Source organism: Trifolium pratense, linkage group LG1 (genome assembly GCF_020283565.1).
Source record: "Trifolium pratense cultivar HEN17-A07 linkage group LG1, ARS_RC_1.1, whole genome shotgun sequence".
Taxonomy (NCBI): domain Eukaryota; kingdom Viridiplantae; phylum Streptophyta; class Magnoliopsida; order Fabales; family Fabaceae; genus Trifolium; species Trifolium pratense.
The window spans coordinates 33012237-33084325 of NC_060059.1; the positions used below are offsets into that span (position 1 = coordinate 33012237).

The 72089-nt window shown below is 32.6% G+C and overlaps 7 protein-coding genes and 1 long non-coding RNA gene across 15 annotated transcripts in view; 6 read left to right on the forward strand and 2 right to left on the reverse strand.

The window, feature by feature from the left end:
• The first annotated feature begins 3569 nt into the window (after positions 1 to 3569).
• LOC123918400 (protein indeterminate-domain 5, chloroplastic-like) lies at positions 3570 to 9360 on the forward strand. Its single transcript, XM_045970438.1, has 4 exons — positions 3570 to 4069; positions 4215 to 4392; positions 4831 to 5227; positions 8170 to 9360. The coding sequence occupies exons 2-4, from the start codon at positions 4236 to 4238 to the stop codon at positions 9173 to 9175; spliced, it is 1560 nt and encodes a 519-aa protein (XP_045826394.1). The 5' UTR covers positions 3570 to 4069; positions 4215 to 4235; the 3' UTR covers positions 9176 to 9360.
• A 14725-nt stretch (positions 9361 to 24085) lies between these two features.
• LOC123903205 lies at positions 24086 to 28061 on the forward strand. Of its 8 annotated transcripts, none has more exons than XR_006807857.1 (10): positions 24088 to 24808; positions 24978 to 25044; positions 25234 to 25315; positions 25629 to 25890; positions 25992 to 26145; positions 26587 to 26709; positions 26984 to 27066; positions 27299 to 27341; positions 27452 to 27495; positions 27593 to 28061. It is a non-coding gene; the product is annotated as an uncharacterized LOC123903205 (long non-coding RNA). The 8 variants fall into 8 exon arrangements; XR_006807861.1 differs by having other exon boundaries at positions 24089 to 24808; positions 24982 to 25044; positions 26590 to 26709; XR_006807856.1 differs by having other exon boundaries at positions 24090 to 24808; positions 26590 to 26709; positions 27299 to 27346.
• Positions 28062 to 28854: 793 nt separating this feature from the next.
• Positions 28855 to 30900, forward strand: LOC123892674. The gene has a single exon (XM_045942526.1). The coding sequence runs from the start codon at positions 28855 to 28857 to the stop codon at positions 30898 to 30900; it is 2046 nt and encodes a 681-aa protein (XP_045798482.1).
• Positions 30901 to 35100: 4200 nt separating this feature from the next.
• LOC123887362 (protein indeterminate-domain 5, chloroplastic-like) lies at positions 35101 to 42449 on the reverse strand. Its single transcript, XM_045936677.1, has 4 exons — positions 41926 to 42449; positions 41128 to 41524; positions 37244 to 38011; positions 35101 to 35400 (listed from the first exon to the last, which is right to left on the reverse strand). Exons 1-3 carry the CDS (start codon positions 42080 to 42082, stop codon positions 37294 to 37296), a joined length of 1272 nt encoding a protein of 423 aa, XP_045792633.1. The 5' UTR covers positions 42083 to 42449; the 3' UTR covers positions 35101 to 35400; positions 37244 to 37293.
• Positions 42450 to 43691: 1242 nt separating this feature from the next.
• On the forward strand, positions 43692 to 44480 carry LOC123892691. The gene has a single exon (XM_045942545.1). It carries the CDS (start codon positions 43692 to 43694, stop codon positions 44478 to 44480), a length of 789 nt encoding a protein of 262 aa, XP_045798501.1.
• Positions 44481 to 49420: 4940 nt separating this feature from the next.
• On the reverse strand, positions 49421 to 54288 carry LOC123902673 (protein ROOT INITIATION DEFECTIVE 3). The gene is made up of 8 exons (XM_045952455.1): positions 53976 to 54288; positions 53263 to 53376; positions 52118 to 52251; positions 51845 to 51992; positions 51258 to 51460; positions 50937 to 51064; positions 50241 to 50467; positions 49421 to 49862 (listed from the first exon to the last, which is right to left on the reverse strand). Exons 1-8 carry the CDS (start codon positions 54177 to 54179, stop codon positions 49701 to 49703), a joined length of 1320 nt encoding a protein of 439 aa, XP_045808411.1. The 5' UTR covers positions 54180 to 54288; the 3' UTR covers positions 49421 to 49700.
• A 9790-nt stretch (positions 54289 to 64078) lies between these two features.
• LOC123884634 (myb family transcription factor MOF1-like) lies at positions 64079 to 69020 on the forward strand. Its single transcript, XM_045933778.1, has 6 exons — positions 64079 to 64500; positions 64785 to 64861; positions 64977 to 65013; positions 65656 to 65779; positions 66582 to 66792; positions 68577 to 69020. Exons 1-6 carry the CDS (start codon positions 64374 to 64376, stop codon positions 68808 to 68810), a joined length of 810 nt encoding a protein of 269 aa, XP_045789734.1. The 5' UTR covers positions 64079 to 64373; the 3' UTR covers positions 68811 to 69020.
• Positions 69021 to 71072: 2052 nt separating this feature from the next.
• LOC123902297 (uncharacterized protein At4g15970-like) overlaps positions 71073 to 72089 on the forward strand; it is a 3581-nt gene continuing 2564 nt past the window's right edge. The window contains exon 1 of the mRNA XM_045951985.1: positions 71073 to 71517. Within this exon, the coding sequence (XP_045807941.1) occupies positions 71239 to 71517 (279 nt within the window). The 5' untranslated portion in view covers positions 71073 to 71238. The remainder of the gene's footprint in view (positions 71518 to 72089) is intronic.

The window sequence follows — 72089 nt, forward strand, 5'->3', positions numbered from 1 at the left end:
CACATTAGGTATCAAAACAATAAAATAGGATAAGATTTATTTGATAAACTAGCATTCATAAATAACTCAATACACATAACCCAACCCCTGTCTCAATTATTTGATGAGAGTCCAACAAGCTGAATTATATAAATTTTTGAATTTTTGACAATTAAATAAGTCAATTTTACTGAAAAGTAACCACTTGCAGGGTCATGCTTCCAAACCCAAGAATCATCTGCTATAGAAATTGTTGAGAGATTCAAGATTTCAAGAAGTTTTTCCAATAGATTAAGCTCCCAGACAAATAAATTGCTTCTCCATCTCAAGTCTCAAACTCAATGGCCTTCGACCCAATACCCAATTGAGAATTCATGAGGCCATCACCGACTTTTTTAGTCACCCTCTCAGAAAATCAATCCAAACTAGCATCCATAAGATCTTCCAATAAAGATACTTTCCTCCACCCTTGTGACAGAAAATATTTGATAGACCAAAACTTGCTAATTTTTTTTTTATAGAAACTAAATTAAAATTTTAAGATATTTATTTATATAGAAGAAAAACTTATTTAACCTATTATATAAGTCCATACAATGTAATTTTGTAGAGAGTGTAGGTTTTCTATGTGTTAGTTATTTTTTTTTTTTGGTATTTGAGTTGGAGAACCTTTTTGTTCAATATACCTTTTGGTGTAAAAAAACATGTGAGGAGATTCAGATTGTATTGTACATGATTTATATAATCGTTTAAGAGATCACAACGTGGGGTCAAGCCGTTATCTAGCTAGCTAGTGGCTCATATACAAAGTTTGCTCAAAGGATAATATATATATATGAGTAATCTCTGCAGCCTAAACAAATATATAACAATTCTCAATATATACCTAACAATACAACGATAAAATAATTGTCCATGCATTCCCAATTACATTTTATATGTTAAACATTTATATTAATATATAATCCAAAGCTTGATTCAGAATGGATTATTTATAAGACAAATTAAAATTATATAGCAGATTCTGCATCTATGCTAATTATTTCAAACTAAATGAATTTGGAAAGGAAAAAGAATGTTAGGCAAACAATATAATTTTAAACTATTTTTTCAAGAAAAGAATATAGTGTATTTCACAAAATTGTCTCAATCAATGTAGAGTTGGCACCAATCACTGAAATGTTTACCTTTTAATAATATAACTTGATAAATTGATCTCGCCTTGCATGAGGTAAAACTACTGAACAGATAGAGTAATAATATTTTTAACCCATCATAATTAACTAGTCAATTATTCTCACAAGTTTATTTCACAAAGGTTAAAGTATTATAACCAAGTTTTACGATACGACGGTCGAGTATAACTCATATGCATCAAGAAAAAGTTGGAGGTGGCTCATAAACTGAGCTATATTGAGAAAATTTAGAGGTAATGTTCCCCCGCAGTTCAAGGATATTGTTGTTATTTAATTTGGACCGAATTATTTATTATTAATACTGTTTAAGCTTGTAACACTGAAATTCTAATTCATTTATTCAATCTTATATAAACAAACTGTAGCGAGTTCTAAAGTCGGAGACGTAACCACTATTTTTGGAAAACTTTGTTATCAAACTTCTCGTGTTTATTGTTTGCGTTTATTTCATTATGAGAAATGATATATCAACACAAATTCTAAACACAAACCAAACAAATATACTCCTTTTTATTTTTTAAATAATATAATATTCTTTATAAATTTGCGTGCACACTCATTTCCTCTTGTATTTATACGTTGTCAAATACATGTTGACCAAATTTGTGTTTAAATAACACAACTCTTTCATTATTTCTCTTTTGTTACTAGTTGCTCCAACAACGACAATTTTTGTCTCGTAAATTTAAAATAACACTTTTGGCTCCTTCATTTTATTCTATTTGCAAAATTGAGGCGCCTTGATTTTGATCAAGTACTCAATGCATACCTCTCTTTTGCGGTTAGAGATAGAATTTAGGGGCCAATATATCTACTTTAAAATTTTACCTCTCTTTTGCGGTTAGAGATAGAATTTAGGGGCCAATATATCTACTTTAAAATTTTAGGGATCAAAATTGCTAGATTGTGAAACTTGAAAGGGTCAAAAATATATATTTTAGTAATTAAAACAAAAAGTTTAGGCGAATACATCCTAGGGACAACCCAAAGTTAACGAGTCTCAAAGGCTCAAATAAAAATGACATAGATATTATATTATAAAATGTGCTTTTTTTCCCTATAATGTAGGAAAATTTGAGTTTTCGTCCATAAAAAAGAAATCCTTACGATTTGTCCCTGTAATATCATATTCATATCATTTTAGTAATTCATTTTGACATAACACACAAAAATATTAACGTGACACATTTTATCCTATATAGTGTATCCATAAATAAAAATTTTACATTGACAGCAAAATTTAAACTATATCCTTATAAAATTTTAGCTGAATCTTTACAAACTGACCAACTATATTGTACACCCAAAGATATTTTATGAGCGTGAACCTTTGTCTTCTCACTAATGTTTTATTAACTGCAAATATATTACTCCCTCCGTCCCAAATTTTTAGGCTTTTTAACTTTTTAATTTTGTACCAAAATTTTAGTTCTTTTAAGAAACCAATGCATATTTAGTGATACTTTACCGTTTGAACCCTTACAAAAGTTAAAGCATTAATTAAATATATTTTTTCTTTTTTAATAAAGTAAGGGTAAAAATGAATTTACTTATCATTTCTTAATCTTTATGCAAAACTCCAAAAAGACTAAAGTTTTGGGACAAAGAGAGTATTATTAATAACCGGTATCTGCACAAGACGAATAAAGGTCGAGAAAAGCAGAACTACAATACAATGCGCCGTATATAAGTGGAACACCAGTGAAGAAAGCCCAAAATATACACCACCTAGTAGAGGTTCATTTATAATCCCATTTTTAGAAGGGCACTTCTCAGCCTCCAGACCACCAAAGAAGACCATCAACCCAACCCATAAAGATGCCACTAGACTCTAACTCCCGATCTCGAATAAAAAGTGATCTGTCCACCAGAATCCAAAAATCACCTTCGCGAGCCAAAAATTGATGGGGCAACGATAGAATGAAAATCTAGGCAGATAAGTCTACAACTCGCAGTCCACCTCCAAACAATTAACACCGATGTGGAAGAGGTTATCAGATACAAAAAAAATATAAATCTCAGCAGATTTAAAAATCATCAAAGACTAAAAAAAATTCCTGCAAATGTCAACAAATTTATAAGCGATCAGAAAACATCGTATCGAAAAAAGCGGGCAAATCTTCTCACTAACGATTAGCTGATTTCCAACTATACAAACCACAACATAATATTTTTAGCACCATTATTTCTTAATATAATATATAATATGAAATAATCATAAATTAATAACCAAATTACTATTCATTTTATATTTTTAAAAAACCAAATTGATATATCCCACCAAATTCAAAAAGACCCAGCCAACTTGATATTAAATTTAACTTGATATAATAAATTTTTTTAAAAAAACATATATTCTAATTATAATATCTGACAAATGATGGCAGGAAAAATAAGGAAAAAAACAACTTGTGTGTGCTTGTTGGCAATAAGATATGAATCAAGAGTGTAAGGCCTACACACAAGTCGGTGTGGCCCCAAAAATCACAGTAGCCTGTGTGCTGTTCAAGAATTACATAATAACAATATAGGGACATAATTTACTCTCCAAATATAATTTCACCACCCTAGCTAAATTATTTTTCATTTAATTAGCAAAATGTATATAGAAGCAAAGGAAAGAGACAAAAGAAAAGAAAGAGAAAGAGATATGGGTATGGTATATGTATGGGTGGACAAGTATGTTGAGTAGTATTATTTATGTAGAAAACATCAAATGATTGAGGAATAAAAAGTGAGGTGTGAAGCAAAAATTTTACTCATAAGTTTATTGTTTTCTTCTCTTTTATCTAAGTGATTGTTGTTGTCTCCTTAGATACAAATTCTTCTTGGTGTTTTCTGGGTTTATTCTCAAAATCTTTTTTCAAAGAGACAAGAAAGCAAGGAAAATTCAGGTCATTCATTTTTTTGTTTTCACTTTTTTATTTTATTTTATACTTTAATTCCAAGAGACAAGAAAACATGGAATTTAATTTGTGACACACACATCTATATTATTAGATTGTGACAATATTTTTTTTTTTTTTTATGAAATTTCAGATTTGCATCAAGAAAATTAACATGGCAGCTTCTTCATCATCTACTCCTTTCTTAGAAATTAGACAAGAAAATCAAAGTCAGATTACTCAACAACTTCAATCTTCAACAGATGCTTCATCAACTGCTGCTCAACCTTTAGTTCCTCAGAAAAAAAGAAGAAATCAACCTGGAACACCATGCAAGTAGCTCTATGCATTCTTCATTATTTCATTACCTAAAATTATTTTTAATTACATTAAAAATTACCCTTTTGTGAAATATTTATGGGTTTCTTCTCAAAAAACAAAATTTAGAAATAAACCCTAAATTAATCTTGGATTGTGTTATTTAGGGCTATCAAATTCTTTGACTAAATAATGGTTAGAATGAAAACACTTGTTTTTTTTTTTTGACATGAAGAATGGAAAAAGTTTTTCACTATATATACTATTGGGTTTGTGTCTTAACTTTTTTTAATTATTCTATACTTACTATTAAACAACTTTTATTTAATTTTTTTTATTGGTTAGTGCTTGCTTACTCAATTGAATTCAACATGCAATTGAACCATAAAGTTGTGTAACTTTTTATATATACTTTTTGCTTTGAAAAATATATTAATTTCAATGAATTACAGATCCAGATGCAGAGGTGATAGCACTATCTCCAAAAACTCTAATGGCAACAAATAGATTTGTATGTGAAGTGTGTCAAAAAGGATTTCAAAGGGAACAAAATTTGCAATTACATAGAAGAGGACACAATTTGCCTTGGAAACTAAAGCAAAAGAGTAACAAAGAGCCAAAGAGAAAGGTTTATTTGTGTCCTGAGCCATCTTGTGTTCACCATGACCCTTCAAGAGCACTTGGTGATCTCACTGGAATTAAGAAGCACTTTTCTAGAAAGCATGGTGAGAAAAAGTGGAAATGTGAAAAGTGTTCTAAGAAGTATGCTGTTCAATCTGATTGGAAAGCTCATTCTAAGACTTGTGGTACTAGAGAGTATAGATGTGACTGTGGCACTCTCTTCTCAAGGTAACAAACTAACTTTCTAATCATTTTTTTTTACCTAAGCAAAAATATATATTTTGTTTCATTTCTAGTACTTTGGTTGCTTCTCTTCTGAAATTTATCATATTTTGTATTGAGTTCGAACATCTCTTATTCTCCGGTTTCTTTTCATATTATTTTGGTATTCAAAATTTTTGGACCGAATACAGAGATAATCAGTGAAAAATCAAACAAACATCCGACATTGTCGCAAACATTCAATTGGAGTAATACACACGGTAAAAAGTCGATCTATTTGAATCTCTTTCACATTATTAATGAACTTTAAACTTGGAAGAAATCAAACAAACATTCGACATTATCCCAAACATACAAATTAGTTTTCGCTTGTCTATTGTGTTTTATTTGACAAGCGAAAGTTACATCATTTCTTTATTACATAAAACTGCAATATAATTGATATCTTCATATTTTTTTAAAAAATTTGGTTTGATCTATAAATTAATCTAAAGATTGCTAGCAAAGTTTTAAATTAATTTTTCTTCATTTTTTGATAATTTCAATTTTTATCATTATAATAAAATATTTTTTTGAGCTAATTATAATTAATTAAAGCTCTGTAAGCTGCATTTTGATTGAACCACTAACATGGTAACAAAAAATTTCAACTTTGCTCCCCTATCATTAGTTTCTTATGATTGCCAACAATAATAGTTTTGACTAATTTAAAAAACCAAATGAAAAATAATTGACAAGGTAATTGCTTTCCCGACTAGTGCAGTTGCATGTATCTTTTTTCTCTAATGTGGGTACACCTTGTGCTCCGACTATAACTTTTAATATTATTTTTTTAGTGACAAATATATCATATATTAATATATTTTACAGTTAAAAAAATATTAAGTTGACAAGGTAATTTGTAGAAAATGATTTTCTTCAATTTATATATATATATTGAAGAAAATGGTCGTAAGAAAAGTTAAAATGAGGCAAGACCATTGAAGCTTGTTGTTGTGTTAGTTTATGCGTGGGTTTTAGTGGAGGATATGGCAGTGTATGTGTGGTAGACTGCTTGCACGTGAGTACACTGCACAAATTTGGTTCAAAAATTGAAATGTTTTTCATTAGAAAATAATTAGAAACACAAAACAAACCAAAACAAACTTAACTTATTTTTTGTGTACCTTGGGAACAACGTCCCTTTATATTGCTTATTCCCATTCACATGTTGCTAAATTGTTAAAAGGACACAGTGTGATACTGTGTGTTTGTTCTCACATGAGTTGAACTTGCTTGGTTTTGTTTTCTTTTGTCTTGGAATTTTACACATTGTTCAATTTTTTGTGTAAATTTTACTTCTTTTTTTTTTTTATGATAAATTTTTTTGTGTGAGTTGTGTGTATAACTGGATACTCTATAGCCGATTGTATGGTGCAATTGTATTTATACCGTTAGATGATTAAGATAAATAATTTTACGCTATGTCAAAAAATAAATAAATAATCTTACGTTGTCTAAATCTACATTATTATATATGCAAAATACTCTTTCTTAATTTAACGATCTATCTTTGATTGCGCCATATACTATTGCATATGATTCATTTGTTTACTCATTTTACAATGTTAATAAATAATGGTCAATGGTTTATTTATTTCTTCAAGTTAGTTATGCATCAATGCAAAAATTCTCTATAGCATTAAATTTGCATATCTATTGTTCATGTTTTCTCCAAGATTTTCCGGGAATATAGCACCCCTTTTAATAGTACAATCGTATTCACAAGAATTATATAAGATGGTAGGAAATGGACAAACTTATGAGACAGTTTGCATTAATTGGGGATGGCCCCATTTTGTGGTTTTGATTATTGGCTTTCATCAATTTGTAAAATAATTCTTTCATTTGAGTCATCAAATAGAGGACTCAAGTGGTAGTTCGATAAGGAGTTGTTGGTGTGTAGTAATAAGATTTTGGAATAATCTCATGGGCCCTCTTTTCTTATTGTTTAATGCTTAGATCGAATCTATTTCAAAATATGTCCACATTATTTAATGCTTAATTTCCACTTTGTTTCCATAAATGTTTTTTAGAAATGCATTAGTACACATGCATTTTCTTTTTTAGGCATCCTACATACACACATGAAAATTAATATATTATGTTCCAATTTTTTTTTTCTTTCTATTTAGTAAAAAAAAAACCCTTAATTTTGTATCTCACTTTTAATTGATTTAGTTATACTTTTAGTATAATTTTTGTGGTGTTGTGGTGCTTGTGTAGTCACTAGCTAGGTTTTTGGTCCCGAATAAATAACTAATTAGTGATATGAGTTGGAACGCTAAAGAAATATATTATGTGTAAGGTCTAGGATTTATAAATTAAAACATTTAGTCAAATTTATGACTTTGCTAGAAAAATATAATAAATTTTATAATGTAAGGTCATCTTTTGGATAAATTCATTTTCAAATAGTAACCGGATAAGTTAAGTTATTTTTCACCTCACTTTACTTACATTCTATATTTCTCTCCCTTTCTCCATCACATGTTGTATTTCCTCTCCTTTCTTTTCTTCCTTTTGGAATTTATTTATTCAAAAGCATGAGAGAAACTTTATTTCCAATTTATTACCTTTAAATTATCTCCCACTCAGATAGTTTGGCTGATGAACTAAGAGATGCAGAAAGAGTATTGTCTAATTTTCAATCCCTAAAAATCAACTTAACAAACAAATCCACTAACATACTAATTAAGATCTATAACGTAGTTAAAATATCTTGATTAGTCATGCCTAACTATTGTTTGTTTAAAACAAAAAGTGTACATTTGTCTCTATGTATAAAATAAAATACTTTTGAATAATTTCTAGTACAATTTTCACAAATAGAATTTTGTTTACAACATTATAGATAGATTCTAACCATAACAAACTTGTTATTTCCAATGTTATATTTTTTTTTGCAGGCGTGATAGTTTCATCACACATAGGGCATTTTGTGATGCACTAGCACATGAAAATGCAAGACACCCTTCCAACATGAACCCATTAGCAACTCATCTATTTTCCACAAACCACATAGGTTTAGCCCTAAACCAAAATCAACAACAATCCACAAACAACAATATCTTAACCCTAGGTAATATTCCTTGTACACCAAAATTTGAACATCATTTAATCTCACCTTTGCATGGATCATCATCATCATTTGGTCAAAATCAACAACAATCACCTCAACAACAATCAATGTCTTCATCACCTTTCTTTATAAATGATCCAAATCAAACTTTTCAACAAGACCATCTTCAAGGACCGTTTTCGAATAAACAGCTTCATCTTCATCACGGTCTCATGCAACTTCCGGATCTTCAAGGTAATACCAATAATAATACATCTTCTTCATCGGTATCGCCGTTTAATCTAAGCTTCTTTCCGAATAGTAACAATGCATTGCATGAACAATTCAATAATATAAGTGAAGCTCATCATCATCATGAAGGTTTTTCTTCACTCTTTGGTAATTCATCAATGCAACAAGAGAACATGTTATCATCGCCACACATGTCGGCAACGGCATTGCTTCAAAAAGCTTCTCAAATTGGTTCAACAACTACAACAACTATGAATAACAATGGTGTAGAATCTAATGAAGGAATAAGATCAAGCATGGAAAATGAACACAATCAACATCTACATGGTTTGATGAATTCTCTTGGGAATGGAAACACTTCAATATATGATAACAATAACCTTGGTCAATTTCACAATGTTGAGGAGAATAAAAAGATGTCACAACAAAGTCTTGGTAATTTGTGCTTTGGAGGGTCAGATAAATTGACTTTGGATTTTCTTGGTGTTGGAGGAATGGTGAGAAACATGAGTAATAATACTAGTGGTGGTGGATTTTCTATGAGTGCAATGAACAACATGGATCCTAAAATGGAATCAACACAAGGGAACCAACCTTTTTGAAGCTCAACAATGCAATAAGCTTTTGGTGATATAAATTAACTAGGGAGAAAAAAAATGTTTATCAACTTTTTATATGTTCTAGTTTATGCACGCAAAAGCAATATTTTCTAGTTTTGAACTTTTTTTTTACCTTTCTTTTGTAATTGACAATTGGTATTTTAGTTTATTAATTCTAAAATGTGCAATGCATGTGTCTCAAGACATGAAAAACCTTGGAACTCAAGGAAAATTTACGACAAGAATTATATTTACTTCTCTACAAAAAGACAGACGAGTTGCTTCGACCAAGCAATTGTCCCTCTAAGTTGTTATAGAATTTGTTAAAGGCATATTTAGTACGTAAAAAAATGGTCTCTTAGATTTATTGAATCTATCTAATATGAAACTTTGAAAAATAGTCGAAAAGTAGATCTTATCGGTTTTAGTAAAATCTGAATTTTACAATAATTTTTTTTGAATGACAAATATATTATATATAAATATAAAAACAAAAAAAGTACAAGAGAAAGTTTAGAAAAATAAACAGGTATTAGAAGTACACTCCATCAGAATCTAACAAATCTCTAAGATATGCAGGAAATAAAATTAACTGAATTTAACAATGATAGATAAGTAGAGATCAAATGTAATATTTTATTATAATTTATTAAAATAGCAAGATCTACCTTTGGATCAAATACACATTAGACACAGCATCTTCTTGTGTTAAAATCCATGTATTTATCTCAATTCTTAAATACACCATTTTCCAATTTTCAGTCACTTTCTTCAACTCTTCTTTGCCATTCAAAAAAGATAGTTTCCACTCTTCTTTAGCTATGATAATTAAATTTACTACTGTTGCATTGAATTTCATGAGGTAAATTTAGTAACTGTAAAAGCACGTGGTAAAGGCAGGATCTGTATTCTGTACCATAATGAAGCTGGCTCTCACTTTCTGAGAATCTTCACATGTTGGCTATATTCCAAGGAATACGACAAACCCTGATTTCACTTCAGTTTCATAATATATATCTTCCCTTCAATATATTCATCATATATAATATTGACTACTCAATAAAACCTCTTATAATGAAAAAACTACTGTTGTAAAAACAACTAATTAATTAAGATATTATGATTCTTCACCTAATACCATATATTTAACTAAACATTTGCATACTAACAAAGTTTCAAAAGTAAGTGATTGCTACGTGAAAGAAACATGCACATAATTAATTTTAAAATATGTATGTTGACATTCTTTTCTTTTACTTACTCCCTCTTGTGTTTCAAATTTATAAGTAAAAATGAATCAACAAATTAAAATTAATATATTTAGTTTAAATTTTATACTAAATACATCAATTTTTGTTGACCAATTTTTGCGTATATATTTTAGAATGAAGAGAGTATAAATTCTGTCTCTATTAAGGCTAAATCTATTATTTGATATGTTATTGATGTTCGTCATGGATTAGTGTCTGATACCGATTATATCTATAATTTTCATGTTATTACATTCAAATAATTAAGGTTCACTATAGATTCAAATAATTCTAAAATTATTGAAGTCAGTCTATAAATGTCACTTTTGTGTCTATTTGAATACTTCATCCATATTTAATTATAAACAAAAATTCACTTCAAATTCATTAAATTAATGATGTATTAATCAAATATAACATATATTTAAACAGTTAATTTTTACTTATAATTAAAGGTTAAAGTACGTATTTAATAGCTTATCATTTCATTTAAATTAATCATATGCATGTTGACTTATATACTAGTACTTTTTATGAATTGTGAGTAATCTCTATCTATCTGAAGAGTGTAACTACTTGCATGATAACATGCACTGTAGTTTATGTACTTCCTTAGTCAAATATCGTTAGTGTTTGCTCTCATTTCACGTCATATTTATTTATTTATTTATTAATAATTTTTCAAATGAGAGTGATGCCTGACCGTACTGACCGTGTCCCTGAAGAAGCAGAGATAAAGTTACCTGTAATGTTCGTTATAGTAATTATATAGGTAAACATTATGTGACACTTTGTCACATGTGTTGCTCTTTTTTTCCACATTTGGGAATCATTTAGTCCGTGACCAATAATCTCATTAATACTACGTCGTTTCTGGTAGACCATGATTTTCGTTTTTTGCCATATTGGCAAGTTACTTACTTGGAGAGATAGGGTTGTAAATTTGCAAGACATTGATGTTAAGTAATAAATATATTTTTTAGAGTATATTTTAAGTAGTTTTCAATTTGATGGTGATTTGGAGGCAGAGTGGCTCCTGCTTAGTCATGTGTGTTTTAGTTGGGAGTTTATTTGTTGTTTACATTTTTCAATGGATTTTGTTTTTATTGTATTGTATTTGTATCCCTATCCTTAATCTTTTATTTATATATATGTATGTGACACTGTTGTTTCGATCTTTAACATATTTGCCATTAAAATAAAAAGAGTTTAATTGATATGCACTGACGGTGTAAAATAGTTTTACACGATCGTTCAATAAATAACCATCATTTTATCATATCATGTCAAGAAAGTGGGGTGATGTGGCGAAAAACATGGTTGATATTGATTGACAGTGTAAAATTATTTTACACCGTCGGTGCATATCAATTAAATCCAAATAAAAAGTAGTTTTCAATTTAATTTAATCATCTCAACCCTTAACCAATTCAATGTCTCCTTCTTTATATTTTAATGGTCTAAATCTCCACATTATTTCTTCAAATTCAAATAGCGTTCCCTATTTATATCTCAATGTTCGCTTTTCAGGTTTCATTTGAGAGAATCATAATCTGCCAAGGCCGTTTTGTGCACCATATATACGAGAGTCGAGTGCAATGTGCCAATTGACAGCTTTTAGCGAAATATCCTGAACGCAACCAAAACTCCTATTTAAAACTAAAAACACAAAATTTGTGAGGACTCACTTAAGTTTTATGATTTGATTTGTAGTTATTGAATGCGTTTATCGAAGTGTTTTGATTTTGGTGATTTTGGCAAGATGACAATTATTGTGTTTCGATTTATATTTATTGAATGGGTTTATTGAAGTGTTTTTTTAATCTTTGATCGCGTAATATTCTTTATCACATTGCCACTTTTAATTTGGTTTCTGGTTCATATTTTAAAATAAAAGTTGACTTGTTGTTGTTGAATGTTTGAGATGATGAATGTTTGAGATAAAAAATCAATCCATTGTAATCCACAAATAAATACAGACACGTAAAACCAAATTAAAATTGATTCTCAATCATGTTTAATTCTAATCTTACATTCACTAAGAAATTAAAGGTTGTTTTACGGTTAAATTTTTTATCACTAAGCAATAAGAATAGAAACATTATATATAGAATTCAACAATAATTAAGTATAATATTATTGGGTTGAAAGATTAATGGATATGGACGAAAAGAGGTTGGGGTACATGAGTTCTAGGATGATGACGAAGTTGATCAATGATAGTATGTTCTAGGAATGTTATGGGTTTAGGGGGGGAAATAAAAAAAGGAAAGTGAGGTAACTAGTAGCAAAAGAAAAAGTGGAGGTTATGGCAATATAAGAATTAAAGTTAGGTGTGACGGATAAAAAATTGTGCTCTCAATTATGGGACGAGATGATGTAGTTTGGCGGAGCACTCCGACAATTGGTAGAAATGGAGGCATTATTATAAACTACAAGAAAAACAGGTCTTTGCGGTGGCCAAAAGTTCAAGCAAATGCACAAAAAGTGGCCGCAATTGTAAATTTGCGGCAGATTATTTTTCCACGCAAAAAATATGGTAGCAAACATTTGCGACGAAAGAATTTTAAATTTGCGGCAGATAATTTGCTACGGACGTATTCTGCCGCAAAAACAATTTTAAATTATTTTTTTGCATTTGCGTGGGCCAAAATTTGTTTCACAGTAATTTTTGCATTGAAACCATTTCCGTGGGCTAGTTTCCGTCGCTACATGTATGATTTTCATAAAAAATGCAATTTTTTTTTACTAAACTTTGCAACTTTTTTTTTTTAATTTTAAAATCAATGAGACAATTTTTTTTTGCATTTTAATTTTAAAAATACTAAAGAAATAGAAAAGTAAATATTTTATATAAATTTAAAATAAAAAGTTAAAACATAACTAAAAAATATATTAAAATGTTGAGATATGATGATTGTATTGAGAAGAAAATAGAGCAAAACTTCTATGGTTACGTGACCATATAGTCACACTCACATAATTTTTTGAAGATTTATAAAATAATTAAAAGAATAAAGGAAAAATAATATTTGGTCATGTGAACATTAGAATAATTCAAGAAAATATTGAGATGTGAAACTGTATAAAGAACGAAAGGAGATTTTTTTATATAGGAAAAAATTGAATTGCGAAGGTTCCCACACCATGTCATTTCGTGGTCCTTAAGCCGAAAAAGGCATTACATTTGAAGCTCTAATTTGTGTGGTCTAAAACTTTACATTTCAAACCGCCGGAAATGACATTACAATTTGATTTAATTTCATCTAAAATTATACATATTATTATCTTAAGTTGTCCGCGTATTCAAATATGTTAGCCACATGAATTATTTAAACATATATTTGACAAAAATGACTAACTTAAAACTTTTTAAATATAAGAAATCAAATTGAAACATAAAATAAGCATAAGGAAACAAATATACGTGGTTGTGAAAGAAATCGGAACAAGTTGATCATAATTAATCAACATGCATGTAATGGTAGCAAAGCTCGAGATCAATGCAAAATTATTTTGTGAGGCAATACAAAGAAAATGCTAACAAGCATCTAAATTAATATTTTAAAAATCGGATCGAAGAACGTACACCTTCAAATCAAGTTTTAATTGGATAATTAATAAATATATAATTATTCTCTTCAATAGAAATAACAAATACTTACACTGCTTATTAGATGATGCAAATGAGTATTTTGACTATTTACAAACAAGGACTATAATTGGAGCAGTGTTTGCCTCCCTCTATGATTGAGAAAAAGAGATAAGATATCATAATGGTACCCTTAGCCTTTATGATCACTACATGCATAATTTATCATATGCTAGCCCCTTGACCATGTACTCATTTCTTGGTGTTACATAGCCACATTATGATCAAAGGACATGATTCTAGGAGTTGCATAGCCTCATTTATCAATCTAGCAGAGTGAAGTCTCAAACCACCTTTGAAAGAATTAGCAAAACAGATTTTGTAAGGATAGCCCATTATGCAAATGATAAATTTGATGTTTTCTCTCCCAACCCCCCTCATTTCTTTTTTACCCCCTGAATTTTCGTTTTTGCGTTTTGGGGGTACTTCGATTTATACGAACCGAGTTTTTTTGTCATGCTCAAAAATTTCGATTTATATAAACCGAAATATTGTGTTCCAATTTTTTTCCAGCTTTCCTGCATAAATTCTGCATGAGACCCTCAACTTCCACAATTTATTTGAAATACTAAACGATGTCTGATTTGAGTAAACGATCACTCGTTGGAAAGCTTAGGGTGTCAAGAATACAAATATAATTTTTGTTTTGAGGGTTAACTATCTAATTGGTTCAGTTTGACCAAAGAATGGGTACTGGTACAGAAACAGAGCATAAACTTTTCTCAAACTTGTAGGTAGATTTTCTCATACTATACTTGATGGAATTTAACAATTCCGGTGTCCATCTTGTAGTAAATGTTGTCTTCTTTACACTGAATGAAAAATCATTAGCATACGACTTATATTCAAAGAGCTATGATAAATTTACCACAGGTATCTTTACAACATTTTGCAGAAACTTTTCTCAAACTTGTAGGTAGATTTGCTCATACTATACTTAATGAAATTTAACAATTCCGGTGTCAATCTTGTAGTAAATTTGTCTTCTTTACATTGGATTAAAAATCATTAGCATACGACTTATATTCAGAGAGATATGCTAAATTTACCACAGGTAGCTCTACACGAATTTTCACATAAATTTTCCTTCTTTTTGGGGGTATATGTTATTTCGGTTTATATAAACCGGATTTTTTTTCCATGTTTAAAAACTTTGGTTTATATAAACCGAAGTTTGTTGGTAAAATTTTTTCATATCGCAAGGGGCAAAATGAGTTTTTTGGGGGTATAAAAGAAATGAGGGGGGTCGGGAGAGAAAAGTTTGATAAATTTTGTACGGGGAATCCATTATCCATTCAATAATGCTATTGGAATACAAATCTAGACATTCAATACCGGGAGTGGTTATGGTGCATAAGCTTTTTCCTTATGCGCCATGCATAAATAATGCAAAATTGCTTAACGCGTCCCCAAGTTTGCTTAGCGCGCTCACCATATGCTTAGTGCACCCCCATATTTTCTCGCGCGCCTCCCAGTTTTTTTTTCTAGCGCCCCCAGATTGTTTAGCGCGCCCCCCAATTTTTTTGGACCCCGGTTTTTTTCTAGCACGCCCCCCATTTTTTCTCGTGCACCCCTAGTTTTTTTTCCTCCCCCAGGTTTCTAGCGCGCCCCCCTATTTTTTTTCCTCCCAAGATTTCTAGCACGCCCCCCAGTTTTTTTCCTCCCCCAGATTTCTAGCTCGCCCCCCAGTTTTTTTTTCCTCCCCCAGATTTTTTGCGCGCTCTCCATTTCCAATTTAATAATTACTTTTGTTCCTTTGAAGTACATACTATAAGAACCTATTTTAAATTAATTGTGTTGCATTGCATGATTATATAGCCATATTTTAATTTAAAATTACATACTAAAATATATACTGTAATTATGGTTTAATTTATCACAATTAACATAAAAACTATTAAGTACATTAATGATTTTGGAGTACAACCATCTGAAACTATTCCACAGCAAAATGATTTTGAAGTACAACCTTCTGAAACCATTCCACAACAAAATGGTTTTGGCATGATTTTAGTTTAAAACTAACTACTAAAACATTTAACCATACATAATACTCTGAAAATTATCCCTAATCAATAAACTAAAATTCAATTAATCACTTTTTTTTCTTTTTTTTTTGTCAAAAAAAATTCAATTAATCAAAATTTTTTAAAAAAATTCAAGGGCGCGCTAAGCAATATGTGGGGCGCGCTAAGCAATTTGGGGGCGTAGTAAGCAATCTCGGGGGGGGGGGGGGGGGGGGGGGCTAAGCAATATGGGAGGGCACACTAAGCAATTTGGGGGACGCGCTAAGCAATCTGAGTTATTTATGCATGGTGCATAACGTTGCCCTTCAATACCTACACTTTTCATGGTATTTATATGGTGAACAATGTTGTTTTTCAATTCTTTTATAGAAAAAAAATTAATATAGAGAAGAAAAGTCTAGTCGACATTCTTTGAGAAAAAAAGTTCAGTCTTCTCTAAACTAATACTCTCTCCGTTTCTTTTTAAGTGTCAATTAATGTCGGATTTAACAATCCTATTTAACTGTCATTTTGATATTTTAAGGATACAATTTGTCGATTATACCCATTATCAATTACTCTTAAATTTTTCAATAAAACTAATTAATGTTATATACTTGGAAAACTAAATTTTTTATTTTATTTGGTACATAACATTTTTTTTATATAATATTTTAAATTTATTGGAAAGAGAAAGCGTGTGCAAAAAAATAGGAATGTATTAATGGATTAAAATTCGAGTATAATAAAAAGATAAGATGCAAAAATACATTTTATTAATTTGATTTTACTATTTTAAAAGGACACTTAAAAAGAAAGAGTATTAACTGTGAAAAAAGTTTAGAAAATACACCATATTATGGATTATCATTCTCCCTTTGTTTCAACGTACATGGGCTTCGCCCAATTCGATTTTAGTTTGCAGACACACACACGGTACTTGCTTTTCTTTTCTTTCTAGTTTACTACTCTCTCCATACCATTATATATGTTATTTTTGGGGAAAAAATTTGTACCACAATATATATCACTTTATATTACTAAGGAAGTATTTAATGCTATTTTTTCTATTATACTCTTAACTATTTATTACTTTCTCCTTTTTCAATTCTTCAATTTATTTTTTTCATACCATAAATAAAAACTAATTTTATAAATTAACTCATAATCTCTTTTTTCCATACAACATTATGTACCTTTTTTAATACGTGTAAAAGTGTCAAAACAACATATATTGTAATACAGAAGAAATATTTAACTTAGTGGGGAACCCACTTAGGGCGTAACCACACTCAATAAGTTGAAATTATGAGAATGATTATAAGATAAATAAAAGTTTGTGCCACGTCTTGTCATTAAGACCTACGATCTAGACTACAGAAACATTTGTAATAAAATTGTCATTATTTATTTATAACAAGATTGAAAGAAATTTTTTTTTAACGTTATTTATTCAAAATTTTGAGACATAAAATCACAATTTTAGATTCTTAGGCACCCTTGGACCGGCCTTTTCTGCCTGAATAAAATTAAATAGTCCTATTAGGGAGTAGTTATACACTGCAAGATAGATTGAATATAATAGTCATATGTATTTTTTTTTTAACAGCAAATATATTATTATTATTATTATTATTATTATTATTATTATTAATAATTTAGTCTCTGCATAAGACGGATAGAGATTCGTAAAAGAGAGACTACAAAACAAAGACGCCATATGTACTATCTACTCATACTGAAATATGAAATATTAAGTTCCATTTTCTTTTTTGTCAAAAAAAAAGAAGTTCCATTTTATTTTACATTTGAAAAACACTATTTTTATGTTACTTTATGTTGGTGTTTTGATTGGCTACATTTTGCAAAAGCCAACCAGCCAGATGCTGGACTGAGATGCTGTAGCATCATAGTACAGCATACTGATGCTCTGTTTTCGTGCAGAATTTTTATTTCAAATCTGAGTCAAGATTTGCTTCAATTATATATTCAAGCACGTGCGCCTGGGCAAAACGAGCCTTGCTCAGCAAGTTTTATTGAAGTCGACTGAAGGAATGTTATTTAAAACAAAAATATAATTATATTATATTTTTGCGTTTTTTTTTGTTTGGAACAACAGGAATTATATTTCTAAAAATAATTTAGGGTTGGGCCGCAATTCCTACAGCTGTACATGTCTGAAGACCTAACTTGGACATCAAGACAATTGAAGACTATAAATATGTGAAGCCTCAAACCTTTACAACTCGTGAATTCTAAACCTTGTATTACAAAATTGTGCGTTTTTAAGGTTTAGTGTGTGTGTCTTTTGTGAGCCTTTCTTGTGTCGTTTTGATGCAAGTTTAGGACTGGGTTTGTGTTGTTTATTGTAAGCTGCTCCTAAGCTTTTAAGCACGGAGTTAGTTTGTGTGATTCACTCATAAGCTTTTAAGCAAGAGTGTGGTCTAGTTTCTAGGAGAGTGTCTCCATCCTTACAATCATTATTGACAGCAACATAGTACGTGTTGTTAGAGGGAATTTGGGACAGGGTCTCATTATCTAAGAGGTTCTTAGGTAGGATTGCACGGGTAGTGTCTAGGTGATAAGTCAAGTACCAGGTGTTGGTCGAGGGCTTTGAACTAGAGCTATTATAGTGGATTCATTCCTGGATTGGTATCCCCCAGAGTAGGTGACGTTGCACTGAACTGGGTTAACAACTACCTGTCTTATTTATTATTCTGCAATTTATTTATTTATTTACTGTGTTCTGCAACTGTCTTGCTGCAACGTGTGCTATAGCATCTTGTGCAGCATTGTGTTCACTGCGTGCCAGATTTCAATTGGTATCAGAGCAGGCACCCTTTCTGGTTATAGGGTGAGCTCCAGGGAGAATGTCTGGCAACATGGAAAAAGAAGGAGGGCTTGTAAGCAGATCACCGCTTCTAGTTGGTGTCTCCAACTATGATTATTGGAAATCACGCATGATTGCTTTCCTAAAATCTATGGATAGCAAAACTTGGAAGGCTGTTCTGAAAGGATGGGACCCCCCTGTGGTCATGGACAAGGATGGAAAGCCAACACTTGAACTAAAAGCTGAGGAGGACTGGTCTAAAGAAGAGGATGAGCTTGCTTTGGGAAACTCAAAAGCATTATACGCATTATACAATGGGGTAGACAAACACATCTTCAAACTGATCAAAAAATGTGTCTCAGCAGAGGAAGCTTGGAAGATTCTTGAAACTGTTCATGAAGGTACTCCTCAGGTAAAAATGTCTAAATTACAGATTCTTACTACTCAGTTTGAAAATTTACGTATGAAGGAAGAGGAAACAATTCAAGATTTTCATATGACTATTCTAGACTATGATAATCAATTTGATGCTTTGGGGGAGAAAATTCCCGAAGAAAAGTTAGTAGGAAAAATGCTTAGATCACTTCCAAAAAAAATTGATATGAAAGTTACAGCTATGGAAGAAGCCAAAAACATATCTCAGATGAAGCTGGATGAACTGGTTGGATCACTCCAAACTTATGAAAGTGTTGCAAATGGAAGAAGTGAAAAGAAAAATAAGAGCATTGCCTTCTCATCTAAAAATAATGAAGAAGAACTGGAGGATGAAGAAGAATCTAATGAGAGTATTTCTGAGGCCATGGTGTTATTGGGAAAACAATTTAACAAAGTTCTGAAACGAATGGATAAGAGACCCAGATCAAATTTCAAAAACAATGCTCCAGGCACTATGCGCAGCAATGAAAATCAAGGAAAACCAAAAAGTGAGGAAAAATCAAGCTTAAACAGAAACATTCGATGTCATGAATGTGAAGGATATGGTCACATCAGACCTGAGTGTCCAACATATCAGAAGAGAACAAAGAAAGGGCTAACTGTCAGTTGATCTGAGGATGATGACTCAGAAGATGATACAGCATCTGTAACTGCTAAACATATCTCAGTCTTAACAGGTATTGTTACATCTGATACAGAATCTGATGATGGAGAGGTAACCTATGAAGAGCTTGCTGAATCATAGAAGGAACTTTGTCTTAAGAGTGAAGAAATCTGCAGGGTTATTGAGAAACAAAAGGTAACCATCAATGAGTTAAAAGCAGAAAAATCTGAGAATATCTCAAAGATGGAGGAACTTCAAAAGAAGGTAAATTATCTATCCTCTGATCTTGAAATCTGCAGGGTTATTGAGAAACAAAAGGTAACCATCAATGAGTTAAAAGCAGAAAAATTTGAGAATATCTCAAAAATGGAGGAACTTCAAAAGAAGGTAAATTATCTATCATCTGATCTTGAAGAAGCTAAGGAAGTCATTGAAAAATTAAATGCTGACATTTGGCGGCTGAGAAAATTCTTTGACATGTTGTATAAAGATGATGAGCATCTTGACAAACTTCATAAGGCTGATGGTCAACTGGAGGAAATCTTAGAGAAAAATGTTCGAAAGCCTAGGAATATTGGGCTTAGCTATGAGAATGTCAACAAATTCAAAAAATATAGTCCTGACCTCATGTACATGGATCCTAGAGAAACTCAAAAGCAAAGGATGCCTTATCAAAAGCTGCAGCATCATCAGCAGCATTCCATGTCAAGAAATAGAAGAAAACACCATGCTTGGAGATGTCATTACTGTGGTAGAAAAGGGCACATAAGGCCTTACTGCTACAAACTATATGGGTACCCTAACAGACGTCCTCAGCATAAACCTGTTTCCACAACTGCCTCTACTCAACAAGAATGGAAACCTAAAGGTGAAAATGAGAAGAAAAGTAATACAACTCAACCTGAAGAAGAGACTACTGCTCTGATTGCTCACACATCACTTAGAGCTTCATCAAGGGAAGACTGATACTTCGATAGTGGCTGTTCAAGACACATGACCAGAATAAGTAAATTTCTTGTTGGTATAAAGTCTTATTCAACCAGCGTTGTAACCTTTGGTGATGGTGCAAAATGAGAAATTGTTGGGATAGGGGAGCTCAGAAGTAATAGCTTGCCTAAACTAAACAATGTGCTGTTAGTAAGAGGATTGACTGCAAATTTGATAAGTATTAGTCAACTATGCGACCAAGGAATGAAAGTAAACTTCACCAAGTCTGAATGTTTGGTTACAAATAACGAAGGTGAGATTTTGATTAAAGGTGTCAGATCAAAAGACAACTGCTATCTATGGGTTCCCCAAGAAGAAGCAAATATGTCAACATGCTTAATCACTAAAGAAGATGAAGTAAAACTATGGCACCAAAAGCTTGGCCATCTTAATCTAAGAAGCATGAAGAAAGCAATATCTAAAGAAGCCATCAGAGGACTGCCAAATCTCAAAATTGAAGAAGGTAGCATATGTGGAGACTGTCAGATTGGGAAACAAACCAAGATGCCACATCCAAAGCTGCAGCATCTTACCACCACCAGAGTTCTTGAACTTCTACACATGGACTTGATGGGTCCTATGCAAACTGAAAGCTTGGGAGGTAAAAGGTACGCATATGTTGTTGTTGATGACTTTTCTAGATACACCTGGATAAATTTTATTAGAAAGAAATCAGAAACCTTTGATGTGTTTAAAGATCTATGTATTCAACTTCAAAGGGAGAAAAACAATGTTGTATTAAGGATCAGAAGTGATCATGGTAAGGAGTTTGAGAACTCCAGGTTCTCTGACTTCTGTGCCTCTGAAGGCATCATACATGAATTCTCATCTCCCATTACACCACAACAAAATGGTGTAGTAGAAAGGAAAAATAGAACTATACAAGAGTCTGCAAGGGTAATGTTACATGCAAAGAAGCTTTCACATGGTTTTTGGGCAGAAGCTATGAATACTGCTGCTATATTCATAATCGTGTCACTCTGAGATCTGGAACAACAACTACTCTGTACGAATTATGGAAAGAGAGGAAACCTACTGTTAAGCACTTCCATGTGTTTGGTAGTAAATGCTACATCTTGTCTGATAGAGAACCAAGAACCAAAATGGACCCTAAAAGTGATGAGGGCATATTCTTGGGATACTCAACAAATAGTAGAGCCTACAGAGTATATAATAATAGAACCAAAACCATGACGGAGTCTATAAATGTGGTAATAGATAACACCTCAAGTGAAACTGCTGAAGATGATACAGAAGATGCTACAACATCTATAACAGGTGGTGTAGATTGTGAAACTACTAATGAATCCAAGAATGATACAGAGGTTACTGCATCTGAACAAATCTCTGCTACTCCAAAGAAAGGACCTTCTACTCGTACTCAAAAGAATCACCCTACAGACCTGATTATTGGTAATCCCAATCAAGGAATTACTACTAGAAGGACACTTGACTTAGTTTCTAATGCTTGTTTTGTGTCTAAATTTAAGCCAAAAAATGTGAAGGAAGCTCTGACTGATGAGTTCTGGATAAATGCTATGCAAGAAGAGCTAAATCAGTTCAAGAGGAATGAAGTTTGGGACTTGGTTCCTGGACCTGAAAATGCAAATGTAATTGGTACCAAATGGGTCTACAAGAACAAGTCTGATGAAAGTGGAACTGTGACCAGAAACAAGGCAAGGCTGGTTGCACAAGGATACTCACAGATTGAAGGGATAGATTTTGATGAGACTTTTGCTCCGGTTGCTCGTCTTGAATCCATTAGATTACTTCTAGGAGTGGCATGCATTCTAAAATTCAAGTTATTCCAAATGGATGTGAAAAGTGCCTTCCTCAATGGGTACTTAAATGAAGAAGTGTATGTGGAACAACCAAAGGGGTTTGTTGATCCAAGCTTTCCAAATCATGTTTACAAATTAAAGAAAGCTCTATATGGATTAAAACAAGCACCTCGAGCATGGTATGAAAGATTGACTGAGTTCCTTATTAGTCAAGGCTACAGGAAAGGAGGAAATGACAAGACTCTATTTGTGAAAGAAGATCAAGGCAAATTTCTAATAGCACAAATCTATGTTGATGACATTGTCTTTGGAGGAATGTCTAGTGAGATGGTACAACATTTCGTGCAGCAAATGCAGTCTGAGTTTGAGATGAGTCTTGTAGGTGAACTAACCTCCTTTCTTGGGCTCCAAGTAAAGCAGATGGAAGATACTATTTTTATCTCCCAAAGCAAGTATGCAAGAAATATAGTGAAGAAGTTTGGTATGGAAAGTGCTGCTCATAAAAGAACACCTGCAGCAACCCATTTAAAGCTTACCAAAGATGAAAAGGGAGTTGATGTAGATCAAAGTCTTTATAGAAGCATGATAGGAAGCTTATTATACCTTACAGCCAGCAGGCCTGATATTACTTTTGCTGTAGGAGTATGTGCTAGGTACCAAGCTGAGCCAAAGATGAAGTATGTGAATGGTACATGTGACTATGGGATCATGTATACTCATGGTGAGAATTCTATGCTAGTAGGATATTGTGATGCTGATTGGGCAGGTTGTGCAGATGATAGAAAAAGCACCTCAGGAGCTTGTTTCTTTTTGGGCAACAATCTTATATCTTGGTTCAGCAAGAAACAAAATTGTGTATCCTTATCTACAGCTGAAGCAGAGTACATAGCTGCTGGTAGTAGCTGCTCCCAACTATTATGGATGAAACAAATGTTGCTGGAGTACAATGTGGTACAAGATGCTATGGCATTGTACTGTGACAATCTTAGTGCCATCAATATTTCAAAGAATCCTATCCAACATAGCAAGACGAAGCATATTGATATTAGGCACCATTTTATTAGAGATCTAGTTGAAGAAGGTATTGTGACTCTTGAGCATATTTCAACTGAAGAACAATTGGCTGATATTTTTACTAAGGCTCTAGATGCAGTTCAATTTGAAAAATTGCGAGGCAAACTTGGTATTTGCCTGTGCGAAGATTTGTAGCAATTACAGCACAAAAAGCGTGCAGTTGAAGTGTTTCTCTACACCTCATTTAGTTGTGCACGCAAAATAAGGGAAGTTATCAAAAATTTCCATAACTTCTCCTTTCACGCCATTCAAACTCATCATTTCACGCGCACTACAACATTTTAGCTCTAAGGCAACCCCTAATTTTTTTGAAGCAAAAAAAGCGTTCTTGTAGAATACCATAAGCAACGGTTTTCTTATACCGTAGCGATATGGTACTGAACTTTAAAAACAATATGCAACGACTAAAAAGCGCTCTCTTATGATACAACCATAACGGTTTTTTATTGAATCTTTTTTGGCAACCACAAAAACTGTTCTGCTATAATTTCTAATTATTTATTAAATAAAAAATATAAAACTGTTCTTCTTTGTGTGCAAAAATTTCACATTATCATCGTATTCCCAAAGTACAAATCTAAATTACATAGAGATAGAAACTCGTTTTCTTCCATTCTACGAAATCAGCAAACCCCTTTCATATGAGAAGCTCAAAATCCCTACTCCAAATCACAAACAACAAATCCCTAAATCCCTTTGGTGCAAAATTATCAACTCCAAGAACCCTAAACTCACTAATGATCCCTTCTCGATTGGTTTCATTCCAACGCACCCGAAACTCTCACTGAATCTCCCTCTCGAAGTTTCAATCTCCCTCTCAGGAAGCAAAACGAAAAAAACGAAAAAAAGTATCAATCCCTAATTTCTCTCTCAGTCACGATACTTCAATCCCTAATTCCTCTTATGAAGCTTCAATGACTCGTTCACTGATTCTATTTATTGAATCGCGGTTTAGTTCGAAGCCCAATCGCAGTTTCAACAACGCCTCAGTTCGAAGTTCAATCGCAATTTCGACAGGTACTGTTCAAAGTCTTCCTTTTCCACTTGGTATTTTCTTCAATAGGCTCACTATTAGGACTGAGGTTTAACCACTTTTGATTTGTCTTATTATTTGGTTTAGTTGAACTCAATTGATTTGGTTATTTGATTTCTGTTCATTGAATTGTCTATCGCTCGTTTTCTAAAGGCAGCAAATATGCCAGCTTCGATGCTCCTGTTTTTTCGCCATCATCCTTGAATATCTCGCCACTGAGGTAATTTTCGTTCAATTCCTGTCTCGTTATTTTTCAATCTCATATTTCATATACATGTTGCTAGATCTAGAATTTGTTGTTCATGAATAATTTTGAATTAATCACACTAGATTTGTTTGAATTTAGTTTAATTTCAGCTGATTAGGGTTTTGAACAAGCTCTCATTCATTGTCTTTCCATCTATAACAGAATGTAATCCACCATTCTTCGAGTTGTTGCTTGGATTCTCTATGAAATTGCTTCTTCTCTCAATCTAATGGAATTTGTTGCGGTAACTCTGGTTACCTTTTCATCGCTATTCCTTGTCTACCTTGGGTTGAGAGTTCAGTTGCATTTATAGGATTTGATGTAAACCATATATACAAATGCATGTTTACATTTCAATTGGTGTGTTCATGATATTGAACTGCATTGATGCAAGACCCTGATGAATGAATCTTATTTGATTCTTTAAATAGTAGTATATAACCTGTAGTTATTCTTTTAAAGTATCACCGAATAATGATCATTTTTATAACTTCAATATTCTTTTTTCTTCTTTTGTTTATATTCTAATTAGTATGTTTATCATTTTGACACTGCAGGGTGATATAAATGATCATGAATCTATTGGTAAGGCAATTAAGTAAGTTGATATCGTGATCATATGTGCTGCTGGTAAGCTACTAATTGAGGTTGTTAGACTCTTGGTAGTAGAAATGCAGAATTTGCAATTTACAGGATGGAAGAATTGACTTTTATTGAGCATGTTTCTCTCAATAACAACTTAGAAGACACATCACCAAGAAGCTATCCAGCAAGTTTTGCACCTGTAGATTAGTATGGAACTTATTCAATGAGAATAAGGTACTTTGAATATTTTCTCTTTACTGTGCTTAGTTAATTTATCTATTGATGCATGCATGACCAAATATTATCTAGTTTGAAACTTTCTCCTATATTTTCAGGTTTTGAGGCTTCTTGATTTTCTAGTCAGCCTATTGGAGCATCCACTTGGCGAGGTCATTGAATTTGTAATTTTTGGTTGGTTCTCCTGGTATTCAAGTTTATCGTGCTCCTTTTTTATTCAGAAACTTGTCGAAATTACTCCTGGAAGACATTGTGAGTTGCCTATTTTCTTGTTAATTATTTGTATTATTAGAGGTATTGTACTTAATATTTTAATATTTCCCAAATAGTAGTGATAATAATGTGTCCTGCTATAGTATGACTATATTTCTTTGTGTATTATGCTTGTCTTTTTCATCTCTTTCATGTTAGTTTATGCTGTTGTTTCTTTACTACACTATTGTGATCTATTTTCTGCTATTGTATGTCCTTGTTGCTGCATAATATTCTGGTTTGTGTGCTTCTGCATATTTTGCCACTGCGTTTCTGGTTGTTTCTGCATTCTCACTCTGGTTCATGCACATTACACATATGGGTGTCACTGTGTGTCTGTATTTCCCACACATGTCGAACACTCAGTCGTGACTTCAACCTGAAGTGTTGGTGCTGGCTTATTTTTTCAGATTTTGATGATATATATCTACTATTGTCAAGCAGGTTTGAATGTTATATGCAATGATTATGTTGGATTGCGTCTCGTTGAGAAGAGGACCAAGGAAGAAGTTCACAATAAAGAGGAGTTAAACAAAGAACAAGTCAATGGAAATCTCATATATGGTTAGTTTACTTTGCTATTTGTATGTTTACTTCGGCCGTTCGATTCTATTTTGAACAAGTTCTTTTTATTTGAATTGGGGTTAAAGGTGGTATTTTTAATGTACAGTTATGTAAATGTAAGGGATGAGTGGATTAGAGAAATATTATGATTTGGGAGAATGTGTGTGCGTGCGCGCGCGAGGGGTTTGCTTAAGGAATAATATTAGTCTGCTTATAATGTCCACTCTTTTTAGACATTATTTATTGAACATATTACTTTTATTTTATTTTGTAGATGAATAATTTCAAGATTTGGAAGCACAAGATGAAGAAATAGAAGTTGATACTGATGTTTTTTTTATTTTATAGACGTTGATGGTAATTTTGAATGTAACAATGATGATTGACTTGTTTTATAGTATATTAAAGAACCACATATTTTTAACACTCTTATTTGATACTTATATATGAATGGTATATGATTGACATCATATTACAACTTTATAAGAATTATTTTATCTGTAAAAACACAGTCTTTTGCAATATTTATTCCTAAGATTTGATGTTATTGTAAAACTGATTATTTTTCACCTTTTTTAACTTTGATCAGGAATTTAAACCTAAACTTGTTCCGGAGCTCATTAGGGACCAATGTATTGTAAAATCTTGTCTTATTTCGTTTTCCTTTCAATTATTTGAGTAAAAGTATGTTGACAATTGGAGTTCTACTAATGATATCATTGTCTTTCTTGATTCTTGTCAGACAAGGAGTTCTTCCATGTTCAGAAACTCTCTCCTGTCCTAGATGTAAGTAAAAGTATATATTATTCTATCTTTGGAAATTTTTGCTAGTACTTTTCAAAGTCTCATATATTTTTCTAACTTCATTTTTCTATCATTGCAGATTCAAGTTGTTTGCATGTTAATTGTGGTGGAAACAATATACAGGTGAGGGAAAATGGTAAAACTATCCTCTATATTGGATTGGAGATGGAGATGTGACGGGGGATGCTGCTAAATATTATATTGATTCTGAAAATCATTGGGGTTTTAGTAGGCCGGGGACTTCATGGATGACTTCATCAATAAATACAACAGCTCGTGATTTGACATCATCAAGTATGCCAGAAATATATACAACAGCTCGTGCAGCTCCCATTTTGCTTACTTATTTTCACTATTGCCTAAAGTTACTAGTACATTTGAAGATTTTGTATCAATTCAAGGTGAATGATTCACATTGGAATATACATTTAAGATAGTTTCATTTTGAAGTGGCATGGTCTATTTCATTTTGAAGATGCTAGTTTGATTAATGTGAATGATTGACAATATTAGGACAACTTTATGTTGATCGATGTTATTTTGATATATATATATATATATATATATGAATGACAATCATTTTCGTTTAATTTGGTATGTCTTTTATTATTGGATCATATTGAAATTATTGTTTTTAAGTATAATATAATAATTATTTATCAGGGTGATAAAATTAAAAGGAAAATAAAATGAGTTTTTGCAGTAGTGCGAAATCATTCTTGTAGTTAGGAAACCGTTGTTTTAGATCATATAGGAAAGGATCTACCAAAACGGTTTTTTATAGAGCAATGGCGAGAAAGCGTTGCTGTATCTTATCAACCAGAACGGTTTATGATTTGGCAACGGCGAAAACTCGTTGCTGTATCAAAAACCGTTGTCATATCTTTTCAATAGTTAATAAATTTAAGGGTCTACCAGAACGGTTTTACGTTAAACAACTGTTGAAAACCGTTGCCGTAGATAAAAGCAAACCGTTCTCTATACTAGAACAATGGCAACGGTTTTATTTGAGAACAGAGAGAAACCATTGTGGTTGGGAACTGTAAGAACCGTTCTACTAGGGACTCTAAGAAAACGGTTGACTTGAAGGCGTTGCCATTGAAAGAAAAAACCGTTGCGAAAGGCTAAGAGAACCCCTCGGTATAGAACGCCACAAAACCGTTCTTGTAGCCTATGGCAACGGTTTTTTAACATTACAGAACGCTTTTTTGGCGTTCTTGTAGAATGAAAATGTTGTAGTGGCGCTACATTACTTCTCTCCATTCTCTCTCTTCATCAACTACTCAACTTCCTCTCTCAAACTCCATTAGCGAAAATCTTCACCAAAGTTCAACAATCACCATGTCAAGTTCTCAGAATCCATCCCCTTCCAAGAACGACGAAACTCTGCCTCCACAAACGGCCACATCACCCTCATACGAGTCTATTCCTCAACAAATCACCGTGGCCTTTCCAATTTCAACAATTTTTCCTGAGGAAATAACAAAGAGGAAGAAGATCTCAGCGAAGAAGACAACACCAAAGAAAAGTTCTAAACGAACTCAATCCACTTCGCGTGCGACATCTGCTTCGAAACAAACAGGTAAGAAATCGAAATCCACTCCTAAAGTTGTTCATACAATGCGAGAACTGTACCTTGACAATCCTGCTACTCAAAATGTTGATGTTAATGCTGAAGCATCTGATTCTAGTAAGAAGAATTTAAGTTTGGAATTGGATTTAACTGAAACCCTAGGATTAGAAAAACCTAGGTCTGCTGAGAAATTGGGGGAAACCTCCTTGAAAACCCCTGATGTTGCTATTGATGGTATTGGCGCTACCTCTAAGGCCAATTTTGAGTCAGGAATGACAGTTGATGAGAATGCAGGTTCTGGGCTAGATGCTGCAAATGATGCTACAGCATCTGCAGCACATGTTGATATTAGTGCTTCTATAGTCCCTGAGTCACCAAACTCTCCTGTGGCTCCTGTTCATGAAGAAGGGACTGAAACCACCATCCCTGCTGATGTCACTACACAGAATAAGGGTGAAAGTGCGAGTGTGCCTGATACAAGTGAGGCAAATGTTATTGATGTTGAAAGCCTCCAATTTAAGAGTACTCATAGGGCTGGTATATCTAGGAGGCGGAGAAGTAATACAGGAAAGGATATAGCCACTCCTTCTGAAGCCACCAAAACTAAAATTGGGCCTAAGAAACAGTGGAGCAAGGTCACTATGCCCTCTGGAAGTAAGAAGAAGACTGTGAAGAGAAAAACTATCTCCTCTAGTGACTCTGACTATGAGGAGGATCAGGATGCTGAAGCATCTCCTGCAACATCTCCTCAGAAATCTGCCAAGAGAAAAAGAATGGCTCCTAATGTCCCATCTGTACCAATTGATAATGTCTCCTTTCATTGTGTTGACAATGTTGACAGGTGGAAATTTGTGGTCAAAAGAAGAATGGCCATTGAAAGGAACCTAACTGAAGAATTCTTGAAATGTCAAGACATTGTGAATCTGATAGAGGAGGCAGGGCTGATGAAAACTGTATCTGAGTTGGGTAAATGCTATGATAAATTGACTAGAGAATTCTTAGTAAACATCCCAGCTGACTGTGATGACCCTTTAAGTCCTGAATACTTAAAGGTGTATGTGAGGGGCAAATGTGTTGATTTCTCACCAGCCATCATCAATCAACATCTGGGAAGATGTGATGTTCCTGCACCTGAATTGGAGATATCTATGAATGAGGTATGCAAGACTATAACTGGTGACAAAGTGAGAATATGGCCAAGAGCTGGAAAACTGTCTGCTGCAAAATTAACTACAAAATATGCTCTGCTGAACAAAATTGGTGCAGCAAACTGGGTCCCCACTACACACTCTAACAGTGTAGCTACAGGTTTGGCCAAATTCATCTATGCCGTAGGTACCAGTACTGTTTTTGATTATGGCACTCATATTTTTAATGCAACAATTCTCCATGGCTCTTCTACTGCTGTAAAAATGCCAATAGCCTTTCCCACTTTGATCTGTGGTATTATCTTGTCTCAACATCCTGACATCTGCACTAACTCTGATGTGCCTGTCTCTAGACCCTCAGCCTTGACCATGGATTTTAGATTATTAGAAGGTACACATGCTGCAGACATTGCTGTAGCATCTTTGAAGAAACCAGCTGCAGGTATGACCAAGAGACAGATGATTGCTAATCTCAGGGAGGTTAGTAAAATGCTAGGTGAGAAGAAGGAGCTGGTAGATGGTGTAATCCAAGCCTTGGAGCTTGAGCAGTCACAGGCAAATGAGGATGGAGTTGGTCCTTCCCATGGCGCTTCCCATGATGATGATCTTGCAGGTGGTGACACTGTAGAAGAGGAAATGGCCTCTGATGAAAGTCCCTCAATATGATCTGTTTCTGTACCTTTTTCTATTTTGGATGTTATTTTTTGAAGGCTTAGGCCTCATGATTTGTAAGTTGTACTAAGTGATCCTCTATGATCTGACATCCTGTGACTTTTGTACTACTTGGTATTCTATGGTTCTCTGTTTTGCTCCTATTCTATGGTACTGACTTTATTTGTCAGAATTTATGGCTAAAAAGGGGGAGTAAAATATGTGTGTGCATGATGTGATGAAAAAATGCTATAGCATCTAGTATAGCATATTGGTTTACATGCATGTTTTGAGGGGGAGTGAAAGTTTATGCATATATTGAGGGGGAGTAGGTAGAATTTATTTTTCTACTACTTATGATACTTATGATATGCATGTCTGAAGTGTCTACATAGGAATTTACTTTTCCTATTCTCTATGGCGTTGCTTAAATTTTAAGGAGTTTATTTCTCCGATCTTGAATCCACTATGTGAGAGTTTATTTCTCTCTATCTGTACTTTGAGGCTAAGATGTGTTATGTTCCGCTGTTGCATGCCTCTGATGCTTACGTGCTAGCTATCTATTCATCTGATGAATTTCTTTACTCTCTTTCCTAGTTGTGTGCGTATGTTGACTCGAAGGAAAGTTTAAATAGCTTAGCATCGTTCTACTTTCTTTCCTAGTTGTGTGCTTATGTTGACTCGAAGGAAAGTTTAGACTGTATCTCTCTATGCACTGGCCTAAGGTTGTTTTAGCCAAAATTTGCCAAAGGGGGAGATTGTTGGTGTTTTGATTGGCTACATTTTGCAAAAGCCAACCAGCCAGATGCTGGACTGAGATGCTGTAGCATAGTACAGCATACTGATGCTCTGTTTTCGTGCAGAATTTTTATTTCAAATCTGAGTCAAGATTTGCTTCAATTATATATTCAAGCACGTGCGCCTGGGCAAAACGAGCGTTGCTCAGCAAGTTTTATTGAAGTCGGCTGAAGGAATGTTATTTAAAACAAAAATATAATTATATTATATTTTTGCGTTTTTTTTTGTTTGGAACAACAGGAATTATATTTCTAAAAATAATTTAGGGTTGGGCCGCAATTCCTACAGCTGTACATGTCTGAAGACCTAACTTGGATATCAAGACAATTGAAGACTATAAATATGTGAAGCCTCAAGCCTTTACAACTCGTGAATTCTAAACCTTGTATTACAAAAGTGTGCGTTTTTAAGGTTTAGTGTGTGTGTCTTTTGTGAGCCTTTCTTGTGTCGTTTTGATGCAAGTTTAGGACTGGGTTTGTGTTGTTTATTGTAAGCTGCTCCTAAGCTTTTAAACACAGAGTTAGTTTGTGTGATTCACTCATAAGCTTTTAAGCAAGAGTGTGGTCTAGTTTCTAGGAGAGTGTCTCCATCCTTACAATCATTATTGACAGCAACATAGTACGTGTTGTTAGAGGGAATTTGGGACAGGGTCTCATTATCTAAGAGGTTCTTAGGTAGGATTGCACGGGTAGTGTCTAGGTGATAAGTCAAGTACCGGGTGTTGGTCGAGGGCTTTGAACTAGAGCTATTATAGTGGATTCATTCCTGGATTGGTATCCCCCAGAGTAGGTGACGTTGCACTGAACTGGGTTAACAACTACCTGTCTTATTTATTATTCTGCAATTTATTTATTTATTTATTTACTGTGTTCTGCGACTGTCTTGCTGCAACGTGTGCTATAGCATCTTGTGCAGCATTGTGTTCACTGCGTGCCAGATTTCACTTTATTTTATATAATTTTGGTAAATAATTTTATAGCTAAAAAATAGAATAATATATATAAAAACTTATAATAATTTAAGTTTAAACCTAAATTTTGCTAAGACTACCAATAATGGCCTTACTCAAGCGTTGAGCACAAATCATTAAACTCCTAGAAAACGATCTTATCAAATTTGGCGATCAATCATATTTCATTTGAACTTTTTCATCTGGAAATGTTAACGGTTTGTAGGTATATTGAGTTGAGTTGAGTCCATACATTACCTTAAAAAATGTCTTTGGTGATCAATGATACTTGTTAGCATGACTATTATATACTACAGTATAACCCACTTGGGTCGGTGCATTAGTATTGACTTGAGATCTGAGAGTGTGCTCCTCTTGAGGTTTGAGGTTCGATTATCTCTTGTGTCAATTTAGGTGGACTAATTTAGTTTCTTCAAAAATTATATACTGCAGTACGACGTCGCTAAGGAAAAGAGTGTATATACATATGATGATATTATCTTCTACCACTCTTTCATGAATGAAAGTAGGATGTACGACTTTAGAGATGCTTCCTTAGGGATATCCGGTGGACAAAGCTTTGTAATTCTAAGAGTAGAGAAGGTATTGAGGTTAGGGATAAATATCTCGCTAATTTGGCTATTTTAGATAACAGGATATCCTCATTGCGAGGCTTGGTACCCAAATGAATGTCTTATTTTTGAGGTATGAGTTATAAATGACTTTGTCTCATTGGTTTTAGAGTGTCTCTCTTTAGTGGAAAGATATCTTGTTGCTCTAGACAAGTCTAGACTCTACCTCAAATTAGTTCTCAGAGGGTGTAGCCAAAAATGCCTTTAATGACTTAATAACTTCCTTTTGGAGGGATCCATGGTTGGAGACATTTTCTCTTAGAATCCAATTTTAGAGGATTTTTTTTTAGGTTTTGGACCAATGAGGGTCGAAGGTTTTGGACCAATGATTTTTTTTTTTCTCTTCTCTTTTTGTTTTTTGGTTTCAATTATTTTAGGTACCTTTGTACTTTTTTATTCTAGTTTCTAATAATTATATATATATATATACACACACACCATTATGTCATGTCATATCAAGGAAGTGGGGTGATGTGGCGGAAAACATGGTTTGATGTTGATTGACGGTGTAAAAAATATATATATATATATATATATATATATATATATATATATAGTTACTTGGAGAATTATGCACCATGTTATTGCCACTGATGATAACTTGATCAAAAGAGGCCTCACGATTGTTTCTTGTTGCAGTCTTTGTGGCAGTAGCTACGAAACTATTACTCATTTGTTCTTGCGCTGCCCCTTTATAATGCAGTATTGGAACTAGTTATCTTCTTTTCGAGGGATGCCTCTAGATCTCTCAAATTTTGATTCCCTTTTTGGCATGTGTAACAAAGGTTGGAGTCCTCAATTACATGATCTCATTATTGCAGCCATTGTCAATATTTTGTGGATGGTTTGAAAATGCAGGACCAATGTCAGATTTAATGATATTTATCCCTATTTTTCTCGTGATCTGATCTATGTGAAAAGTCTTATTCATCAAGCAGCTCATTATTCCAAAGGTCACATGTTCTCATCTATAAAAGAATTTTCTATCCTCAATTTTTCCATCCTCACATGTTCTCATTATTGCAAGCATTTTGGTGTTGATTGTCATCCTCCCCCTCCGCCATCTATTAAACAAGTCAATTGGATCATGTCTCTTAGTTTTTGGGTGAAGTGCAATATTGATGGAGCCTCTAGAGGTTCTCCAGGTATATCTTCTTGTGGTGACATCTTTAGAGACCATCTTGATACTTTTTTAGGTGCATTTTCAGCTAATATTGGTGTTGCAACATCTCTTTATGCTGAAATTTGCGCTGCAATTTATGCTATTGAATTTGCTTCTGCTAAAGGATGGACCCATCTTTGGCTTGAATGTGACTCTATCCTCTTAGTTCAAGCTTTTACTAATGTGAATGTGGTCCCTTGGAAGCTGAAGGTTAAATGGAAAAATTGTCTTCATATCGTTAGAAATTTTCGTTTTAGATTTTCTCATATTGAGAAGGAAATACTTGTGCAGACATATTAGGTAATGCGGCTTTTTTTGTTGATGGGTTAGTCTGGTGGGACCAATTACCAAGTTGCTCTAGAGAGAGTTTCTTTAGAGATAGAGTTAGTTTGTCTAATTATCGCTTTCGCTAATCTTGTTTTGGTGGGTTTGGTTTATGCCCCCACCCTTTCTTTTGTTTTTTATTTTAATAATACTTTTGGTGAGATGGTAGAGGAGTGATAGTGCATTAAGGTGCCAACATAGTTGGGATGCCAATGACTTACTATGATGTCATGCTCTCAATTTTTACTTAATATATATATATATATATATATATATATATATATATATATATATATTCCATTAAAAAAAACATACATGAAAGTAAAAAAAAAATTGGTAGATGTTTATGATGGTAATTTAAGCGCTGTGACTTGTACTCCAATTTACATAAAACATCTCACAACAAAATTTATTACATTAAACTATTAAAATTTTAAAGAAAATTATTTGAAGTCCTAATAGCAATCTCATATGTTTCCAACTTCCATTGCTTTATCGACTTCAACGCTTCCATAATTTTTTTTTGGCACATAAATTTTCTTTTAGAGCCATGATAAAACTCCAATAATACGAATTCGCAATGTTGCTCCCGAAAACTGAATTAGATGGACTTAATAGGAGCCATTTTTTTAATGGATCTAGTAAACATCCTGAAAGAAAAGAAAAAAAAAAAATATTAGTCTTGTTTCAAATTGGTTTATTTATTAGAAGCGTTGATTTATACTGCATAACCAAATTTTAATTGCCTATTTCAATTTTAACTTTATCAATATCTAAGAATAATAATCATTATTCAGGCTCAATATTTTATTTTTATTTTACGGTCTTCTTCAATGTAACAATAATAAAGATACAACATACTTTATCAAATTAATAATAACAATAATTATGGACCAACATACTTTATCAGAGTCTTCTTCAATGCGGAAATTTCAAATCATGATCGAGAGTGATGTCTATATTTAGTGTTTGACAATAATTCAAATAACATTACCTCAAATTACCTCAAATAAATATTAACATAGATAAACAAATTTTATAAAATAATATATCATAATATTTTTCTTTAAAACACACACACACACACACACACACACACACACACATATATATATATATATATATATATATATATATATATATATATATATATATATATATATATATATTTCTAAAATACCACTTCAGCCTTTTAACACAAGATTTTAAGTCACTTTTTATACATTGAAATTATTCTCTTATATTGAAACAAGCATCTAACAATATTTATTTGGCTATTTGGTAAACTAAATTATTATGTGAATTAAATAGAAAGAAAATGACACATATGAAAGAGACATGAAAAAAGCATCTGAGATGATAAGGGCAGAGACATTGTTTGGTCCCATACCCTCCCAATCAAGTAGAAGGACACTCGTGACTCTGCCAACTAAAAACTAAAATATATCCAAAAATGATACCAAAATGAAAAGGAAAAGACAATAGAAGAAACAAACTCCTGCACTACGTTGCAGTCTCCCTCCATGCAAAGATAACATGTTTGGTTGGGTCACAAACTCACACCTTTTTATTTTCAAAACAAAATTTAATAGCTGGAATATAATTCACACCTTTTCATATAAATAAATACTCTTGCCTCTAAATATAATTTTCCTTTTAAAATTTTGTGTCCTTAAATATAAATTGGCTGTCACATCAAATAAATTGATGTGTATATTATAAACCTCTCAAAAATATTGTTTAATGGTGAATCCTTACTAATTTTCTCTTGTTCTATTAAAAAACATTGGTGAATCCTTACCACTTTTAATAAAAAAATTATTTAATTTTATGATAACAAAAATAGAGAACACATAAAATATATTATTGTTTTGATAGAATATAAAATATACTATTAAAACATTTTTTTTTGGTAAGATTATTAAAACATATTTAAAATATACATTTAGACCAGATACATAAATAATAAAAACTATATATATATTTGTTTTTTTATTATACTTTTTCTCTCTCTTCTTTATTCTAAAGCTCTCTATCTGGCCGACCCAACATAGTTAGAGCCTAAAACAAATTATATTGTCGGGCCTTGTACATAAAAAACAATTACAAATGAGTTTATCAAAATTAAATAAATAATTTAAATATAGCTAATATCAAGGGTCAGAAATATAAGACCTTTAATTTTTCCAATTAAATTCTTCAATTAGTTCAAATTTAATTATCATAATAGTATATTTATAACCAAATAAAAAAAATTGAGGTCATCTTTTAATCCAAAATTTTAGAGCATAAAGCATATTTTGTCCAACTCATATTGAGTGACGGGGCCTCTATTACAAAAAATTCCTTGAAAATTCAACTCATATTGTCCTACAAACAGTAGAAGGTGTTCCCTATCAAGCACATTTTCCAATGAAATCTTACTTTAATCATCACACATTGAAAAAGTTATCAATCATATAAAAGACAGTGATTTTTTTTTTTTTGACGTACCTTTTTGTATTTTTTTTCTACTGCATGTCCAACAAAGATTCACAACACATTCACTCAAAGTTCCCTCCCACACCAAAATATCCATTTTTTTCAGCTTCCATGTTACGTTGACCAACTCCTCCTCCATTCATATTTCTCATAACTATTTGTCCAACTCCAAGAAAATCTCTAGTACTTAGTAATGAAGAAGCATTGTTGTTATTATTGTTGTTGTTGTTAGTGCTTGAAGTTGCACCCATTTGAGAAGCTTTTTGTAGCAAAGCTGTTGCTGACATGTGAGGAGAGATAGGACTTGTTTGGTTAGGATTAGGATCACACATTATAGAATTTTCTGAAAAGAAATTATTTGTCCCTTCATTGTTGAAATTTTCAGAAAACATGTTGTTGTTGTTGAGTTGAGACAATGATATCAGTCCTTGGAATGTTTGAGATTGATGGTCATTATGGTAATTTTGGTTTGGTTGTTGTTGTGTGGCGAAATTAAATGGCGGGGTATGAAGGGTTTGTTGTGGGGGTGTAGATAGAATGTTTTGGTTAAATTGTGAAGTTCTTGTGTTACCAAAACGCAAGATTTCAGTGGATTGGTTGTTGTCGTTTTGGTGTTGAGGGATTTGAGATAAGGCTAAGGATATGTTGCTAATGTTTCCAAATAGATGGGAGTTATTAAGGGAAGTAGTGTTTGTGATTTGGTTTGGTAATTGTGGTTGTCTTGAACTTTCTTGAGCAAGTGCATCACAAAAGGCTCTATGTGTGATGAAACTGTCTCTTCTGCAAGCAATAAATAAATATCACAAATTCAAAAAATGTTAATTTAGATAGATTATATATCTAAGGTGACTTTTTGAATAAAAAAAATAAAGAAGGAGATCTTGGCAAACATACTGGATAAAGTAATTAGTAATGGTCATTTTACGACTATCTCTATGAGATTTCTATTTCGTCACTTGAATAATTTATGAAACAAGTAGTTTGAATAGAAAAACAGTGTTGAAGAGGAACACAAAATTCTACTAGGATCAGAGTTATATTTTCATATTTGTGTTTTTTTTTCTTTCACATTTAAGAGATGGGTTTCTTTGTTTTTAGGGGTCTTGTGATGAGACTAGATCTAGGTTTTGTTTGGCTCCAGTGTGACACTCGGTTGCGTGGCACATTTAGAAGTCCGGTAATAAATTGATGTTTTATTATGGTAAGAGAGGGACCGTTGACTAACTCTTTTTTCCCGGAAGACAAAAATATATAAAAAGATTGTTCAGTAACAGATAGAAAGAAAAAAAGATTCATAAAAACGAGTTTATGGTAAGACCTCTGCTGATTCTTGCACTTACTACGAGTAGGAGGTGGAATTGTCGTTTGTAAGATTGTTCAGTAATGGATAGAAAGAAGAAAAGAATCATAAAAACGAGTTTATGGTAAGACCTCTGCTGATTCTTGCACTTACTACGAGTAGGAGGTGGAATTTGTCGTTTGTTGGGGCCGATAGTAGTTTGTGGGGTCGGCTGAGATCAATCGACATTAACTTTGGTTAAATTTGTTGTTTGTCAGTTTCTTGGTGATCTTCTCGGATGAGTCTGTTTCAAGTTACTTCTTGGCTTGGTTCAGGGGTTTGCCTGGTAGGTGGCTGTCCTATTTGGGTTTTTTTTTCCCTCGTTGTTGGTTTTCGCTGTTTTCGATTCTGGTTGTGGTTTTATATTATTTTTCAAGCTTAATGAATAATATAAAACCATTCAATCTTTCCCCCAACAATTCTAACTTATAATTAACTTTGGTGAACATATTTGGTATTGTGGTCGTGACTCGGACGACATCCATGTGCCAGAACACCCATGTATCGAGTGTGTGACGACATCGAACCTCAAAATTTTGAGGACTTATGATAATATTTATATATTTTTTAATGTTCATAAAATGTTAGATGTACATCAATATATTAGTGGTAATGATTTTCAATAATATTGTAATAGTTATATATTTTTATCATAGGCCGATTTTTAATATTCAAGACCTCTAAAAAGTTGGAGACGGTCCTGGTGGCCATCAACCATTCAGGTATGGTACTTGAGTAATTTAAAAGGGCATCAAAATTGTAGAGAGAATCCAACAGTTTGAAGCAATATATATCATGTTGTACATGTACTCTTGGGTTTAGTATAGCTATCAAGTACACAATGTGTAGTTCAGCTCCTTCAAGTAACTTCAATGGAAACAAGTGAAAAAGAAGTAGTACAAACACGAAATATAGGGGAAAGAAAGAGAGTTTGTTAGACACTGACATTATCACGGAAAAAGAAGCACTTGCAAAGGAAACTCAAACACATCTTGCCAATTCACTAGAGAACAAATCTAGTAACAAAATGTACAAGTACAACACAAGACTCCCTCTAATACAACTATTCAATTGTAGCTAAATAGATAGAGATTATACAGAAATTATAGTTATTAAAAAAAAAATATCTTAAGTCCTATTTAAAGAAATATGTCACTTCCCTAAAGAAATTAATTTTTTTTACTTAAACTAATAAAACTTGACAAAATATGACTGGATAGCCCCCTATAACAACTACATCAAATGTGTGTTAAAATGGATTTGGATTGAATGCGGTCGTCATCCACATGACGACATACAATCAGTGAGATCGGAGACATTTAATTAAACAGTCAAATATATATAGAAAAAATAACTAAAAGACATAGACTGTGAGTACCGGAATTACTCAACTAGCAAACAACAAAAACACCACACCGGCAAAAACCAAGACAAACATCACCGAACAACAACACTGAGAGAAAATGAGCAACCACTCAAAAAACCCTAAAAGAGCCACTACAAACCGAGATACAAAAGGAACCTGCCCAGAACGGGGTAAACATTTGAGTCATCTAATTTTGATCGGATAGCTCCAATACGATGATTGCAACTTGAAGATTGACGGTACTCAATCCATTTTTGTGTTAAAATAGGGGTGTGTCTAATATAAACTTCTAAAAAATATTCAAAGATGGATCTTTATCATTTTTAGTAAAAAAATGAATTTTAGTGGTGTTTTCAATGTAAAATGAGATAAAGTTGTAGTCTATTTTTTGTTAGTATTTTAACAAAAAAAAATAAATTTTTTCCTGTTTTGTTTGAGGGTGGTATTTGTTTCCTCCGTGTGTTTTTTCTGATTTTGATAGATTATTCACATGGGGGATGTTTCCTTCCATTTCACTTGGTCACCCTACAAATTATTATGAGGGCAAGATGACAAAGGAAAGCTTACGAGAGAAAGAGAGGACACAGAATCTTAATAAAAAATATGGAAGCAAACCAAACTCTATAGATCAAAAAAGAAAAGCATCTAAGGCCTTTTTCCCTATGGGTACCAAATATCTACAAGCCCTAATCCAAAATTCCAAAACTAATTAACTAATTCAAATCAAACAATTATTCATCCTATTACTCATGTTTTAAATTGTAGTTCAATCAACCCCAATTATGCTATAATATAAAACTTTTTATCTTCTCCTTAAAAAGAGTTTTGTCGTCAAGATTTTCATATAGATCTCTGATCGCAGTTGCACACGGTGATTTTTAATTGAAAATAAAATAATTGAAACCAAGTTTGTAATAGTTAAATTTAATCGTGACCTTTTACAGTATCAAAGATCATGATCACGATGATTCTAATTGTGACTCTAGTTGCATTTGTCGGCAAATGTAGTAACGTATAAAGATCATGATCAAGATTTTTTTCTACAATATAAATTATTGCAGTTTGGTTGCAGCCGCGTTTGTAATTAATTTAAAACTAATCTATCAACTATATATGAAACTAGTAATAGACCCGTGCAATTATTAATAAAATTGTTTGCATTTAAAAAGAAAAATTATTTGTAAATATTACCTGGAGAAGAGAGTGCCACAATCACATCTATACTCCTTAGTACCACAAGTCTTAGAATGAGCCTTCCAATCAGATTGAACAGCATACTTCTTAGAACACTTTTCACACTTCCACTTTTTTTCACCATGTTTCCTAAAATAGTGTTTCTTAATTCCAGTGAGGTCACCAAGTGCTCTTGAAGGGTCATGATGAACACATGTTGGCTCAGGACACACATAAACCTTTCTCTTTGGCTCTTTGTTACTCTTTTGCTTTAGTTTCCAAGGCAAATTGTGTCCTCTTCTATGTAGTTGCAAATTTTGCTCTCTTTGGAACCCTTTTTGACATACTTCACATACAAATCTGTTTGTTGCCATTAGGCTCTTGGGAGATAGTGCTACCACCTCTGCATCTGGATCTGTTTTCATTGAAAAATGACAAACAAAAAATTATTAGAAAAAAATTTATTTTTATTAAATTTTTTAATTTAATTGACAAAACATAATAAAGACATAGATTTTCAATATATAATAATATACCCATTTAATTTAATATCAATTCAAATAAAATATTAGGGTGTAAGAATTATATTAATGAATAAAATAATTAACAACAAGGTGGTAAAAACAAATAAAATATTTAAGCAAAAAAAAAAAGGAAATTGAGATGAATTAAAAGAAATATTTTTTGATGAAATGATTATTTAAAGGTGGTCAAAACAAATAAAATATTTGGAGACATGAAACCAAAAAAAATAAAATTAGGAAATTAATGATAAACCAAAAGAAATTTTTTTTATGAAAGTTTGAAGAAACTTGCTTGGTGTTCCAGGTTGGTTTCTTCTTTTCTTCTGAGGTGGTGGTGCAGTTGGAGTAGTTGATGATGATGGTGTTGAAGAATTTTGTTGTTGATTCATCAAATTCTGATCCTCTTCAGTGATTGTAAAGAAAGAAGCAGCTGAAAATGATGCTGCCATAGCTAATAAAAGTTCCTCTAGAAATTTAGATTTTTTATATATAGGATAGGATTGTGAAAAGAAAATGAAACTGAAATAGAGAGATAAGAAAATGAAAATCAAGACTCCATGACTTAAAATGAGAAATATGAATTTTGTTCTCTCAAGTTGGCTTATTTAAAATGAGAAATTTCTAAGGGTAGATTCATTATGAATATTTTCATTGATTTGGTGTCATGCATATAAACCAACACATATCACACATGCAATATTTCACTTAGTACTATTTTTTTTCTCACTCTTTTTATTATTTTCTGCCTTTTTATTTTTCTTTTTAAACTTTTTTCCAGAATTTGTTGAATACTTTTGTGAGAAATAAATTTTAGAAAAAATGAAATTTTAATGAGAGAAATAAGGGGGGTGTAATGTGTATGGCATACGGTTTAGTGGACCCCCAATATTTTGTCATGTAACGAGATATAGGATATGAGTAAGCAAGAAGAAACAGCTATAGAGCTATAAACACCACAGTACCACACTGTCTATCTCTTTCTCTTTCCTGTTTAGCATATTCTGACTCACTCTAAGACAAAGTTATACTGATCATCACCCTACCCCACTTAAACCTTACAAAAAATGTAAGAAAAAAAAGGTGATGAAATGAAATTGAAAGTTGTGTTAAATTTACAGAAGAGAAAGAGCGACTACTAGATGGAAGATCGCTTGGTTTTGGAACATGTTACTTAAAGGTTTTAGGTTTGATTTTTTTTTTTTTTTTTTTGTGTTAATTTTGGTGGGTTAGATTCCTACAACTCTGTAAATGAAAGGTGAAATTGGTCTTCTCGAATTGGTCTTTGCTTTAAATGGATGTGACAAAATGATATACATGTTTGTAATTGGTCTTCGCTATTTTGACAAAATGAACAAAAATTATATAAATTGCTGAGATATTAATTGGAATAGTTGATTTTAATACATATAAGAGAGAGAATCCATAAATTTTAAGGCATTGTGCTTATGCTTTAAAGTTTTGGACGAAAATATGAGGTTAAAAATCATTTTTGTAGTTGCTCGTATAGTCCAATATATTGATCAAATCCAGCGAGGCAAACTCTCAATGGCGAACTATAGTATTAGAGCCCGAGAACAATATATAAATGAGATGACTCATAAATCTAAGCCTTAAGATTTTGGGTGAAGATTAGGTTTTTTTTTTTTTATAACTAAAATAACAATATTCATTCATTCAAATTAGTAGAGTACATCAATCAAAACTATTACATATAAAATGTTAGACATATGTGTGTGTGCTTGAGCTAGTGTATGTGCAGACCTATTGTTGTGTGCAGCAGGCCTAAGCTGGTGGGCTTGGCTGGCTTGAGCATGGGCGCGCGCGTGGCTTGCTTGAGGCCCAAGTTAGTTAGTTAGCTTGTTGTTTGTTTGTTGTAACCGTTTTGTACACTTTGTTCTTTGGCTATATAATGCCTAAGACTAGTCTAATAACATACGAGATTCCATTTGCCTCCACATTTGGTATCAGTTACCGGTTGAAACGATCCAGTCAGTTGTAACAAGAAGTTAGTTACAAAAGATTCATCGCTCGTTTCTTTCTTTCTTGCTTGAAGCTTCCATGGCGGATTCAAGTAACTACCTGCAACCATCAATCCCTCGATTTGATGGTCATTACGATCACTGGTCAATGCTTATGGAGAATCTACTGAGATCCAAAGAGTATTGGAGTCTCATCGAAGATGGCATTGTTGTAGCTCCTGCAGGAGCATCGCAAGAACAAATTCAACTTGCAAATGAAAGCAAATTGAAAGATTTGAAAGCTAAAAACTTTTTGTTTCAAGCAATTGATAGATCCATACTTGAAACGATTCTTGCAAGAGGAACAGCTAAAGAAATTTGGGAATCAATGAGACAAAAGTATCAAGGATCCACCAAAGTGAAGAGAGCACAGCTTCAGGCATTGAGGAAGGATTTTGAAACCCTCAATATGAAAACTGGTGAGTCCGTTGAAGAGTATTTTTCAAGAACCTTGTCCATTGCTAATAAGATGAGTAGTCATGGTGAAACTGTGACACAAAGCATGATTGTTGAAAAGATCTTGAGATCTTTGACACCAAGATTCAACTATGTTGCTTGCTCAATAGAGGAATCTAATGACACAACTAGTATGACAGTTGATGAACTGCAAAGCAGCTTGCTAGTTCAAGAACAGAGAATGAAAAGTCAGAAAGAGGAACAAGAACAAATTCTCAAGGTATCTAATGGGGGAAGAGGCTATGGTGGTAGAGGAGACAATTCCAATACTCAGAGAGGTCGTGGCAGAGGTAGGGGAAGAGGTGGAAGAGGTGCTAAGATCAATAAAGAATCAGTAGAATGCTATAAATGTCACAAGCTTGGGCATTATTAGTCTGATTGTCCAAGTTGGGATGAAGACAATGCCAATTATGCTGAGTTTGATGAAGGGCAAGAAATTCTTCTGATGGCACAAACTACAATGGTCAATGAGTCTCAAAATTCTAGTGAAAAGCTTGAACTGTGGTTCTTAGATTCAGGCTGTAGCAATCACATGGTGGGAAACAAGAATTGGCTATTCGACTATGATGATTCATTCAAAGACTCAGTGAAATTAGGTGATGATTCAAAGATGAGTGTTGAAGGAAAGGGTAATCTGAAACTGTACATTGAAGGTTTTACTCAGATCCTTACAAATGTATATTTCTTGCCTGGCCTAAAGAACAATTTGCTTAGCATTGGTCAATTACAACAGAAGAATCTGACTGTCATCTTCAAGAATGATACTTGCAAGGTGTATCATGAAGAAAAGGGTTTGATAATGGCCACTCATATGACTCAGAATAGAATGTTTGTAATCAAAGCACCTGTGATAGTTCCCCACTGTATGAAAGCTTCAATAGCAAGTGACACTGCTCTATGGCACCAGAGGTATGGTCACTTAAGTTTCAAAGGTATGAATGCTTTGCATCAGAAGGAGATGGTTATTGGACTGCCAAAATTGAAAGAACCAGATGATAAATGCTCAAATTGTATGAAAGGCAAGCAGCAGAAACTATCAGCACCTAAGAAAAGTTCATGGAGAGCTAGCTCAAAATTGCAATTGGTTCACTCTGACATATGTGGACCAATCAATCCTGAGTCAAATGGAAAGAAAAGGTACTTCATTACTTTCACAGATGACTTGAGCAGGAAGACATGGACTTATTTCATGAATGAAAAATCTGAGGCCTTGAGTATGTTCAAAAGGTTCAAAGCACTAGTTGAAAATGAATCAAAGCAAGTGATTCAATGTTTTAGAACTGATAGAGGAGGTGAGTACACTTCTATTGAATTCAATGAGTTCTGTGATCTCCATGGTATAAAAAGACAACTTACAGCAGCTTACACTCCACATCAGAATGGTGTCTCTGAGAGGAAGAATAGAACTATTATGAATATGGTCAGATGTATGATTGGTGAAAAGAGTATTCCAAAGACATTTTGGCCTGAAGCAGTGAATTGGTCTGTGCACATACTTAATAGATGCCCTACCTTTGCAGTGAAAGATATAACACCTGAAGAAGCTTGGACTGGAATCAAACCATCTGTAAGTCACTTCAGAATTTTTGGCTGTATTGCTTATGCACATGTACCAGATAACTTGAGGAAAAAGCTAGATGACAAGAGTGTAGTATGTGTACATTTAGGGATCAGTGAGGAGTCTAAAGCATATAAACTCTATGATCCAATTAAGAGAAGAATTGTGGTCAGCAAGGATGTAATGTTTGATGAATTCAAACAGTGGAACTGGGAGAGTAAAACTGCTGAGAAAACCAATCTGATAGTTGACTGTGATGAGATAGAGACTTCTGAAGCCCCAGCTGGAAATGAAACTATTAGTGAGGATCTGAATGAAGATCAAGCAAGCAATTCACACAGTGAAGATATGGATCTTGCTGTACCAGATTCAGAAGATGAAGAATACCACATTGGCAATCATTTAGGTAAAAGAGTGTCTAAGAAACCTAATTACCTAAATGATTATGAAACAGGAGATGTTGAGGTTGGAGAAAGCAGTGCCAGTCAAGCTTTCTTTAGCCCTAGTGATGATCCAATTTCATATAATGAAGCAGCCAAACATGATGTATGGAAGCAAGCCATGGACACTGAAATTGCAGCCATTGAGAGCAATGACACCTGGGAGCTTACTAGCCTTCCTCCTGGAGCTAAGAAAATAGGTGTCAAATGGATTTACAAAACAAAATACAATGAACAGGGAAAGATAGATAAATACAAAGCAAGATTGGTTGCTAAGGGATACTCTCAGCAGTATGGAATTGATTATAATGAGGTGTATGCACCTGTGGCCAGATGGGACACCATAAGAACCCTGTTAGCAATAGCTGCAGCTAGAAGCTGGTATGTGTATCAGCTTGATGTGAAAAGTGCTTTCTTACATGGTGAGTTAGAAGAGGAAGTCTATGTGGAACAGCCATTAGGTTACTTGAAGGAAGGGAAAGATAAGGTGTACAGATTGAAGAAATCTCTCTATGGTTTGAAGCAAGCTCCCAGAGCTTGGTATAGCAAAATAGAAGCATACTTCTGCAGTGAAGGCTTCATGAAATGTGCTCATGAACATACATTGTTTGTAAAGAAAGAAGCAGAAAACAAAGTGATCATTGTAAGTCTGTATGTTGATGATCTGATATTCACAGGTAATGATCAAGAGTTGTTTGAAAGATTTAAGACTTCAATGGAAAACAATTTTGCTATGACTGATCTAGGCAAAATGAGATTCTTCCTTGGAGTTGAGGTTAAGCAGACAAAGGAAGGAATCTTTATGTTTCAGCAAAAGTATGCTAGTGAAATTCTGAAAAGATTCAAGATGGAAAACTGCAATAGTGTGTGTAATCCAATTGTACCTGGCAACAAACTAAAGAAAGATGAAAATGGAGAGGCCTGTGATGCAACTAACTATAAGCAGATAGTTGGTTGTCTGATGTATTTGCTTGCCACTAGGCCTGATCTAGCCTTCTCAGTATGCTTGGTTGCTAGATTCATGGAGAGGCCTACAGAAATACATGCTGCTGCAGTCAAAAGGATTCTCAGATACTTGAAAGGCACTATCAGTTATGGCTTGTGGTATAAGAAACAAGACAAGGATGAACTCATTGGTTGGTCAGATTCAGACTATGCAGGAGATCTTGATGACAGGAAGAGCACATCAGGTTATGTCTTTATGATTGGATCAAAGGCTGTGTCATGGTCCTCAAAAAAACAGCCTATTGTTACTCTGTCCACAACTGAAGCTGAGTTCATAGCAGCAGCCAATTGTGCTTGCCAGGCCATCTGGTTGTCAAGGTTAATTGCTCACATCAGTTCAGATATGAAGGAATGCATCACCATTTTCTGTGACAATAGCTCATCAATTAAGCTGTCAAGAAATCCAGTTATGCATGGAAGAAGCAAGCATATAGATGTTAGGTTTCATTTCCTCAGAGATCTAACCAAAGAAGGTAAGATACAGCTGCAACATTGCTCATCCTTTGAGCAAATTGGAGACATAATGACCAAAGCATTAAGCCTTGATAATTTCTGCAGAATTAGGGAGCTACTTGGTTTATGCAGGTTGGAAGATATAAACTGAATTTGATTGTGTATTTGTGTTGTGTAAGTTCAGTTTAGGAGAGGCAATGTTAGACATATGTGTGTGTGCTTGAGCTAGTGTATGTGCAGACCTATTGTTGTGTGCAGCAGGCCTAAGCTGGTGGGCTTGGCTGGCTTGAGCATGGGCGCGCGCGTGGCTTGCTTGAGGCCCAAGTTAGTTAGTTAGCTTGTTGTTTGTTTGTTGTAACCGTTTTGTACACTTTGTTCTTTGGCTATATAATGCCTAAGACTAGTCTAATAACATACGAGATTCCATTTGCCTCCACATAAAATTGTATATAATACTCTATCTATATATTCTGCATGCCATCCACATTGAAAATTAAAGCTTTTTATCTTATTATTTAATCAACATAAAAAATATAATTTATGGTTAAGCTGTCAATATATATCAAGGAATGAAAGCTGCAGCAGCAACTAATGGTTATTTGTTGAAAAGTCATAATAAAATATAATTTGAAAAAACGGGTAAAAGGATCATAAAAAAGAGTTGGAACATATAATTTGTAATTCACTTGGTGCCAAAAGTAGTTAAACTCATTGGAGACAATAATAATTTTATAGCGCAGCTATGCTGGGGAGATGCGTTGTGCATCAAAATAACACAAGAATACGAAAAAGGGTTAGCCAATTGTAAGAAAAATCTCCTTGGAAGATTGATCCTTAACAAAGGAGATAAGCCGATTACGCCCTGGAATTTGAAGGTCAAGTTGAGTGTACTTTGGAAAACAAGCTGTCTGTGGCATATGGTATCTTTAGGGCGAGGACTTTATGAGTTTCAGTTTATCTCATATGAGGACATGCGCTTAGCATGGTCTATGGAAACCTTGAATCCATTTTTTATAGAAAAAAAAAAATCCATTTTTATAAAAAGGTAGGTGCTAAAAAGTAATGACCGATCGGACGGCTATAAAATGACTGGATGGAAAAAATGACCGCACCAGATCCAATTCCATTTCCCAGCTAGATAAGTCTAGAAAACCTTGCAGTTGGTTAGAACTAGGTGCAAATTACAACTACTACGACCAATTATATCAATTTTCATCAATTTTTTAAGTCTTATCATTCACATAGCTTTGATTTATGATAGAGTTATATTATATTTAACTAAATAATTTAAATAGTTAAGTTAGGGGTAGAATTTATTTATATTAATAGTTATGTGTTTTATTTGAATTGTTGGGCCTGTATTGGGCCTTGTAGGTCTCTTTAGATTATTATCCAACTAATAGTATTATAATTAATGTCTTTGTAATACATTGGAGGACAATGAATGAAATGAATCAATTTATCATTTATTTTTATTTTACTTGTCTTTTATTTATGTTTTATTTATGTTTTCAATAGTGTAGTTTGATCTTTTTATCAATTTACATGGAATGATAAACTAATTTTATTACCATCATTAAATAAAATATTTGATAATTAAATTATTTGTAAAGACAATACAAGACAAAAATGTTTTGTATAAATTTTCATCCCTATAGCAAAACACAATAGGCCTCCAGTAGTTTTGTCACAACCAGATAATATATTCATGAAAAAATAGCAAGTGCTAATAACACGAATCTATGACAAAAGTTTTCTTTTAAGGAAACAAATTTTCCAACCACATTTGTTAAAAGAAATCGACAATTTTTTGGAAGTTTAGATCAGTATAACATACTTTGTTCGAAAGTGTACATCTACATAGTATAAAATTCATATTATTTCTAAATGCGTACATCTGAGGTGATATCCGGGGTGTGGAAAGATCTTCCCTTCCTTGAATGTTGTCGCGTATCAATAAAAGGATGAAGATTCATAAAGTACAACTTAGGGGGAAATACATATTCATAAGGAACCGAGAAAATAAGGAAGCGTAACAAAATAGCATAATGTTAGCTTGTAATGCTAAAGATATACAAAATCTACCTCAAAATTGAACATGTATCTTGCTGGAAAAAACACGTCTTATTTGTCATCTTCATAAGGTTCTTATTTGATCACCATCTAATAGTTCCTTTATACCGAATTGATGTAAGTTTTCATACATTTTCTTCCATTGGTTAGCCATCTTCATTGTCCTTTCGTGCTCATGTTTTAGTTTTTCTATCTCGATATCAGAAGCAGCGGCTGAACCTTGTTGCTGACATATAGATGAAAAGAAATGTTTAATTCACAATTAGAATTAGGTAATAAAGGAAGCAATTGAATGTGTCACCACATGTGTCGGTGTCAGACACCGACAAGGATAATAATTGGAAAGAATGGAAGGGATTGAATGTGTCATGTGTGTTAGGCACGGACGCATGTCATACACCATACACGTCTTCAATTTGACGTGTTGGATAATAATTGGAAAAATGAAAGCAATGAATGTGTCACCACTTGTGTCGGTGACGGTGTTGAACACTAACACATGCCAGACACCGGACACAACTCCAACTTATAAAATGTCGGTGCACGTAGATGTCTATTTCTTTAAATTAGAAAATTAAAATAAATATAAGACTGACACACAAACCTGAAGTTCTTTAGTGTGAATAGATATCACATTAGAACTGTGGTATGAAACATCCATGCATTCCCTGCTACTCCCTAGGCTGATAACAGTCTTCACATCAGAATCTTCATCTGTTGAATTTGCATACTTTTCTAAAGGCTTCTTTTTTGTGGATGCTTGTAAATTAGAAGACATATGATTACTTGGGTCAATTTCTTGTCTAACAACAAGAACATTAGTTATAGGACCTGCAACATCCAGAAACATTAACATGTAAAAAATGCATGCTTAAGAAGACTCTATATTGAAAACAAACATGATTGATATATAAGCATTCACATGTATTTAGGTAATCATCCAGAGTATATTGGGGGGAAAATCATGCATCCTGGTTGAAGCGAAATGACATAATGTAGCACAGGTAGGTCACAAGTAAAAGCTTGTACACACACAAATGAGAAAGCATAGTTATCACATGCTATATTAGATGCTATAACATACCACACATTAATTTTTAGCTCACTCTCAACACAGGTTGTAATTTGACAAGGAAAAACAACTTGAGCATTAGAAAAGCCAAAAGTTCGTTCCATTGGAAAAAAGTTCATAATAAACATCATAACAATACAAGCTATACTAAACATAGATATGCAAACATAAAGCTTGTCATGAAAAAGCAAACCAGAGTAGGACATATTTCACGGAGTGATGCCATACCTTTAGCATGTTTAAACATGCGGACAATGTTGCGAGTTTTAGCGTTCCAAGCACGGACTATTCCATCCTCAGACCCAGAAATCAACAAATCTCCAACTTTGCCATATGTTAAGCAAGTAACTGTCTTACTGTTAAAATGTGGAAGTTAATTAGTTATATGAGACTAAACTATTCAATTATACACAATATACAACGGAAGCAATCAATAGAGAGAAAAGCGCAAAAATAATAGATACCAAATGAGGCTAAAAATGAAAAATGCGAGAGAAATTAACAGGTCAACATGCTCAATATCTAGAAAACAAGAGGAGAAAAGATAACCTGTGATTAGAGAATGAACCAATAATATGCTTCCCATAGTTATTAGTAGTAGTGATTCTATCAGTGTTAAGTGCAGCTATATATATATTTCCATCACTGCTCCCAGCATAAAACACATGTTCAGCAGGATCCAATGCAATGGAATTAATTATTGAAGGGAAAACTATGCTTCTTAGTAGTCTTCCACTAGATAAACTCCATACCTGAAAAAGAAAATAAATTAGAATCCAGAAGCAAGGTACATGAATTGCAAAACATACAAAGCACAAACAACAATCAAGCCTTGCCCAGTGTTGTTAAATAGCAGCGGTGCTATTTAACAAATTACTACTGTTCGGCAATACGTTGTTTAGTACAAAATGTTGTCAAGGTGGTGCTATAGGACAGATGCGTAGCAGAGTTTGAACAAACCACTATTTTACGTGACCTACAATTGACAACACCGGTCTTGCCCCACAAAATTGGGTCAGCTACATTATATTGAAATACATGATTTCATATAATGACTTAGCTGGCAATGGTAAACATACTTCTACTGATTACCTATTTCTCTACAACAAAACAGCGACAAAAAGAATAAAACAAACCTTACACGTACGATCGTCTGATGCTGAAACTATAATTGCATTGGATGCACCATAACCAATCACAACATCAGTTACGCGCATGGTGTGCTCTGAAAAACTATACTCGTACAGATTTTTTGCTTCCCAGTTACTCAATTCTTCGAATAATCTGAACCATGACATGCATAGTATATGCCATAATGGTTAGCATTGCTAATACCTAAGCAGTATATTAAACCAAAAGAAAACAAAACTAAAATATTAGAGAGACAACAAGATGAGTATATCAAATACCTGAAAAGAGACCAAACTCTTACATATCCATCTTCGGAACCAGATATCAGCAATGAGTCATCTTCAGAAAATACCAGGCAAGTTATGGCCCTTAAATGAGCATGCCACTTCTTAAGTAATCTGCCAGTCTCAACCTTACAAATAACGCATGCAACTCAGTTCAGTATAGTACAGTCAGTGTTATCATTAGCGGATTACAGAAAACAGTGCAACATGAAAAATAAGCTATGTGAAATATCATATAGCATTGCAGGCAAAAAGCAGAAGTCGTATAGTGGTTGAAATAATAAGTCAATAATACATAAAAAAAGACACAATGCATACAAATTAAAAAGGGAATGGAGGTAGAGAATCATAGCTTATATCTTGAAATGTTTACATATTACGGAGAATAAAAGAGTAATACTCATTGACTCTTCAGTTTTTCTATTATAGAAATAGGTCATATTTAGCACACCGCACATTCTTTAATTTTATTATTTTTAAAAATACGAAAAATTACACTGACCTCCGTTAAGTTTTTCTTAAAGAACACATCCACCCTTTCTAGTTTAAAAATGAACACTCGCTTTCCTTATTAGTTTCTATAAATGACACACACCTCCCTTGTAAGTTGACTTAGTTAATCTCCTCTTAACAGAAGTTTGAGTAAGTCAAAGGGCTTCTTCGACGATGAGCACAAATAACTACGTTGAGGTTCAAGACTGCAATTTACAGTGGGGATTTCATTCCACCATGCAATTATATAGTGGTTTTGATGTTCTTTAGCACTATAGAGTCGTTATCGCCACTATTGACAGAGTACATTACAGAAAAATGAAACAGAAAAACCATTTTCCCACTTTCAACACATAGTTTTGCATTAACTAATACGACAAACATGACATAAGTGTAAATTCATGTATTAATTTTAATAACTCCATTCATATATAAAAATAAAAAAATAAAAAGAATTAATAACTCCCATTAAAAATCAAACATGTCACATAAGTAAAGCTTAGTTGGTAAAAGGCTGTGCAGAGACATTTGATAGTCTGGAGCACGAGTTTGGACCCGCAATTCTCCACTTCACATCACTAAAGTTTCACCGCTAAGCACTTCAGAAAAAAGAAGGAAAAAAATCAAGCATGAATATGTAAACTAACCTCCCACAAGTATATATCACCTGACAAAGCTCCACCAGCTAGATAGGTCCCTTGGTGATTACCAGCAAGTGGCTTAATAGGTTCAACAGGAAAGCTCTTAACTTCAACTTGAGGCTGCAAACCCATCATCATACAAGTGACAATATCATCATTTATCATCTAATTAATTTCTCAATAACAATGATAAATTAAAGTAAATCTCCATTTTTGTCCCTAAATGTGAGTCGGTGTCACTATAGTCCTCAATGACAATGTATTGAAATTTCAAAGCATCCCAAGTACTCCCTCCGGATTCATATGTAAGCAAAGATTCTTTTTCAGGTTTATTGAATAAGTGATGTATCCCGTTCATAATATGGACCAGACCATAATATGGACAAGATACATCAGTTATTCAATGAACCTGAAAAAAGAATCTTTGCTTGTATATGAGACCGGAGGGAGTATGTCTTTAGTCAGTAATTTCATGAACTAAACTGACTATCTTAAAACACATTCGACAACCTAACTAACTAACTAAATAACTATAGAAATACTCATTTGAGAACCAAACTAACTAACAAAAATACAGATGCTTTTGTAATTTTGATATATTTCTACCAAGTACTGTAGTGAAGGAATTTGACACATTCAAAGATTTTACTCTAATAAATAACAATAAAAAAATAACAAATTAACAAAAAAAAAAAAGAATGAATGAATGAATAAAAGACCTTTGAGAAGGACCAGAAGAAAACGGAGCCAGAGGTAGAAGATGAGTGTTGAAGCTGAGAAGAAGCAAGGAAGCGAGAACCGAGAGAGACTAGACCATGAAAAGGGGAAGAACATGATTTATAGCGTGGCTGTTCAGCACCTGTATGAATGTCCCAACAACCTATCCCATCATCAACAGAGGAAGATGCTAAAACAACCTCCATTGGTCAGTGCCAAGGGTTTTACGGTGGCCGGCGACAAACTCCGGTACGTTTTCCGGGCAGTTGATATGTTCAGGGGCAGCGCTGTGTTTCGTTTTTTAGTTGGAGTTTTGTTTTTGGTGAATGACGATGGGTCGGTCTATTCAAAACGAACTGGATTGGGCCTTGCAATAGAGAATTAAAATTGCTATTTAAGCTTTCTAACATACTCATATACCCTCTAAATTTTTCATCTTACCCCTAATATGGGATTAGAAATTATGTTTTGAATTGTTGGAAGATATTTCCCAATCGGTAATTTTTGGAAGTTACGTTTCAATCATCTATCAAATTGTAACTCTTTTTTGCATTAGTCCTCTGATTTTCAAGGGAAAGGGCCTCCGATAATCCAGAGTCCGTTCGCGAGGTTATGTTGCATTTATACCAAGATACGATACAATTACTTTTCACTTTCACTCCTTTTTGAACGCATATTGAATTAAACATTACAGTGTTAACCTTTTTTGCATGCACATTCACCACTGTGAGCTATTGTTCTAAAAATCTACCGCCACCATAACCGCCTCAAACCCCACCGTCGGAGTCAACCAATTCTGTTTCGCATAGAACATGTACTCCCTCCAGCCTCATATGTAAGCAAAAATAACTTTTTTAGATTCATTGAAAAAATTATGTATTTAGTCTATATTTTAGACTAAATACATTCATTTTACGATGAATCTAAAAAACTATTTTTATTTACATATGAGTACTTTTATTGGGGAGCATGAAACAAAGTGCAGGGTCTGGAGGTGATTTGTTAAGCTCTCTCTTCGGGAAACCCATCATTTTTAAAATTAAGAAGTTAAATTTTTTAATGATATTTAGTTATTAATAGATGATATAAAATAATTAACGTGTGTCATTTAGTATATTTTATTGAGGTGAAGAGATTAATTGTTAATTAAGTACTATTATTAAAAAAATTATAAATGAATGTTGTGTACGAGACTTATTTAAGTACCAAAATTTCAATTTCTCCATTGTGAATAGTCTAAAACACTTTGAAAATGATATTTATTTTGAGTTAAATTCTAATATGGACCACTTCATCAAGTGGTTCATGGTGGACCAATCATGAATAACATTATAACGAATACGAATTTTACAAAATTCACCGTTAGATTCAAAGTTTATATCATATAGATCATCCATAAAAAAAAATTAGAAAAATTGAAAATCATTTGATATGTTATTGAGACACATCAAGATTAACGGTTTATTAAATAACGTAAATATTGATGGGTCTCAATAACATATCAAATAATTTTAAAAAAAATTTAAAAAATTTATGGATGATCTATACGATATAAACTTTCAATCCAATAGTGAATTTCGTAAAATTCATATTCGGTAGATCACTAGTCCACGATGAACCACTTGTGAAGGTGGTCTACCGTAGCAATATGCTTCATTTTGATTGTATGTTTTTTCTCTATATTCACCAATATGGACTCCACCACAAAGTTTTCTTCAATTTTTTAGGTGAAAAACCTTCGATAATTTTAACCGATATATCTACCGTTTTGGTTCTTCTCTCTCCGCCATGTTGGTCCATGACACAATATATGGTGGTTGAAACAGGCTGTGGGTTAGCCGATGAAAACAAAAATGGTTGGCAGCATGTTCCGACAGCATCGGACATCGGAGATACTGATAGGTCATTGTATTTTCTCGCTGTCGTTGTTTAGTTTGAAGATGCATTTTGCTTTTATGAAAATATCCCGCGGTATATTTGTTTTTGAAATGGTTGTCCCAAAATGAATGTTACTCATGTTCAAATAACATTATTGTAAAAGTATATATCATAGATAATCAAGTATCTAAATACACCCCCCGTACGTTGTTGGACTATAGATTAGATGCTTTATGCTTCTTTTTTTGTACAAGTGGTATTTTGTTTTTGAGACATGGTGCATGTATTGGCGCCAGCTAGGCCTGTAAATTTACTCAATTGTTCCATTAATTGATGATTTATTTTGTACGTTTGAACTTATCTGTAGTCTGTAGATATGCTTAATGAGTGAAAGCATGCGTATATACATACATAGTTGAACATTGTAGCTAGATGCTTTAAAGCGTTGAAGAAGCGATGTAGTACATACTGTGACTATATAGAGTAGGTAGCCATGGAGTACACACACACGCTCCTCATAAAAAATGTTTCATCTATATTTATTTTTTATATGTATTAAAATAATTGTCATTAAAATAAAGTCCACTATAAATGTATTTGGCTTAAATGCAGTTTTACCCCCCCTATTTTGAAAAATGCGGAATTTTACCCCCTCTATTTTAAAATGCGGAATTTTACCCCCCCTATTTTATAATTTGTTGGATTTTGCCCCCCCACCAAAATTTTGCACAAAATCTGCTTCTGAGCCTCAAGTTCAAAGCTACGCACAGAACTCAATTTGGATCAATAATTCACCAAACTGGTACCGAAACGACCGCAATCGAGTTAGTTTTCCACAGAATCAAACTCCACTAAATTTGGAGTTACAGAGAGAGATTAATTACTGTTTTAGTGAAGGTCTGTTCAAATTAATTATCGTATGAAACTACTACTGGTATTCTCGTCATTCCTCTCACCCTGTAGCTCATTTTTTAATACTATTTACATGTATGGAAATCTAACGAAATTAACCTTGTTGGCATTTCAATTTCGTCGAATTTGGAGTTACGATGTGTTCGGTAGGCGATGTTGAATTTGAAGATCACAAGTAGATTTCTGCAGAATTAGTAATTGGACAGACCTTCACTAAAACGGTATTTTATCTCTCTCTGTAACTCCAAATTTAGTGGGGTTTGATTCTGTGGAAAGCTAACTCGATTACGGTCATTTAGGTAGCCATTTGGTGAATTATGGATCCAAATTGAGTTGTATGCGAAGCTTTGAAGTTGTGACTCGAAAGCAGATTTTTTGCAGATTTTTGGGGACATACCTTCACTAAAACGGTAATTAATCTCTCTTTGTAACTCCAAATTCAGTGGGGTTTGATTATGTGGAAAGATAACTCGATTACGGTCATTTCGGTAGCCGTTTGGTGAATTATGGATCCAAATTGAGTTGTATGCGAAGCTTTGAAGTTGTGACTCGAAAACAAATTTTTTGCAGAATTTTGCGGGACATACCTTCACTAAAACGGTAATTAATCTCTCTTTGTAACTCCAAATTCAGTGGGGTTTGATTATGTGGAAAGATAACTCGATTACGGTCATTTCGGTATCCTTTTGGTAAATTATTGATCAAAATTGAGTTGTGTGCGAAGCTTTAAAGTTGTGACTCGAAAGCAGAATTTTAGGGGGGGCAAAATCCAACAAATTATAAAACAGGGGGGGTAAAAGTCCGCGTTTTAAAACAGAGGGGGTAAAATTCCGATTTAATCAAAACAGGGGGGGCAAAACTGCATTTAAGCCAATGTATTTTTATTCAGTATCCTTATTTATTCACTTTCACTCCATTTAACTATTTTACTAAGAACAAATAAGAGTGTTATAATAAAATATACTAATTTTCTGTTAAAAAAAAAATAAGCTGATAGAGTAAAACAATGTTACACAAACAACCAATAATGTACTACACTATTGGAGATGGTCTTATGTGACATGAAAGAGTGGTGGTTTCTCATTAAATATTTGTGTAAATTTTCATTACACTGACTGTTTACTATCTTTAAACTCGTAAAATATACTATTATTGAGACGGAGAAAACCATTATTTTTTAGAAAACCATCCCAACTAGGACAATTTTTATGAGACGGAGAAAGTAATATTATAATTTCAAATGGTATATTTTTTCTTTCAAAAACATAAAAAATAAGACCTAGAGAGATTCTCCCCTCGTCCCTTAATATAAGTCTCCTTTGCAATTTTTCACGCTTATTATGAAAAGTTGGCAGTGTAATAAATGTGTGTTTTTTTATTATAATTACTATATTGTCCTTTGTGAAAAGTTGTATTTGTAGTTAATTTTACGTATTTCAATGCAAAGTATGATTATATTTGAAAAAATAATAATAAATGTGTCTAGGAAATTGAGAAGAGACTTATATTTAGGGACAAATTTTTTCTTTGAAATGATGCTTATAATTAGAGACGAAGAGAGTACTACATAATATTATTCAAAAGAGTATGAAATGATACGAATCTCTTTTAGTTTAACCAAAATTCTTAGTTCACCCCCTAATTTAGATATATAAGGGTATTAAAATTTATAAGGACAATTTAGCACTCAAAAAATTACCATTTGTGGTATACATTGCGCGCAGTTGCATGAGCCAAAGAAAGTTATTTAGCGGTCCCATTCTTATCTGATCTTTTGTTGTTTTTCCCTTAGCACTTTTCAGTGTTTTACCACACCATAAAAAACAGAAAAAATATAATTATCTTCCTTAATTTAATGCACGATATAGAATAAGATAACACAGTGGTAATGATGAGATTAAATTTAATGAGGTTTGGACAGTTTCATATAGACCATCATACCATTGGTGCAGAAAATTCCATCATGCATTTTTTTTTCTTCTTTACCTTCTGAATTTTCCATCATTAATTTAAGACTGACAAAACAACAGATAAAAACAAGAGAGACAAGAGGAAAAATCCTGAGAAACAATCAGAGTCTTCTTAATTTCTATTCCTTTTGCCTTTTCCTTTTGTTGCCCCACAAGTTGACAAGTATACAGTTTCTGACATTTTTCCAGCGATTCATTCTCATTACCTATCCTCTCTTACAAATTGTCAACCACTGGACACTGGTTTGAGATGATATAGAATTACTATATGCGCGGCTTTCAATTGGTAGGAGTATTTATAGTAGATTTGTTGGGTCAAGATTATCGCAATTCACAATGAACTAAATTTGTAGTAGGAATACAATGAAAAAAAAAATGTAGTAGGAATTTGATTTCGTGCATAAACTGCGTGATATAGTTATGGCTCATATAGTTATGGCTCTCAATTGTTCGATCTGAATTGATGTTGAGATTGTTTTACTGTTGATGTGATATAAATCGTCTTATTTCAAATCAACAATTCAATTCTATTACTGTGTGATCATTTCACAAACAATCCTAGTCAGTATATCAGTATATGTACTCCCTTCTTTATTAATATAAGAGAAGTTTGACTTTTTAGATTCACTACTAGAAAACTAATGTATCTAAAAAATTAATTTTTGGTTTATATTAAAGACCAAAAGTAGTATATGTGACAACTTTATATATATTGTTACGTCAAAAAACTTTATATATCGTTGTTTGTTGAAGAACTGATACAATTCATGGATTTACACGACCTAAATATACCTTATTACTCATTACTAGGGGTGGACCTGGTTCGATTCGGGAGGAAAACCGAACTGTACCTGATTCAAAATTCATAATATTTGAATCGAATCGAATTGTTTGTCTTCTGAACCGAACTATTAAAATGGTTTGATTTTATGGTTCCGAACTAAACCATAACTAACATTTTAAAAATTAAAATTTACTATTCCGAATCGAATTAATTTTTTTAACCTTATTGTTATTATTAGTACCGTTGAAAAGAAAAACCAAATTGAATACTAGCTAGGACATTTTAAAAACGAAAATCGATCTGAACCATTAAACTGAACCGACCCATTAAAACAAATCGAACCAAACTGATAATAACCGAATCGAACTGTTTCAGTTTAGTTTCAAAATTGTTAGTTATGGTTCATTTTTTTTCGGTTCGATTTGGTTCGGTAATTTGGTTCAATTTTTTGGTTTTCTTGCGCATCCCTGATCATTACGGTTGGGAGGATCCCTCTTCAAATTGGAACCACACACAAAACAAAAAGAATAAAATAAAATAAAATTTGTCAAAAATTAATAAAATAAAAAAAAAGAGAAAAAATGTGTGTATGGTTAGGCTTGACCGACACGTGTTTTTTTATGTGTGTGGGATTTAAATCCCGAAAAATGTTATTTAAACACAAATTTTTAACAAAAATACAGTACAACAAAACTACACTTTTTGCTTTTTTTAATATTTGTTGCACGCCTCGATATCCGTGTTGTGAGTGGAGAAAAGATGTGTTGTATTTTTGTCCAACTTTTTTATGTTTATATAATGGAGAATGTTAACTTGTGCTCTTAAGGGCACATGTTAAGAAGATAAATGTGGAAAAAATTTATTGAACTTGTGGTATATTCAACTATCTAAACATTAAATTATTTGTATCATTAAATGTCATATTTCTATTTTTAGGTAGCTTAACATGTGCCCTTAGGACACAAGTTAACATGACCCTTATATAATACACCTCTTAAATCCCCAACGTGTGAAGGCTATAAATTGCCTAAAAGTGATGCAAACAGTGCATGGTGCATCATGGTCCCATCAACTGAATTTTGAGGGTAGTAAGGACATGATTTATATTGAGTTTAAGTGAGTCAGACTCTATTTTTATCCAAAACTTTAAAACATTAAATTTATAAATCTTTTAATTTATAAAATTTTCGATCTCTACTTTCTTAAACAATGTGAGATTTATTCTCACACCAACCACAACAATTACATTATACAAACTATAGATTGAATTACTTCTAACAAGTTTAACCGGTCGAACAATCAATTTATAGTTTGATTTCAAATTTGTTGTATTTAGTTATTCAAATCTAAAAATTAGGATCAGTTTATGTATACCAACACTACTTTATGTTATTATTTCATTCCCATGAATAAACACATTATGAATTATTGCTAAAATTGAAAGAAAATCATTCATTTGTTCTTTGCATGCTATCGAGCTTATTGGATTCCTATGGGGCACTCAAATATTGACCTATCAAGTATATCTTCCTTCACTGTTTCCTCTTCACCGCTAATGATTTATTGCTAATTGAAGATTCTTGCTCCACTTGAAGAACCGAGTCACAATCATCTCAAGAATTTTTCTTACTCGGATTCTAGCTCGATCTCATTATCAACATACTCGAAGCCTTCATCTGTATTTACTTTGAAGGTATAAATTGAACTATAACAAATTCTAGTTGATAGCTCTCTACATAAATTTAAGTTAAAAAAAAAATTGAGAGAAAAAATAACTCAACAAAAAAGTGGAAAGTAAAAAAAAAATGAGGAAAAAATTTACCTCGCTTTTCTTAGAGCTAATTTTCTTGTAACTATTCTAGCTTAACCTTCTAACCCTACGCATCATCCAAATAATCCTTTTACTTAGCACTAAACAATCAAATGTCACCTCTCAATAAGGTTATGTTTAGATCGAAGGAATGTGATTAAATAGGGGAATGGATTCTCTCAAGTGTAATTTACACTTGAGAGAATAAAGTGTGGTTTGTTACCATTGATCAAAAGAGAGAAACATATAAAAATTTAGAGAAAATAAATTTAGATGGTGTTAGATTACACTTTATTCTCTCAAGTGTAAATCACACTTAAGAGAATCCATTTCCATTAAATAGAATGTAATAGAGTGGTGCTAATAGAAACATGTTAGCATCGTGGATGTAATTAGCTAGCAAAGTGTAGGCACTAAAAGATGAACCCAACATATATGTGATTAATAATATTAAAAAATATGATATAACACATAAGTCCATAATATCAACAAGTAGATCTCAAATTAGATCGATATTTTTGTAGTTCTTTTTCTTTTCTTTTTTTGCATTTTAAGATGTTTTTTAAATAAGAGCAAAATTAGAATAAATAAGTTAAAATTTGTTTCATTTGGTCTATTTTTGGAATGAGAACTTTACTTGGTTCCATCACAAGATACCAAACAGTGGCATGAAATATTTACTTTATTATGCTTCATTTCATTCTGCTGTTCATTTTAAAATATTCAAATAGAGCACTGTCTGCAGTAAAACATAGTTCGATCTTGAGGTAAAAGTAAAGTTTGGTTAATAATTATTCTTATTAGGAATCAAATTTGGGTTCTTCCGAACGATTCATTCTAGAAGGGTGTTCATTAACCACTTGAAATTAATGTCTTGGTTTTAAATTTGAATATAAATCAATTTACATATATATGAATTTGAATACATTTATGTAAAAATTGTTTGAAAAAATAAATTAGAGGCTAAAAACAATTGTAGAAGGCAAAAGGTACAAATTTTAACTTCAAGTTGAAATCAATTCTAAAAGGGCAATGTCAATTCAACTAGAAAAATCTATTCTACACCTATATAATCAATTTTGACCCCTCTAAATAAAGTGGAACTAAATATATGTTTGCTAACCTGTTGTGTTTGACAAAATCACGATGACCTATCATGTTTTCACAAATCTATTGTGATATCAAACATGAACGAAATAATATAAGGTTTTGTTAGTACAAGTAATTAATGTTATATTGTGTACAAATGTGTTATTTTCACTATTGGATCAGTAGAATACAGTAAGTCATATAATATCACATTTATTTTGATGGTAAAATTTATCTTACTTTCACGTGGTACTAGCCCTATGTTTAACCACTTTGGTTTTCCTTCTCTAGAAGGCCAAAGGATACTGAGTCGTTCTAACATAATCCAAACAATCATTGTTTGGACCTAAAATATTTTGACAGTAGAATCTCAATTCTCAATTGTTACATCTCTCTACTGTCAAATATGACATGACGTAGAAAAAAATATATTAAATAACAAGAACAAAAAGATTGAATTTGATGTTAAAATATATTAATTGAGAAAAATTGAGCTGATTGTGATGGAAGATGATTATTTTCAAATGACTGTCTTAATGCAAAATTTTATTTTCTTAATTTTAATTAGCAAAGTGTAATTAAAAAAATATCGGCGTAACGTTACGACCCGTACGATAGCACGGATCTATTACTAGTTTGATGTTAAAATATATTAATTGAGAAAAATTGAGATGATTGTGATTGAAGATGAGAAAAATATACTAATTAGTACGATAGCACGGATCTATTTCATATTTTCAAAATCCTAATACTATTATGGTCTTAAATATAAATAAAAATTAATAATAGTTAATAGATATATTTGATTCAAATTTTTGGATCAATACATAAAAGAAAATAAAAAAGAGTTAACTAATTTTTGGAGAGCGTTTGTATATATGTTCTGAAAAAGGGCTACTCTGCCTGCCATACAAAGAATGATATCTCATTCACATAATTTAATATGAGAACAGTCTTTAACAAACAAGACAAAAGAAAATATGAAATAGTATTTTGATGGGATCTACTATATTCTTACACAGTGATTATGACGAACTTGTCCCATACATTATTACTAGTACTAGTATACTTGTATTTATTTACTAGTCAATCCAAAGAGAAAAAAGGTCAAACTTTATAATGGTAACAAAAGACACTTAATAAAAGTGCCTATATATTGGTGCATAGGCACAATCATTTACAATATCAGAAACCTCCCCGTGATTTTCACTTCTGAAAAAGTTAAATGCTCTTTTTGAGATTTCTTTTCTTTTTTCTTGTAGAATGGATATCCGATTTAAGCATAGACTAATTCAAAGAATATTAATTCTCTAATTTAACCCTACATAAAAACTCTTAGATTTGAGTATTGGGATTAACTCAACGCTACAAAACCGCAGAAATTTGATAGGGCAGTCTAGCAAATTGTGGATGAGACTCTTATTAGACTTAATTTAACACTATAAAACCAACTTTTAAGATGAGAATTGTCTCTATTTTATAATCATATATTCATGCTTCTCGCAACCGATGTAGGACTTCTTAGCAAAAACAGTTCAAGCTCATCTAATTTGAGTTAACATATAAAAAGTCCCGAGTTCGAGTTCTAGTAAAAAAAAAATTACTAATATTAACAACTAATTACCGACTTACACCGGTTATGTGTGTTTAAGATTTCATTTCAAAGGCTATAGTAGGGGGTAAAGAGGGGGGACACGTTAAGGGACAGCACCTACCATAAGACATAAGGTATTATCAGTGACATGTTAAGGAATTTGCAGACTCTTCCCTTTGTCATGTCCCTTTCTCTCTCGATATTTTCACCTTTTACAATCATGATTCTGTTTTCTTCTTCTACTTTTTCACACTCTTATATATGAAGAAGTTAAGTAGCTAGAATTGTATAGAAAGAAAAGTAAAAAAGTGATTTTGAGGGATTTTTTGAGGACCCTTTTAGATTAGAAAGAAGAAAGTGAAAATGGGTAGTTGTGGAAGGGAAGGTGTAGTGAGACAATATGTTAGATCAAAGGTTCCTCGTTTAAGATGGACACCAGAACTTCATCGTTGCTTTGTTTATGCCATTGAAACTCTTGGTGGTCATCAAAGTATATTTCATTATTTCTACATTACTTTGCTTTTTGTTTCTTAGCCTATGTTTGGTATGACTGTGGCAACGCCAGAATCACGGTGACCCTCCATGAATTCATAGAACCCAAGTGTAGTTTTTGAAAAATCACGGCAGGTCACCGTGATTTTCACGTATCCACCGTGATATCAAACATGTATTTAATCTTATGTTCTTTAGATGTTAGTTTGTTGATTTGTCTCTAAGTATACTATGGATAATTTCTGATGAAAATTTTGTATTTTTTGTTGTTATAATTTTTAGAGGCTACTCCTAAGCTTGTTCTTCAATTGATGGATGTTAAAGGGCTAACAATTTCACATGTCAAGAGCCATTTGCAGGTTTAGTTTGATATATATGCTTACAAAATTATTTTAAGTCTACTTTGGTCAAATTAATTTTGTTTTAAGTTGTTAATTTATTGGTTTTCTCTGATTTTTGTTTTGTTTAAACCAGATGTATAGGAGCATGAGAGGTGACTCATGTAAACAAGGTACAAAAATTGTTTTCCATTCTTCTTTACTTAACAAAAATAGTAAGCTTTGATATATTAGAGTACTAAGACTACATTGGTTTTGATTTTGATTAAAATTTTATTCATTATAATATTCATTATAATGTTATGATATATCGTGCATTTTAGATTAGCGATGAGTCTGACGAAATCAAAATGAACTAGCAATAACAAAATCACATTGTCATCGTAATTTTGTCAAGCTTCGCGATTTTGCACGGTTAACATTGTAGATGCCTTATGCATTGAAGCTAGGCATGCATAGTTAGTAGTTACTCATCAACTGTCATTTCCTTAATTTAAGACTTTTTATAGTTTAAAAACAAAGCCTATGTATTAGCTAGCTTCCATGCACAAATTTGGAAAATATGCAACTATTAACATTCCTCATTTATTATTATATTTTTCTTATATGTATTGATGTTAGAAATAGTTAAAAGCATGTCCTTTTTTAATATTTTTATGATGGTATTTTGATGAAACTTATTGAATTTATGAGTTCATTTATAGCTTATGTCACTTCAAATCAAAATCCTGTTAATGCTATTTGGACTATGTACTAATTATTCCCAACAAACTAAACAATCTAATTTCCATATTATGTTTGTTTAAATGTGACAGATAGGACTACATCCGTACATAAAAGACCATCTTTTCAGGAGCATGATGATGGGTTTGGAGATGATCAATCTATTGGAAAGGAATCTGATTCTCTCTTTAGCAACACTAATTTCTCCCCAAAAAGGTCAGCATAGCTTTATATTTTATCTATTCAAATAATAATTTCAAACTTTACAAAGGATTGATTATAAAAAAAAGTTTCTAAATGTGATATAGGAGATGCATGGTCTAAAATCGTAACGCTAATATGCAATTCTTCATGAATTTGAATTGTGTGTAGTCATTATCCAGCTATCAATGTGGCCGATTGCATGTGAAGATTATGACAGGCTATCGAGCCGGCTCAGTCCTGTACTTGAACACGGCTCGGACCTTTAAAAAACACAAAAAAATGACCGAGTCTTTTTGGGCCGGCTTCTCGGGCCTATATTTTTCATGGGTCGGCCTAGACTGGCCCCACGGTCTGTACATAACCCAAACACATTATTTTTTTTCATCATTAATATTTGGTCACTGGTCTGATTTGAGTGTTAGTTCTGAACCCAAATGCATTCTTCACATTACACAAAATCGTAATCAATTTATTGAAAATCTTAATAGGAAAAAAAGTGACATTTTTTTTTTATTTAAAACAAAATTGTGTTTTATCTACTTTTATGTTTTTCTAAACGAGAAAGTCTTGCATGGTCACGAGTATTTGACATCATTAAGCATGCTTGCACACACATATGTACAAGTACATATGATTTAATTATTTTAAAAATCTACATATATAATTTAATTTCATTTTCTCAAGTGTATGTGACGAAATAATATGCTCAAATACTTGTAACAAAACAAGTACTATTTTCCTTTTAAACCAATTTTCACCTTTTTTTTTCTGTTTAAAAAAAATTCCATTAACATTTGGATTCTCTTGATATCAGAGCTAGAATCGAGAAGAAAAGTTCATTCTCAGGAATGATACAATGCAGGGAAAGAATATGTGAAGCAGTTCCAAATCCATACACAACTTTTTATGATTATGTGCAGGACATGGTTCAGCAACAGCAGAAGGGAATAAAAGAGATTTGTGTTGCTTCACAATATTCCACAATCTTTCCCATGCTACCAAAACAAGAAACTCATTTGCTCCAGGTACTTAATATTCTTCCATAACATGCTTTCATAGTTTCATGTCCTATTATTACTATACTTGCTTTTTTACTAGTGTGATCTACGTTTCACACGATGCACGGTTACATGGATAGTTTCATTCGACATCATGTTGGAGGATATAACTTATGATCATCGTATCTCCAACACCGTATAAATAAAATACATCTAATTTTTGTATGTTCAGAGTTGATGAGAGAGAAATAATTAATATAAAATTGAATACAGTATAAAATGTGATTGATGGTATCCTATGTCACAAACGATGTTTAAAAAACATATTCATGGTTAAATTAACTAGCTTAACCCTTAGCTCAACTAATTTAATTTTTTTTACAAATATACTCATTTAATTTTTTATTAAACTAATTTTACAACATAAAATCTATCCACCTTTGGAAATTCAGGATTGTGGGGGGATTCAAAGATTAGTTTGGATGTCCAGTACATTTGTACTTTTGCCATTTCATTCTCACAATGTTACTTAATTAAGTTAATTTTTTATAATGAGGAAAAAATTGTATATTTCACATTTCAAAGTGGATAGATTTTATAGGTCCCCCTTATATTTTCTTGAATTTTTTTTAATAAAACTCATGAGAGATGAGTTATTCTTATTGGGGGAAATTGACCAACAGTTGCACTGTGACAAAAATATTTAATCATTGCAAAGAATTTGTACATTAATCATTTCCACATTCAGTGGTCCTATAAAATTATTAAAATTTAGACTTTGTACCAAAAAAATTAATTATTAAAATTTAGACTTCTCACATTCAGTGGTCCACTCCTGCTAAAATATTGAAATTGAGAGATCTTGTCTTGTATAATGAAAAATCAAAATGGTCCTTCATTGAATTTATGTCAAAAACACCTTTTCACTAATAAGACTAACTACCTTTTCACTAAGTAAGATGAAAAGGACAAGTATTACTTACATTTAAAAGATAGAGATATGATTAGTTAGTTTATTATGTTTTCATTTTAGTTGGTTAATTCAGTTTTCATAAGTTAGCTTAACTTGTTATTTTTGTTAATTGTTTTTCCCTTCCTAGATATACATATTTTCTTCTTGAGTTCCTTATATAACAAACTAAACTAAAATGTGAATTTACGAATCAATGAGGTTGAGTTTAGAGGTAGAGGCTACTCTCTTACAATGTGACCAACTAAAATTTAAATCTAATTAAAAGAGTTCTTTTAAATAGGATTACTTCTTTTTTTTAATAATCATATATACGATTACTTCTAAAAGGAAGGAAACTATAGGGGGAAAATGTTTTCCCTAATTATAAATAATAAAAAAAATAACAAATTGAATATCATGATATTATCAACAACTTGAGTTGCTCCCTAAATTAATATTCACCTATACAAATATATATATTTTTAAGAAAGTCATGAGACCTATCTCGACCAACAATGTCAATAAGTTGAACACTTTCACTTAATTAAGTTCGAACCCAAGACTTCATAGTTTTGTGTGTGAGTTTCGGAGGGTGATTGTCATTTTGTCTATAGACAAAAAATGTTATTTTTTAATATATTATTTATACTAATTACTTTATTCTAATTTTAATTTCAAGTTTATATTGTGGGCACCAATTTAAAATCATTATACTTTATTTTGTAATTATAATAACAAAAATTAATATTCATTAAATCTATGTGAAAAACCTTAAACCACATTTATTTTGAGATAGAAATAGTACCTTTAGCAAAATATCCATGTCACTTTCTTATATAGCTATTATTTATTTTTGCAGGTTACAAAATTAAATGAAAAGAAGCATGTGAATGGCAAGATAAAGAGTGTACGTGCAGAAGATGAAGTTATAAAGAGTTGTGAGTTGTCATTATCAATTTCATTGCCCCATCTTTCACCTCAAAGAAGTAATGTTTCTTCAGCCAATGATATGAGAGACTCTGGATTTTGTAACTTTATGGGTTGTTCCAATGTCCAAAACAGAATTAATTTGGACCTATCTTTAGCCATTTGAATGTTAACTAGATTGTTATTTTTTTTTAATATGACTAGTAATACACAAATGGATGCATTTTGGTACTTAGTACTAACATATGGTATATTATATATGCTGAAATTTGATGCCAGCTTAGGGGAAAGTATAACCTGAGATTCTAATTAATGAAATGTTTAGTAGCTTAGTTTACTCAAATATTAAATTAACTATTTTGTCTATCCGTTCCCATGAACTTAGTTCAGTTAGTAAAAATATTGTGTTTTATATATAAGAATCCAAGTTTGAATCCGCACACTTCACTTAAATAAAAAATGTCGCTTCTATCCATCAAAAATATAATTAATGGATTAATTTTAAATAACGGTATGCAATTATTGACACATTGTGCTTTGCATAGCTTTTTGTGAATACGTTTTTCAAATAACGATAGTGCATCAGATTGGTATCTCATGAAAGACTTATTAGCTATGAAAATTTGTCAAGATTATTGTGTTTGGTTTGAGGAAAAAAAATAGTATGAAAGAAAAATACGAAAATAAATGAATGAACTTGTATTATCTTAGTCCAAGTTCATTCATTGTTTATGTGTTTTTCTTTCTTCCCGACTCCTTTCGGTCATTGTCATAAGTAAAAAATCATTTTTATGTTAATTGAACTGATGTATATAGTATATGACCTATATTTTGGACTAAAAGTTTTTAAATGAGCCATAAAAAGTGATTTTCTATTTATAATAATGATCGGAGGGAGAATCTCTTTCCCCCAAACCAAACACACTAGTCCAATTGAAATGAATTTGTCAACCCAGTGACTAGGTTTCTCGAAAATTAAGGTCAACATGATCTCAAAATTTTAGAACATCCTTCTGGAGGTTGATTAATTGATAATGAAATTGAGAACACGCAAACAAAAAACCAACCCAAACAAGAAAAATATTTTTTATAGAAGTTTTCTTCTTTCGCGTCCTTTAGCATTCCAATTTTATCCCCCTCACAACGTAGAAAGTAAGTGTGTAAATAGTAAAAATTGAAAAGGAAAAAAAAGAGTTCGCATCATAGGATACAAACCTTATAAAAATCAAATTTTATGTCCGCTTTACCCTTCTCTCATCTCCCATGAAAAAAATTTGATTCAAACACAATTTGCAAGTTAAAGCGTTAACTCATCATTCACAGTTTGCAAAGGGAAAAAAATTGGGGAGTGTGTAAATGGTAAAAATTGGAACGAAAAAAAAAAGTTCGTGTCATAGGATACGAACCTTATAAAAATCATATTTTTATGTCATTTTACCCTTCTCTCATCTCCCATGAAAAATATTAATTCAAACACGGTTTGCAAGTTAAAGTGTTAACTCATCATTCACCCCCAAGAAAATATTTTGACTGAAACAATGTATGCACGAGTGATTAAAATATATTAAAAAAAAAATCAATTTATAGAATTATACGGTGCGTGTATATGATATTGTCACAGCCGCTCCAGTGGTCAATCAAAATATGACATTAGACGGTGACCACATTTTCATAAGGCTCACTAGCTAAAGTGCAAACTGTAATAGCAAATTGTGTTTCATTCAAAATTGTTTCATATAGGAAAAGAGAGAAGGGTGAAGAGAAAAAAAATTGATTTTTATAAGGTTCGTATCATAAAATTGGTCTTTTTTATAATATTTTTCATTAATGGGAGCGCAAACGTTGGACTTGAGTAAAATAAAATTGTCACTCGTAAGGTATGGTGCGAAATGAGTTCATTTCCTAGATGGTGAGAAAATATTTTGGTCATTTTAGGGGACAAGTGACAAAAAGAACTATTTATAATAACTTACTATTCTAGTTGGAAAAAAAAATTTGGTTACTAGTAGAAAATAATCTAACCAACATAGTGTGGCACAATACTTGGGTCCCTTAACCATTTGGTTATGAGTTCGATTTTTGGCCGGTGTGTATGGAGAAACATTTGTTGGGAGATGTCAACCGTCTTAAATGGTTCTCAGTTACTTCAAAAGGATTAGTGTCTGCAGCTGTGCGCGGAAGATATTATTGGTTAAAAAAAAAAAAACTAACTTAAAGAAACAAATTGCATGATGTAACTGCATTAATGCAATTACGATATCAACCGTCCAATTTAAACGAATGGTGATTCTCATTTTAACGTATATGTATTATAATTGTTGAATGTAAAATTAATGGATAAAATTAATTACTGGTATTACTGCGTTATTTATTAACCGCGGCAAATCTTGATCCGCTTATATCCCCCCTGGCCCTCATGTTTCTCAACAGAATTTAATATTCTTGCAAGTTGTAAATTCTACTACGTCGTCATCATGCGTTCATAACTCACTAAATCACACTTTCTATTTTATTTTTTTTTTAACTCATCACCGTCCTTTTACTAATACGACACCGTACCCCACCACCGAACATGACCGCACCGACGACACCAAATGTCACTTTCACACCCCCTAACGCTCCCATCTTACCGCCGACGATCCCCTCCGATGTCAAACCTCCACACCGCCACTAACTCCTCCTCCTTCACCATGTCGCCGGAATCCACTTCCCTCAATTTTCGACACATTCTCACCGCAGCGCTGTTATTCGCCACCGTTTCTCTCTCTTGCTTACTCCTCTTCAGAGACGCTGATTACTCTTACTTCTCTTCCTCTTATTCCTTTCCACGTTTTCCAACCGGTTTCCCTTTCGCTTCCGATGATTCCGTAGCGGTGAGTTTCGTTTGATCGCACACTTTCTTTAGTTTCCTTTTTCGTCCAAATCGTGATTTAGAATGTGTAGTTTTTGTGTATTGATTAGATTATCCTAATTTCGTTTTAGTAACTGTTGTAAGAAGAAAATGTGATGGTTATTTTTAGATTGAGGCTCTATTTGTTTAGTCACATAATAAAAATTGAAGCTGATCAATTGGAACAATACTTTAGATTGTTGAATCATTTTCCAATGTGATGTGTAATTTCATATAGTTATTTATTCACAGAGTAAACGGCAGTAATTTTGATCCGTAAGTCCTAACTCAACTGATAAATGTCAAAATTGTTAGGCTGTATATCCATGGTGTCCCGGGTTTGAACATGTGGTCTCTCATTTGTATAGGTGTCATAGGTGTAATAGAGTGATGTGATAGATGTAATAGGTCGATGATGTGAAAATAAGATAAAGATGGAGGGAAAATGAGGCGTTGAAGAGTTGGGGATGTCCAAACATAAGAGCTCATTACAAAAAGATTCATGAGTGTGTTAAGTTAGTAATTTCATGAACCAAACCATTAACGTAATACACA

What these genes read in the sequence shown, in the direction of transcription:
- LOC123902673 (XM_045952455.1), bottom strand. Translation starts at nt 54,179, where the DNA reads ATGGAGGTTGTTTTAGCATCTTCCTCTGTTGATGATGGGATAGGTTGT. An exon ending in AGAGTTTGGTCTCTTTTCAG is followed by an intron (nt 51,993 to 52,117) that starts GTATTTGATATA and finishes GTCATGGTTCAG; the next exon opens with ATTATTCGAAGAATTGAGTA. An exon ending in GGTTCATTCTCTAATCACAG is followed by an intron (nt 51,065 to 51,257) that starts GTTATCTTTTCT and finishes ACATTTTAACAG; the next exon opens with TAAGACAGTTACTTGCTTAA.
- LOC123918400 (XM_045970438.1), top strand. Translation starts at nt 4,236, where the DNA reads ATGGCAGCTTCTTCATCATCTACTCCTTTCTTAGAAATTAGACAAGAA. An exon ending in AAATCAACCTGGAACACCAT is followed by an intron (nt 4,393 to 4,830) that starts GCAAGTAGCTCT and finishes AATGAATTACAG; the next exon opens with ATCCAGATGCAGAGGTGATA. An exon ending in TGTGGCACTCTCTTCTCAAG is followed by an intron (nt 5,228 to 8,169) that starts GTAACAAACTAA and finishes TTTTTTTTGCAG; the next exon opens with GCGTGATAGTTTCATCACAC.
- LOC123892674 (XM_045942526.1), top strand. Translation starts at nt 28,855, where the DNA reads ATGTCAAGTTCTCAGAATCCATCCCCTTCCAAGAACGACGAAACTCTG.
- LOC123892691 (XM_045942545.1), top strand. Translation starts at nt 43,692, where the DNA reads ATGGCGGATTCAAGTAACTACCTGCAACCATCAATCCCTCGATTTGAT.
- LOC123884634 (XM_045933778.1), top strand. Translation starts at nt 64,374, where the DNA reads ATGGGTAGTTGTGGAAGGGAAGGTGTAGTGAGACAATATGTTAGATCA. An exon ending in AACTCTTGGTGGTCATCAAA is followed by an intron (nt 64,501 to 64,784) that starts GTATATTTCATT and finishes TATAATTTTTAG; the next exon opens with AGGCTACTCCTAAGCTTGTT. An exon ending in AGGTGACTCATGTAAACAAG is followed by an intron (nt 65,014 to 65,655) that starts GTACAAAAATTG and finishes TAAATGTGACAG; the next exon opens with ATAGGACTACATCCGTACAT.
- LOC123887362 (XM_045936677.1), bottom strand. Translation starts at nt 42,082, where the DNA reads ATGGCAGCATCATTTTCAGCTGCTTCTTTCTTTACAATCACTGAAGAG. An exon ending in AAACCAACCTGGAACACCAA is followed by an intron (nt 41,525 to 41,925) that starts GCAAGTTTCTTC and finishes CAATGAAAACAG; the next exon opens with ATCCAGATGCAGAGGTGGTA. An exon ending in TGTGGCACTCTCTTCTCCAG is followed by an intron (nt 38,012 to 41,127) that starts GTAATATTTACA and finishes TATTGCTTGCAG; the next exon opens with AAGAGACAGTTTCATCACAC.